This window comes from Stenella coeruleoalba (assembly GCF_951394435.1).
Source record: "Stenella coeruleoalba genome assembly, chromosome: 6".
Classification (NCBI taxonomy): domain Eukaryota; kingdom Metazoa; phylum Chordata; class Mammalia; order Artiodactyla; family Delphinidae; genus Stenella; species Stenella coeruleoalba.
This window is the reverse complement of record NC_137151.1, coordinates 124749116-124810063: the sequence shown is the minus strand read 5'-3', so window position 1 is coordinate 124810063 and position 60948 is coordinate 124749116. Positions and strand designations below refer to the sequence as shown.

At 54.2% G+C, this 60948-nt stretch overlaps 1 protein-coding gene across 2 annotated transcripts; it reads right to left on the bottom strand.

Annotated features, from left to right (window-relative positions):
* Nucleotides 1-1368: 1368 nt before the first annotated feature.
* On the bottom strand, nucleotides 1369-45740 carry MLPH (melanophilin). 2 transcript variants are annotated; one of them, XM_079924815.1, is made up of 16 exons: nucleotides 44898-45740; nucleotides 37049-37182; nucleotides 24604-24822; nucleotides 24377-24489; nucleotides 22607-22645; nucleotides 21919-22022; nucleotides 20644-20763; nucleotides 19402-19600; nucleotides 17081-17220; nucleotides 9207-9416; nucleotides 8838-8993; nucleotides 7366-7458; nucleotides 6417-6494; nucleotides 4877-4934; nucleotides 4300-4400; nucleotides 1369-2800 (listed from the first exon to the last, which is right to left on the bottom strand). In XM_079924815.1, the coding sequence occupies exons 2-16, from the start codon at nucleotides 37156-37158 to the stop codon at nucleotides 2756-2758; spliced, it is 1785 nt and encodes a 594-aa protein (XP_079780941.1). In that variant the 5' UTR covers nucleotides 37159-37182; nucleotides 44898-45740; the 3' UTR covers nucleotides 1369-2755. The 2 variants fall into 2 exon arrangements, with proteins under 2 accessions (XP_079780941.1, XP_079780942.1); XM_079924816.1 differs by having other exon boundaries at nucleotides 8859-8993.
* Between the last annotated feature and the right edge of the window lie 15208 nt (nucleotides 45741-60948).

Genomic DNA, 60948 nt, shown 5'->3' with positions numbered 1-60948 from the left:
TCCTGCACCTGTGGGGTCCGCAGCCTGGACCAGGGGTCAGCACAGATTTTCCATAAAGAGCCAGACGGAAATGTTCGGGTTTGTAGCACAAGAGCAACCACAGACACAAGGAAGCATGTGGACCTGGCCAGACTTGCTGACCCGGCCTGGACCGCTGGAGTGGGCAGCCTCGGGAGGGAGCAAGGGCGGAGGAGCTTTGGAGAAGAGAGAAGGGCTGCCCTGCCTGGACATCGTCGCTCCAAACCCACAGGACTGTGGACCCCAGGCTGGGGAGCTGTCTCCTCTCAAGGTTCCCAGGGGCTCAAAGGAGAAGGCAAAGGGGGCCGGCAGTCGGGTTCATGGTGGCCATCCTGATGTCCTGGGCTGCCCAGGCACGGCTGACAGAGCAGCCAGCACTCCCAGGGGACGTGAGTCCTCAAGTCACAACGATGGTCTCAAGAGAGCAATAACACACTGGACCACTCGTAACACTGGCAACAGAAGCACGGCTTCCACGCAACACCACAGGGTTGTAAGATAAGCACGACGAGGGCACTGAGGTGACGGGGGCACGAGGCATGTGAAGCCAGATCTGACATCCTGGAAATAACCGAGCGGACATTTGGTGTAAAAATATACCCCAAATAAGGGACACAGCTGCTGACGGGACGGAAGGGCTGGGGCATACGCAGAAGTCAGAGTCGCCAGCTTTTCCCGACAGAATGTGAGGGTAAAGCGTTGGCCGGAGCCCCTGGGAGCACGGAGTTGACCTGAGTGGATGCAGCAGGGTTTGGGGGTAAGATCGGAGTTCAGTAGGATGGGCTGACTTTGAGATGCCAGAGGAAGAGGCAGCTGGTCTGTGGTGGGGACCTCGGGGGGTCTGGGCTGCAATCCAGCCACAGGTGCCTAAAGCCGTGGGACCTGATGGGGATGGAAAGGAGATTCGACATCAAGGGGCCGAGAGGGGCTGAGGAACCAGCGCAGGAGCTGGGAGAATTCACATCCCTGGCACCCCGGCCGCTGCCCACAACATGGGTGCAGGTCCCTGGGCCATGCACACCGTCCGGGGCCTCTGCAGTGCTGCAGAGAGAATGAAAGAGTGAGTGTAGCCCTGACCCTAATCGGAGACCCCAGCGAGAGGCCTTCTGAAGGAGGGACGGATGTGCTTCCAGGTTGGAAGCTCTCTGAGCTCAAGTTAGCAACGGAGCTAAGTGGCCACTACGGTTCCGGGGCACAAGGCCTCACATGCCTGCTCCATCACACCCAGGGCAGTGCTGCAGGCCAGCCGGGACTGCCTCTTCCTTGACGCTAGGAACTCACACTGACTTTAGTTTACTCTGTGAATAAGGAGGGGTGCACGGAGACAAGGATGGATCCTCTTTGGCTTACTGGAATCCTTTAATCATTTTCAGCGTTGAATTAGGAGCTGACTATTTCAAGCAGCTTTCATTCTGAGAAGGAGTTTCAGAGCCATCTTTCTGCAAATCCCAGCACAACCTGAAGCCTAGTCATTCAGATCAGCTCAGATGCTGATTCGGAAAAGCGCACTGGAGCTGCCACGGGCCAGCCCGTCGATGACACGGTCTCTGCGGTGACCGTGATGCTATAGGCTCAGTGGAAACGCGAAGGGAGCTCGTGATGCAGAATCTGTAAACCATGGGTGGGGCTGTGTCCACAGTCAGTCTTCGTATCAAAGGCTCTTGGGCATCATTTATTCACCTCTTCTTTCAGTTACCACAGAACACAGACACCAAACCACTTGAGAGAGCAAACTCAAAGCTGACCCCGTCACTCCGGAACGTATCAGGATCACAGGGGAGGCTGCCTCACACTCGGGGCTCTGTTCCCTCCTCTGCAAAGTGCGCTGTTCCGAGGACTCAGTAAACCGGTCCCTCTGAGCACGCAGCCGTGCTCAGCGAGGGGAGACAGGGTTACTGTGCTCCAGGCGGCTGTGGAGGGGGTCCCAGCGGGCTCCCCTTCAGGCTGGATGAGCCACACAGACACCCAGACTGTCCGAGGCTGAGCAGGACTTGGAGATCCTCTGCGGACCGACGGCAAGTGGCCTCCTGGATTCCACCGCAGCGAGTGGGAGTGCCAGGCTGGGCCCCGCCCGTCCAGGCTCCGCCAGTGCCTCCCGGCAGGCGGTCTGCACCTGCACCCGGGCTTTGAGCAAATGCTCACTTGCTGCCGCTGGCATGCTCTGTCCTCGACCACAGTGTGCTTTCTCCCAGCCTGTGAAGCACAGGCTGGGAACTTGCAGACTAGGTGTGTTTGTGTGAGGAGATGCGGGGGTCTATCCCTCCCTCTTATTCAGATGGACATGAGCTCAGTGACTTGTCATGACGTCCAGTCGCACCCACACACCTGCCCTGGCTCCGACAGACACAGTCAGGAGTGTACAGATGGCTGGTGCGGTCACTGAGTCACCCCTTTTCCATTCTGGTCATGAAAGCAGCATAAGAAAGCCAGCAGTGAAAGGGCTAGAAGATCACTGAACAAAAGCTTCTTTGTGTCCTTCAGAAAGCTTAAACCCTAAAGGAGAGACGCGTCAGCCTAGATGTTTCTCACGGATCAGAGCAGGTGGGCAGGGGCGCCTTGGAGGTCATCAAAGAACGTGGGTGAAGAGCTGACGGGCTGAGAACCGCCGTCAGCTCACAGACGGGGTTTCTTCTCATTCCTCCACTGGGCTGCGTGCATTGGAAAACGCGGGGCAGGTGGAGGGACACGGAGGCTGAGGTGGAGGAAAAGGACCGGCGCCACTCCTGCTCTGTCCCGTTCAGACGAACCTCCCGTTTAAGGGCTGGTGGGTCATCACGGGTTTCTGTGAACACACATGGACACGTCAGCATGCACAGGTGGGTACGCACACAGATACACGGGCGAGAGCATACGCACACTCACGCAGGCGTGGGCACAGAAATACACGGGCGAGCACAGAGGAACATGTAAACACACAGGTGTGCACACAGGTAGACACGCACTTAGCTATATGACTGTGTGTACATAAAAACACGCACGGCACGTACACAGACACACACACGGGAGAGCACACAGACGCGCACATGGGCTTGCTGGCCAGGAGGCATCGGTCAACCCCCTGCCGGGTTTTTTTTTACTCAACCTCTTTCTGCCTGTTTCCCCAGCTATGGGTCAATGACACCGACCCTCATCAAATGGGCTGTAAGGATGGCAAGTATGTGACGATCTAAAGCTCTGAAGCACGGAAGGCGCGTTCGAATTTGAAAGTATGTAGACTTTCAAGCCCCCGCTGGTGATTTCTTATCGCCCGCCATCAGCCCCTGGGGACGGCCACGCTCTGGCCACGGTCCAGGCGGCCTCTTCCGGGCTCAGGTGGGGCCTGGCAGGGAGCCTCTGCCCTCTGTCCTTTCCTGTCGTCTGGGGCGGCCTAACGCTGGCTGTATCGGACACGTGTGCCCCATCTCCCCGTCTGCCGACACAAGGCTCGCACACAATCATCAGCAATGAGTACTGTGAGAAACTTTGAAAACCCGATTAAAAACGGAGTTTGTGGAAAGAACAGAGCAGTCGCTCTGTCTTCCTGGACAGCGAAGCCGTCGACTCAGACTCTCGTAATCGGCATGAAGCCATAATGACTGCTTGGGTGGTCGCAGTGTGGACAGCTGTGGGGATGGGGGTGTTTGCACCTGGCGTAGGCCACTGAGACCTCATGCCCACCCCTGGGACGTGGGCATGACTCTGGGGTCCCTAGAGGTCAGCTGTCTCTCGCCGTTGCAGCCCTGTGTCTGTGGGGTGCCGTGGGCACCCAGGCAGCTGACACGCCCGTCAGAAAAGCTGGTGCTTTCACCAGGCTCTCGTGCGGCTGCAAACACCAAGGACCGTGGTGCCAGAGAAGGGGCTGCAAGGTGCACTTCTGCGGGCATCAAGGCCATGACCCCGCCGGTCCAGCCTGATGTCCCCTGGGCTTTGGGAAGCACCTCATGTTCTTTCTGCAGAGAGCCCTCTCCCACGGAAGTCGGGGGACAGCCTTGACGCCGGCACCTGCACAGGTGGTTCAGCTGAATGACCTTTATGGCGCTGGGTGGGCAGGTGGGGCTGCGTGGGGAGTCCTCACTGCCTCATGCGCTGTCCCCGTCCCCAAGCCCAGAGCCCCCCAGGGCCAGGCGACCCCGTCACTGGTACACTGTGTACCTTTAAGAAATGTTTCTGATTTTCCTTTAGACCTTTTGCTGGTTTTACTATTCCTGTTAGTGTACCCCAATTCTTTGCTTTAAAAACTTAATATCAACAAGTCAATCTGAGAGAATTTTAAAGCCGCCTCAGTGAAAAGAGAAAACTTACCGCAATGCTGTGGTTGGCGGTTTCCTTCCTGCCACTGGGGTTTCTCTGTGTCAGGGATCCGCGGGACACGGAGTTCCGATCGAAAGGGTCATCATCTTTGTCTTTGAGAAAAACGGGGGGGGGTGCTTATTAATCACAAACTTACCCCAAACAAGTGTCTTTGCTTCCTAAGAAATTTTAAAAGGAGCATAAAAACAAATGCTTCGTCCAGGACGAAGCTGATGTCCTCGTCACCACCAAGACATCAAGGCGGGCTAATTACGTCCTGTGCTCTAGAAGGTGGGGAGCTTTGCACCATTATTAGGACGATTTACATCGCAGGACAAGGAAACCACCGCTGCCACCACCGTCAACACCCTTATGTGCTTCAGGCAGCAAATTCCAGGTATCCAGACACCACGTCACTGCAACGGTCCCTGAGGGTGGCTCGAGGGCACTGGAGTGTCCTTCGGGCATCAGTGGCATGACATGCCGGGTCCCACGGGTTACGCAGAAATATGGGGCCCCGACTGGCCATTTTCACGCCCCTGAGCTCACCTCCCAGGCCTGGGGGACGAGGGAAGCAGGTGACTCTTACCTTGACTTCTGGGGTGATCACTGAGCTTTCTCCTCACAGGATAGGGTACAGTCACCACCTGGAAGAAAGAAGCCGTCTCTGGGCGTCAGTACCTTGCTGTAATTGTTAGGAACACCGGGAGCTAGGTTTGGATTTCTCATCATTCCTGCAGATTCGGATTAATCAGGGCAACTCTCTTCTGTTCCTGGGCAAACTTTGAACTTTTAACAATATTAAAACGCACGCTATCAATACGTTACGCAACAAATGCCGGAATATAAAAGAGCTGCTTAGCTTTCGGAGAACTGCAGCCTTGGGTGGGTACGCGGAAAAGCCCAAGTTCCAGCCCCACAGACAGGTTCAAATCCTATCGCTACCCCTCACCACCGTGACAAGGACGATTTACATCTTCTCTCCGAACTGTCTCCTCATCTGGAAAATGAGTCAGCAGCCCATGTACAGGATATTGGAAGATTAACTGTACCTAATACATTCTCAGCGCCCCATGGCGGCTGGGCCCCCCACCTTTCTTTCCCTGCCCCTTTCCTGTTGCTCACCTCTCTACTCTGGGCTAATTCATTCGCTGTTTTGCCTCTTCAAGGGGGAAGCTGAGAGCAAAACGGCCTGACTCCCTGGAAGTCCTGCCAACGCCTGACTCCCTGCGATTCAGCCTGGCTGGTTTTGTGGGCTGTACCAGGAGGCTGGCTGCAGACACGTTCAGGCTGGGCTTCCCGGGACAGGTCAGGGAAGACCACAGCCCCGAGAAGAGGGTCAGGGTGGGGCTGGGAGGCCGGACTGAGACCGCCTGTCGCTGGTCTGTGTGGTCTCAATCCAGTATGTCTACCTCCCCCACCCTCAGGCTCCGCACTGGTGCAACAGGGGCGATATCCACACCTGCTTACCAGGTTGTTTGAACATCAAATGGAAGGACGGAAAAAAAATACCATTTTTAACTACGAAGAGCTACCCACTGCTGTTGTCACGAGAAGCACAAATGACTAGGTGCTCATCACAGCTCACAAGGGGCGTATCAGGCAGCAGGCAGGACCCGGAGCAGACGGCCTGCTCTGTGCCTCCCGCCCATACCCCGCGTCCATCCTTGTGCCGTTTCGCGCACACCGGCTCCCGCGCTTCGCTCCCACGGCCGGGACCCGCGGCTCCCAGGGGAGGCCCGTCCCCGGGCCCTGGAGCCTGCTACGTCTGTGAATGTTCGTCACCCAGGACAGGGGGGCGTGGGGGGCAGTACGTGCCCAGCACCCAGCCCCCGTGATGTGCACTGTCTCCAGGGCTCTGTGTTCCTCTCAGCCAGTTCCCCTGCCTGGGGTCTGCCCTCTGCCCTCTGCCCTCTGTCCCACCCTCCCACTCCCCTGGCTGGGCTTTCCTGGATTTTCCCCGACAGACACCCTATGGGGAGACCAGCCTGTGAGACTTGCCAGGTTTCTAAAGTCCCAATGTTTCAGCTCCACCCCCCGCCCCCTCCGTACTTGTCACGCTTCTGGAAAAGTCGGGCCAACCGTTCACCCGCTTCCAGCCTCTCGAGCTTGGATGTAGTGACACGTACCTCGACCTCATCTGAAGGGTCTGCACGCGGATTCTTAGGACTCTGGCCCAACTTCCCAACAAGCTGGGGAAGAAATACCTGGAGAACAGGGAAGGAGCCTGTGCTTATGACTGCTCGTCTGACCTCCTGCCACAGGGCGGGCGGGCAGGACACACGGAGGGTGTTCTCTTTAGTCCTCGGTCTGGAAGGCCGGGACGGCACGGCAACACCCACAGAGCACACACCACTCCAGGGCTCTGCGCCCAGGGCTGCTGGGTTTAGCAAATTAAAGTACAGAACGCCCAGCTGGCTTTGAACTTCAGATAAACAATGATTAAATTTTTTTAGTGTAAGTATGTCCCAGATATTGCACGGAAATACTTATACTAGAAGATGACTTGCTGTGAATCTGAAATTCAGATTTGATTGGGCATCCCGGCAGCCGCATCTGGGCCTCCCCTAAGAGCATTTATCATCCTTCTGCCAGATTTCCTCATACTGTGATCTGTCTGGAGACTCCCGACTTGAATCGGGGGGGAAGGATGTTGGTCTCAGGTCTCTGTCGTGGGCAGGTCCCCATCCTGCTACCGTCACACCCGCCTTGCAAAGCGCTTTTATGAAGGCCGCCAACACGAGGTGCTGTCCAGCCTGCTTCCTTTGGACTTTAAAGCGTGTGTGTGTGTGTGTGTGTGTGTGTGTGCATGTGCGTGTGCTTGTGTGTGTGTGTACTACGTGGCTGTGTTTCCAATTCTCACGCAGGAGCTGACGGTCCTCCCATATAGCACTCTTTTCCGTTAGAAACAACACTAGCAAATGAAAAGGAATCCCAGCGCAGCCCACAGGTCACTGACTGCAGAAACATGAGGCTGGCAGATTAAGGAGGAGGGCGGCGGCTGCCCCGGGGGCTCTCACTGCCAGGCCCCGGGCTGCCCTGTGCTCCTGGCCAGGGCCCTGCGGCCCCTCCACTCACCGGGAGGCTGGATTTCTTCCGGGGCTTTGCCGAGGTCCTCACAGTGAGCCCTGCAGCCTGCAAGGCTGCAATCCTGTACTCGATATCTGACACCTGGCGGAACCACAGACAGACAGACAGATGTCACTTGGACGTCCTTTCAACGTCACAGGACAGGAGGAGCTGCTGCCCCTGATTCACCGATTTCATCGTGCTTCCCCTAAGATGGGTGACCCGCCCAGGGCCACTTCCTGGGCGCCCCATTTCCATCCGTCTTCCATGGCTGTCGGGAGGGTCACCCCCAAGCGGGGGAGGGGCTCCATACATTCTCTGGGGGCTCATCCATGAGGGATTGAGGGAGGGGTAGTGACGGGGGGAGAGCTGAAGGCAGAGGCTTCTGGGAACAGGAACGGGCCCCCTTCAGGTCCGTCCAGATCCCTCCCACAGCCCCCAACCCTTCTCACGGTCCTTGGGGCTCTCTGGAATCTGCTCTCCTCCCAGACACTCCCCTTCTCATTCCTGGGCTCTGGCGCAGGGCTCCACTGCGGATCCCCGAACACGCCGAATTTGACACGGCCTCGGGGCCTTCGCCCGGCTGCCTTCTTGTATTATCCCTTCCCGACCACCCTTCGAGGCAGCCCCATCCGAGCGCTCCCTGGGGCTACCCTCTCCTCAGCCTCGTCGACTTGTTCTGTCTCCTCCCACTAGAAGCACAAGCTCCAGGAACGCAGGGGCTTGCTCTGAGGAGCTCATAGCTGCATCTTTTGTGTCTACACAATGCCCGCCGTACTTGGGATCCCGACTGAGAACTGTTGGCTCCATAGGAAGGAATAAATGAATGCAAAGTTCTCAGGCTCACTTGCGCCCCCTAAGGTGCACGGCCTGGGGAGGCGCCCCTTCTTCCTTGGGGACGGAAGGGCACTTGCTGAAGAGAAAAGAAGCTGGAATGAATGGACAGTGGGTGCTGGGTCCCCTGCACTCGGACGGGCAGACCTCCTCTCCTCTGGGGTCAGCAGGGGGAGGGCAGAGCAGAGCCCAATCACCTTGACTGTCTCTGGGAGACCCTGGCTCTGTCCTTTGACCTTTGCACACCACTAACACACCTCCTACCCTAACTCAAGCCCGGGACCCAAGTTTACAGGATGCCCCTCCGTCAGAGTCTGGTCCTGAGCCCCGGGGCTGTCCTAAAATCTAAGCCTGCTTCTGGAGAAGCCCTCCCCATGGGGCAGGGAGGGGTAAGTGTCAGCATCTTCCTTCCGTGGCTGAAAACGCCACCTGTCTCTTGTCAACCTAAAAGGGAAATGGGCAGGGGTGGGGCGCAGGGCGTGGCGTGGACAGTGATTCCACGGAAAGCCCCAGGAGCCTGTCCTGGAGCCGACAACGTGGGCTCCCTGTGTGTGAGCCCTTCGGGGGGCTGACCACCCTTGCCAGGCCTCCAGGGCCCCCACTATCTATCTGGGGGAGCCGCCTGCTCCCGGGGCCGCCGGGGCTACCTCGCTCTCTGTCCGCTGCACCTGAGAGGCCGTGGCGGCCACTCTGTCCTCCAGCTGCGACAGCTCCTCGTCTGTGGTCCTGCTGGGCTGCACGGGGTCCTGGGGGCCCCGGGCCCCCTTCTCCCGGCTGGGCGTTTGGCCTGCAGCCGTGCACACCTAGGAGAGGGAAGCGCCGCATGTGACCACCAGCGGGGGAGACCGCAGGGCTCGCCCCAACGCACGTCCCATCCTGAAGGTGCCCCTTTCGCTGCGCCAGGAGCGGCCTGGCCAGCCGGGCAGCCCGCGGTGGGGCGCCGTGCGCAGCTGGGGCCAGGCCCCCCCGGCCCTGCCTCCGAGTGTGTGCTGCAGGGGTCGCTCAGGCAGCCTCACCTCCTCGCTGGGGACGCTGCTGCCCTGCTCCGCCCCTCCGTCCTTGCCCTCCTCCTCGGATGAGGCCCGCTGGTCACCGGCGCGGCTGATCAAGGCCTCCAGTCTTCTCTTTAGGGCCGCCTCTTCCATGTCGGCACCTGTGGGCTTGCTGCCAACTGGACACTGAGATGGATGAGTGGCTGATCTCAGCCGGTCGGTCACCTGGAAGCGCTGAAAGCAGAAGCAGGGCTCCGGAAAGCACCGGCCCCCAGCACCCCGGGGGCTTGGCCGGAGCTGCGGCCTCATCTACGCCCCACACGAGCTCGGCCAAGGGGCCCGCGCCGCCTGTGCTCCAGAACCAGGCCCCGAAGGGTGGGATGTTCCTGGCGATCCTAACAGCACCCAGGCCACCCGAGACGCACCATTTTTCAACTTCTCTCTGTTCCCAAACTGGGTCCCCAAGCCACTTCCTAGGGTTTAAGCATCCTCATGGCGCCAAACCAAGACCTCAGCCCGGACTGTCTGCATCCGCCAGCTGAGGCCACGGGGTGCTGACAAGTCTGTTCTCGGGGTTTTTCTCGGTCCCCCCCGTGATAAGACTGAAGTACACGACGGCCGTGTGGCCTCATCATCACCCTAGGGCTCGGGGGTGGGTCCTGAACTTGCATAAACGCTACAGCACGCATGTCCACTGTCCATGCTATGTCTCTGTGTACCAGGCTCTGTGTCCACAGTCTCTCCCACGAGCCTCCTGTCGGCTTTGCAAAGGAATCATACTCCTAGACGCGGGTCTGGAGCTGACTGAGAAGTGTCTACAGTGTACTTGTGACTCTTGGAAAACTGCAAAGTCGTGTGAACCTCTCAGTGATGTTTTCCATGACACAGTGAGTAGCACCCTTTCCCACTCACCCCTTCCTGAATCTAGCGCCAGGGAAGTTTGCCACCAGGGTGGACTTGGAGGAGATTCCTACAGCCCAGAATATCTATATATCTGCCTTGGCTGGTGAGAAACTCAGAGCTAAACAGTGCTTATTTCTGGAAATCTCTTCTCCAGAGTTTAGCTAGGCCTCTGTTTCTTGAAATTATTTTTCAGGGTTGTATTCTTTTTTTTTTTTTTCGTTACGTGGGCCTCTCACTGCTGTGGCCTCTCCCGTTGCGGAGCACAGGCTCCGGATGCGCAGGCCCAGCGGCCATGGCTCACGGGCCCAGCTGCTCCGCGGCATGTGGGATCCTCCCGGACCGGGGCACGAACCCGTGTCCCCTGCATTGGCAGGTGGACTCTCAACCACTGCACCACCAGGGAAGCCCCAAGGTTGTATTCTTTGGTCATAATTTTCTAAGTCTCTATAAGGGGGTGGGAGTCCCTCATTGATTCCAGCTCTTACCCTAATTCTACAGGTGGGGAAAGGATGCTCAGAGCCCCTCCTTTGCCCAGCCTCACTCAGTAAGCATCATACCAGGGCCTAGACTGCAGTAAGCTCTGGCTGCTACCCGTTCCTGCACTCCAGCCAGCGGTTCACTGAGCAGCTATGTGTTTCATCTGCCTGTGGACACGAGCTTCATGTGAAGGCATTCAGTGTGTCGGTTTTAAGAAGTGACCAGAGTCATGTGAAAAAACCAGAAAAATGGCCAAATTATCCCAACTGCCCTTTACAGCCAAAATGACTTGCGAGGGGGTAACGAGATTTAAAAGTTAAGGGCAGGGACTTCCCTGGTAGCAAAGTGGTTAAGAATCCACCTGCCAATGCAGGGGACACAGGTTTGATCCCTGGTCTGGGACGATCCCACATGCCACAGAGCAACTAAGCCCGTGCGCCACAACTACTGAGCCTGAGCTCTAGAGCCCGTGCACCACAGCTACTGAAGTCCGTGTGCCTAGAGCCCGTGCTCCCAACAAGAGAAGCCACAGCGATGAGTAGCCCACGCACTGCAACAAAGAGTAGCCCCCACTCGCCGCAACTAGCGAAAGCCCGCACGCAGCAACGAAGACCCAACACAGCCAAAAAAAAAAAAAAAAAGTTCAGGGCAATTCCATCCCACAGAGCTTGCTCAGGCCAAAACCCTGGTGTCATCTGACCCCTCTCTTTCTCTCGTCCTGAATCCATCCCCACTGGCTCTGCCTTCAACAGGTACCCAGGGTCCACCTCCCATCACCTCTGCTGCCCTGCCTGGTTCACCCACCACCTTGTCCTGCCTGGACGATCCACCAGCCTCTTAACTGGCCTCCCGTTTCCACAGCCTGTTCTCAGTTTGCCAGGCAGAGGGCTCCCTGGGGGTCGGCGGGGGGACGTGAGCAGGGAGGCCGGTCGCTCATTCACTCACTGGCTGCCTCTCCTTCGGCCCACAAAGCAGACGTCAGAGTGTGAGGTGAGGGTCCCCCCAGGACTGCCTTCCGGGACTCTGAGATCCCCCTCCCCGTCCCTTCCTTCGGGGAGTGAGTCACCCGCTGACGCTGCTGCTGGGAGGGGGGCTTCTGCACCACGACGTTACTCACACCCACGGTGCCCGTCGGGCCGCCTTCCGCCCCCTCGGCCCCGGGTGCTCCTGGCAAGCAGAGGGCAGTGCTGGCTATCACTTAATTTTCTCTGTGAATGGAACCAAGCAGGCTCGCAGACGAGTGCCGAGGGCTGGGGTGAGCTGACGGGGAAGCGGCACGTCTACTGGGACCCCTTTCTACAGGCTCCCAATTTCCCGAAGACGCTCAAAAAGCAAATCTCCTCAGAGGCCCCAGCGGGTGAAGAGAACCCCTGTGACGTTCGGAGGGTAGATTCTATTGGGTCTGCTGGGAATAAATCTTTCAGAGCAAATGAGGTTGAGAAACTTCAGAATCCCCTTGAGAAATGGGAACCTGAGGCCACCCCAGGCAGGAGCTGATGAGGGTGTGGGGTGGGGATTTATGAGCTGCTGTCAGAAGGGGGCGCTGCTTCTACCTGGTAAATAAAAACCCCACACATACAGACACACACACACACGCACGCATGTCCAACACACATGTATGCATACAAACACATATACACGTGATGGCAGCTGGCCAGCACGACAGGATACAGCTGGGGTGACCAAGGTATCCAAGTTTGAACCCCGAAAGCCCTATGTCCTGGGAACCCTTTGGCCCCTGGCAAAGAGGGGCACGGGTTGCCCTGGTGATGCTGGTGGGGGAGAGCGAGGTCCAGAGGGGGATCTGGGTCAGCCTCCAGGACGGGGTGGAGGCAGCCTGGGGTCTGGGTGGCTGGGGGTGAGCCCTGGGGTCCTGCGGGCTACCGGGCCTGCGTGGGGGACACCTGTCACAGACTCAGGTGAGAAGGCCTGTCCTGAAAGCATCCTGAGGGGCAGAGGGCCTCTCCCAGACCTGCGCAGGGGCGCTTCAGAGTGTGTTCCCTGCCGGCCACGGGCTCTGGAGTTCCCCTCCTGAGAGCCTGGGCCTGTTTCCTCAGCTAAAAACCGGGGACTGAAACTCTGTCTCTGGGTCAGCCTGGCCCCGCCGGCCCACAGAGGGTGTCAGAGGAGGGCACCTCCGTGGGTGAAGGTGGCTGTGGCCCTGGGGGCGCGTGGCTCCCACTGCCCACCCCAGCTGCCACCGGAGCTGATCTCCAGAGCCCTTGGGCGCTGCAGGGAGGGGGCCGGGTGCTGAACCGGGGCCGTGGCTCAGGCAGACTCGAGGCAGGGCCTGAGCATCGCCGCCCCTACGCCCACAGCTACCCGGCTGTCTGTCTGTCTCTCAGACGCACATGTGCATTAGACCAAGGGTTCTGTTCCATTCACTCCCCAGAAGGTGGCCCCTGTGCGCTGGGTACACCCTCACACACAGGGTGGGCAGGAGACCCCTGCCCGCTCCAACGGCCTGGACCCCCAGGCCGGATACTGCAGGACCAAGCGAGGTCCCCGGGTCTTCGCTGCTCTGACTTCCCAGCCCCTCTCTCGTTACATCCGCACCAAAGGCTGCACACCTGCGCCCCTCTGAGTTCTGCACCTGTGGCTGGGCCCACAGATGCCCAGGCTCCGCGCACAGCGGACGGCAGGGGCCTGGACGGGGCAGACGCCCCCCCCCCAGCTGTAGCACAGCGGACAGCAGGGGCCTGGACGGGGCAGACGCCCCCCCCCCCCACCCCAGCTGTAGCACAGCGGACGGCAGGGGCCTGGACGGGGCAGACGCCTGCCCCCCCCCCCCAGCTGTAGCACAGCGGACGGCAGGGGCCTGGACGGGGCAGACGCCCGCCCCCCCCCCAGCTGTAGCACAGCGGACAGCAGGGGCCTGGAGGGGGCAGACGCCCGCCCCCCCCCCAGCTGTACGGTGGAAACCCGTTCAGCTCTCTGAGCCCCATGCATGAGCTCCCAATCGAGAGTCTTCCTTGCAAAGCCCGTGTTGGTGCCTCAACCTCCCTTAACAAAGGGGCTTCAGCGGGTCAGCAGGCGGTCCCCGGCTGACATGTACTTGCTCCGCTCAGAGATCTGCAGCAGAGGGAGGGATTCAGTGGCTGGAGGACAGAGCCACTCCGGCCAGCAGGACACTGGCACCTACCACCTCGGGAGCACCAAATTCCCAAGCAGTGGAAGGAAAGGTCAGGCCACCATTCGTCATGTGCCCTGGGAAGGTAACTGTGAGGCCCATTTTCTGACAGCCGGGGCTCTGGAACGCCAAGCAGAAGCTGGGAGCGGTACCAGAAGCGGAGGCGGGGGCGTTGGGAGGATGAATAAAGCAGGACAGGTGACACATTCAGCGTCACTGCCGTGGCGCAGCCATTGTCACTGCTGAACCTGAGGTGCACAGGAAGGTGTGAATTGATTATGCCAGGCTGCTCAAACTAAAAGTCAGAGCCCCGGGTCAGCGTGGGCCAGGAGGCCTGCCAGGTGATGACCTGAAAGTGCGACTGGCTCATACCTTGAGTCACCAGCTCTTGAGTCACCAGAGTCTATTAACTCCCAGGCCGGGAAATGAGAAAATCAATTCTCCTGTTTTCTTCCAAGCCCGGCAGATGCATCTGGCCTGCCATTATCTCCTCTGTGGTCCACCTTGTTTTAAAAGAGGGAGATGGCTCCAGCAGGCTGGTAAGACGCTTTTGCATTGTTCCGCAGGTAATTAGTTTGATCTTCACAGCACCGAGGGCTCTGAGTGGGCAAATCTGCCCAGAGAAGAACACAAGCTGAGAAGCTTCAACACGAGGGTTTCGGCGGGAGTGGCCCCAGCCTCGAGTGGCTGCTGGTAACTGAGACCAGCTGTGGGTGCACTCATGGCACCTGAGAGGCAGCGATCAATACCTGGGAGGGGGATGCTCAGCAGACAGTCGTGTGTCCCCGGGGAGCGTGGTGGGCATGAACCCACGGCAGGAGAATAAGAGCTGACCCAACCAGGGTCCGGCACCGGCACAGTGAAGTACCACCTCCAGAGCGAAAGAGAAAGGAAAGCATCCCACGACGAGAGCTCGGAAAGTTCTCGTCCTGATGGAGGAGGGACACGAGCTGGGGGCAGCACAGAGCCGTGGAGAGACCACAGCCCTCGGAATGGGAGGTGAGCTGCGGGCTGGTGGTTTTCTCTGAGCAAGAGAGCCTGTCCGCATGCCGCCAGGACAGCCTGGACGCGTCCCGGTTTTCCATCTGGGATCAAGAGCCGTTGGCCCCCTGTAGACACCCCCCAGCGAACACCTGTCTCTCAGGTGCTCAGGGGCCCAAAGTTGCTCGTGCCCCTCCCTTCGGCCCAAAGCGGGAGCCGCTCTGTCCTGTGTGAGCTCCGTCCAGGTAAATTACATGCTATCTGGACGCACGGACGGCAACTTGGAATGAACTTCCGGTGTTTCCAACACGTTTGCAGCAAAACCCAGATTTACAATTTAGGAATGCAGTGCAGACAGAGGAGGAAAATGAGCGACTGTAGTTTGGCACCAGTGAGGCTTTCGTGGGGAAACCGAGTCAGTGTCTTTAGCCTGCGCTCTTGGGGCACCAGGGGCTCACTACCCACCACTTGGGGCAGGGTGCGTGCCAGGGCTCCGTTTCCTGCACCTCCTTGATCTCAGCCCCTTGGAAGCATCCGTCCTTGGTACCACGTGCTGTGCTCTCTCTGGCCTCCCTCTCAGCATGAGTGATTATTTATAGAAAGTCTTTGCTGACTATCCCTCACCCAGAAAGTCCCGACCGCGAGTACAGATGCGAAGACAGGCAACAGGTCAGGGGAGGACCATTCAGACGGACCCCAACAGTACATTATTCTCGAGAACTCTCGAATCCCCAAGGCATGTCTGTGAGTCCTGTAAGAGTCGGCCCTGGGTCTTCCCCGATGCACAGGGACGCTACTGCCCTCTGGAGGCCGCTCTTTACACTGCCTGATTCCCTTTTCACAAAGATGCAGGTGAAGTCAGTGGAAGTAAATGAAGTCAAGAGAAAGAAATGAAGAAGAAGAATTCCAGAGACAAGATACAAGCATGAAACAGAGTAATTTTCAAGGAGGCATAAAGGATGACTGGTGTCAGTAGGACTAAATACCGGGATATGTGTTTTACTGAATGTCACTAAAGCTGCTAAATTAAAAACTTGCTGAAAATAGACAATTTAATTCTAGTCTTTATCCCATTGTCTTCTGGCCTGGACACTGGGAACTTCTCTGCCAGTGGTGATTCTGCCACCCAGGGAGGTCTCTGTCTCTGCCCTGGGGAGGTCTCTGTCTCTGCCCTGGGGAGGTCTCTGTCTCTGCCCTGGGGAGGTCTCTGACCCGGGGAGGTCTCTGTCTCTGCCCTGGGGAGGTGTCCGTCCTGGCCGCACTGGCCCTCCACCATCATCCCGCAGCCTTCCCAGGGGCCAAGCCAGTCACTCCCTGGTCTGAATCAAAGGACACTTCCTTGCATCAGCATCTCCCCTGTTCCATAAAAGAAGAGTGAGCCCCTGGGTTGAATGGCAGAGAGCGGGGTCTTCACTGCAGGCCTCCTGAGGGCCTTTCGTGCCCTGCTGTGCTCAGGGCAAAGGGTCAGTGGCTTCTCTCAGAGGCGGAGGTCAGAGCAGGGGGTACGTCCAGCCCCGGGGTCGGGCCATGCTGCCGGGTGATATTATAGGGAAGAGAGCCAGCTGGGCCTGCAGGCACTGACTCTGCAGGGGGAGACGCAGAGTTTAGAAACTCCATGCTTCTGCCCTGTTGACGTTTTAGATCAATTTTAGAACAACAAAAAAACCTCCCAAAACAAATAACAAAACACCTGACACTGATCCACCAGAAAGCCATGCGAAGAAAGGCACCTTCTTGGCCTTCCCTGGTGGCGCAGTGGTTGAGAGTCCGCCTGCCGATGCAGGGGACGCGGGTTCGTGCCCCAGTCCGGGAAGATCCCACATGCTGCGAAGCGGCTGGGCCCGTGAGCCATGGCCGCTGAGCCTGCGCGTCCGGAGCCTGTGCTCCGCAACGGGAGAGGCCACAACAGTGAGAGGCCCGCGTACCGCAAAAAAAAAAAAAAAAAAAGAAAGGCACCTTCTACAAGTCAGGCGCTCCTCTTCGCAGATCATTCACTTCCGGAGCACAGCTGTGAAGGGACTGAGGCTGGAAGGGCCCCTAACCTGTTCTAGGTCAGCTTAGACTGAGGAAGGGCCCCCCCAACGTCCGAGCCCGGGAAGGGTGAGCCCCGGGCAGATCAGAGGGGGAAGCGGGTGCGGACGGAAGCAGAGGGCTCAGCAAAGGCCCGGCCCGCTGGCAGCCCTGCTTGTTATCCCCAAGGCCCTGGAGAACAGTCTGTAGCCTGTGGCTGCAGCGCTGGACCACACCCCTCGTCCCAGGGCTTCTGACACTGCACATCTCTGCTGAGCAGGCTTGTGCAGTTTTATAGTTTTGAAGTACTTTTAATTTCTCAGCAATGAACTGATGTTAAGGTAAAAAGGCACCACCCAAAGAAGCAACTAGAATGCATTCTTTCCGGCCGCCTTACCTGCTTCTCAGACAAGGTCTGGCCTCTCCGTCTGGGATGGTGAGAGGACACCCTCTGAGCCCAGATGCTTTCTTCATCTGAGGTGTCCACGTCGGCCAGATAGTGGGATGGGAGCTGCTCATTCCAGAGGACATTTGTTCCTTTGGAGGAAGAGTGGGTTTGGATTATTTGGAGTGAAAAGCTGAAAGCCAATGGGCATTTTCGCCAATGAAGAGAAATCAGAAATCGAAGAAAACGGAGATATGATTCTACTCCATTGATATTATGGGGCTGAGATCCCTAAACCAAGTAAGAATGGAACAGAGTCCACGGTCCCACACTCGGAATTTCAGGAGCAGAAGCCCCTGCCCCGCCAGCACTCACGGGGGGCTCCAGGGTAGGAAAGCCAGGTGGGCAAAGCAAATGTAATATAATTACATCACACGGACTTCCACGCGCCTCGGGTGTGGCGGACACGCGTCCCGGGAAGTTTCCACGAGTGGAGGTGACTTTGGGAAGTCTTTCCACATTGGTCACCGGGGACTGCTTTTCCTGCCAGCCTAGTGATTCGCAGACTCTCGTGGGCACGGGTCACCTACCGTGTGGCCTGAGACGCTTATTCCTGGGCTCTGTTGGTGGAAGAGCCCCATGTTCTCACCAGAAAGTACCCCCAGAGCTCCAGGTTGGCCTGGAGGGCACCACATCCAGCCGTGCCGGGAGGGGGAGGGCTTGACCCTCCTGTGAGGCGCCCCACAGGAGCCAGGGTCCCAGGAATCAGCTGCACGAGCTGTTTCTGTGCTTGACGTGCAGCCGGCCACATGGCCCTGCCAGCACCCTGAACGACTTGGGGGCAAGGCCCTGAGCTCCAGCTGAGACTCTGGCCCCGTGGACACTGTGGTTTCAGCCTGGGAGACGTGCACTAATGACCTGGCGATGCCGTGTTGGATGCCTGGCCCCCGTAAGCTCATAAATGTGTGTTGTTTTAAGCTGGTAAGTTTGTGATGGGCCATTATGTCTCAGGGGCTAACAGATGCAACCAAGGGCTCAAGGGCTAACAGATGCAACCATCCCATTTCGAGGCCGCAACAGTGCGCTGAGTTAGGCACTAACCCTATTTTACAACGAGGAAACCGAGGCACGGCGGTTCAGAGGTTTGTTCAAGCACACACCACACGCCTTTAAATCGCAGATCTTGTAGCTTGTCTGATGCACTATTAAGAGACAACACTGCCAATCTATCTCCAACACACTCTCTTCTACCACACTCGCTGTAAGACGCTCCCAATGTGAGACGAGGTGACAAATGTGTCTTAGAATCAATGAAATCGGGTGGTGAGTTGGTCGAAAGAGCTGGGCTTGAAACTCAGAGCTGCCTGCCTCCCAGGCGCATTTCCCAGCTCGATACCGTCTGTCTCAGCCTCTCCCTCTCCCCGCTGCCACCCCATCCACGTGCCAGTGTTGATTAGGGATTCTGGGAGGAAATGCGTGTGTCTGAGTCTTCATCCTGTGACTTGGTCGATGTAGATTCGTTTACTGATTGTTTAAGGGGAAGTAAAGCTGCCCTCCCGCTGCCCCCAGACGCCTCCAGGATCCTAATGGGCGTGTGAATCATGAGCTTACAGTCCCTATAATATAATGAAAAGGGAACATGGAAAGCCGGCCCACTTCCTGGCAGACGGCATCTTAACCACCTTTCCCCGGCAGCTGGTCCCACGCTGCAGCCACGTGGCAGCAGGTCGGTGGGAAGCAGCCCGTGCTGCTTCTGGGGTCTCATCTGCTCCTTCATCACGAGGGTACCTGAACCCCGGACCCCAGTGCACACTCCCCCAGGGCCCAGGAACAGACAGTGATTCGGGATTTCATCAGGAAGCCGACTGTCTGACAACAAAATTAAACTGAGGATTTAAACTAGGGTCTCAGCACTTAGGGACCTCCCGAGTCATAGCTGGAAGGGAGGTGGCGCCCCAGGTTTGGAGCTGCCCTGTCCTGTGGTTAAGGGGGTCGGTCCGGGTGACCAGTGATCCTATCATCTCAGGGACACCTGCACGTCCCTACCCCAGTCCTGCTCGATGTCCCCCCATCCAAGGTGGCAGTGAGCTGTGTGGCCAGGGCAGGCGTCAATGTTGGTACTTCTGAGTGTTACCAGGGAAGCGCGCAGCCCAGGGGAGCAGAGGTTGATGGCGTGTGCCAGGACTGCCCATGCTGAAGAGTCAGAGTGAAGAAGGGGCTACGCACTGTAAGCCAGTCAGGGGCTGGCACAGATCGGGGTGGTGGGGCAGGCTGCCAGCGACCCTCTCCTCCACGCAGAGCCCGCGCGGAACACGGTGGTCAAGGGCACCTACCAGGTGTCGCAGTGGTCCCCGGGGCCATCGTGCAAGACTCTCCCGGCAGGCAGAGCTCAGCGAGGGCGTCTGGTCCGGCAGGCGAGAGGCTGGCCATCTGCCCTTCTGGACGGGGGTGGCACCCAGAGGCCCTGGCATCAGCCTCATCCACGGGTTCCTGGGAGGTGGTCTCCTCCCCGCAGGGCTCATCTGTGAGGGCCTGAGCACATGGGGCCTGTTGGCAGGTTTTACTGGGAAAGGGCAGCTCCTTGGAATGTGGGCCTTTCCAGTCCAAGTCTTGAGGGTTTCCAGGCATCATCTGACCGACCGAACACTGGACACCCATCCTCTCTGCTCCTGGAGACTCAATTCCCTTTCATTTCAAAGGGCTCCGGACTTGCCGCTGGAGCAGAACCCGTGGCCCAAAGACCTTTTGGGTGCTGGCTCCCAGCTCCCTGCTCTGTTGCGCCCCCGCCCGCAGGCGTCTGCAGATCAGCCCCGGAAGACCGAGCCTGGCCCCAGCTCTGGGCTGGTGCCATTTGAGCCCGGGGAACTGAGATGTCAGGGCTCCAGCCGAGGGCGTCCTCGCTCTGGGGCTCGTGCCCCAGCTGCCCGTGCTGTGTGTGATGGTCCTGTGTGTGCCGGGCTCAGCCTCTAGTGCCTTTGGAAAGGGATCCTGTGAGGCTGAGAGGATCAGCCCTTGTCCAGGTGAGGCGAGGGGATGGAGCCTCACGCAGGGTCCCAGGCCAAGGGCACACAGCTAGGGAGCAGTGACTACATGGCCGGTTCTCCTGGGCGGCCCCCATGGAGGCCGCGTGTCCTGGTGTAAGTATTAACGGCAGCCCGTTCCGCCCACAAGGCTACCCTCGTTTGGGCGATGAAGCAGAGGGACCCCAGTGATGAGCCGCAGTGAGTGCAGGCACATGCTGGGCCCTGTCCGACCCCAGGGCGATGCTGTTCCTCTGCCCTCGCTCTTGAGTCTCGGGGGTTCTGCATTCATACGGGGACAGGCACCCGCCCCGAACGCCCCAAGGCCCTGACTCATTTGCCCAGCGCCCCACTTCTCCGAGCAGCCGACCCCGTCTCTCCAGGGACCGGAGGGTGTGACGTTTCTATGCCCCCCACCCCAGCTGGCCCCCTGCCTGTGATGCCCCCATGGCCATCAGACTGTTTCCCAGAATGCTGTCCCCCGACCCGGGGCCTGAAAACCTGTCGCCCAGGTTATCCTGGGATGGCCGGGGGCAGAAAAGAGAGCCCACTGACCTGCGGGTTGTCCGCGGCCACAGAGACCAAGGACAGGCTTGGGGGGTGCCCGCAGGACGGAGTGGAGTCGTCAGAGTCTGCCTCGAAGTCCAAGCCGTGAACGGGCAGGATGCGCTTTTTCTGAGCAGGAAGGGGTGCGGGAAAGAGGAGACAGAGGGTCAGCCTGACTGTGAGGGCCACACGCCCTCGCCTCGGGCAGCGGGGAGGGCATCTCCAAGGGCACAGCCACCATCTGCGGCGGCGCCGGGGGCCGCCCAGAGCCCCCCACCCATCACAGGCTCTGCATCCCCAGCGCCTCTTAGAAGAGCAGAAGGAATCGTCCGCTCAGCCCCCGACGGGCACACGGCTGCACACGGCCCAGCAGTGCTGCCCTGGGGGGCAGGCAGGCTTCTCTGGGCCGATGGGTGCTTCTCACCCCTCACACTTTAGCAAATGAGGGGTGCCCAGCGCGGGGAAGCAGAGCGGGGAGGGGGGCTCCAGAGAGCTCCATCATCTTTAGATGCAAGAGCAGAGTTTATTCCGAATCCTTCCCTCATCATGGTTTCCATCCTTTAAACGTATTGTGTAGGGAACATTCAACACTGGAGAGCACTCGCTGAGCTTAGTCAGCGAGACATATACAATTTTCTCATAAAAAGATGCCTACGGTCCCCGGGGACCAGCTGCGCAGACCAGCCGGCATGGTTCTCAGAGACCCTGTTGCTCTCCAAGGGGCTCCAGCCAACATCACCGCCCGCCCCGCCCCTCCCCTCCCTCCTGCTGCCCTTCTGTCAACCTGCCCAGAAACCCCGGGGATTACTTTGCTTGTCTTTATCACCAAAAATAAGTTAAAAAAGAAGTGAAAGCAGAAGCAGACACCAATAAAAAACAAGGCTCACGGCCAGCTATAAACAAAAGCAAGGACGTTCACAGGGGAAAGCCGGAGGGGGTTCGCTTCCCTGAAAGGTGCAAAGGCTGTTTCCGGGGGACACCAGTGCCCTCACGACCACGTGCCCGGAGGACGCTGGCCGGATGTCCAGGCAGGGCTGGAGGTCCAGGAAGGCCTCTCTGCAGGCCCCGCCTCCCTGCAGCTTGCTCTGGGGTTTCCTACGGAGGGACCTGTGCCGAGAGCACACTGCTGCTTGGAGCTCAGTGATCTCAGAGGCTGCGGGGCACGGTGGAGGCAGGCGGCTCTTCGTGCTCCCGGCCCGCGGAGGGATGGAGAGCCTGAGATTCTCAGGACATCGGAATCCGAGCCTCCAGCATCAGGGAGGGCGGGGCTGGGGGAAGACTTACTTTGCTTCCAACGGGCTGGGCCTGGGCCCCTGTGTCCTGTTCTCTGTCCTCATCCGTGTGCTCGCTGTCTCCACTTCTCCCTCCGGGGCCTGGCTCAGGCCCACCTGCAATGGACGCCTGCATGACTCCACCAGGACAAGACCATCCGTCCATCCGCCCACCCACCCCTCCATCTGCTGTGAAGCGACCAGGCAAGGCCCTCTACTGGCCTCCCAAAGACCTATCTGAGCATCAGGTAGAGCTGTTCTGAATCACAGCCGAAGACGAATACTCTGCATCCACTTCACCAATGGGCACCTTCACTGACCGCTTCCTAAGCAGTCTGAAGACACCGCAGTGTGTGGGTGAAGCAGGCCTGGAGCTAAGTCACCTTTTCCCAAACTAACCTCTTCACTTTCAGTCTCATTTCACTTGCTTCTCAGCCCCGGGCCTCCCTCCCCTCCCTTCTCTGCCCCCCCAGGACGCCTTTTTCACCTGAGCCCCCAGGTCTGTCCCCTGACCCCCAGCACAGCCTCACTCTTCCCTCTTTCCCCCAGTCACACTGGCCTGGCCGGTGTTCTGTTCCCTCAGGTCACTACAAAGAGTGATACAGTGCATTCTGGGGTTTTAATCTGGAAGCCCCATGGACCATCCACCCTCCTCGGGGGCCAGGGGCACCCCGGCATCCTTGTGAGCACAAAAGACTTACTGTTGACGTCAGGTGAGCGCAGCACTTGATCAGGTAAACCTAGAGCCGAAGAAAAGCACTCAGCAGAGACCCCAGCGGCCCTCACCAGCTACACCCCTGCGTTAGGCCCCGCCTGGACCAGCTTTTGAAACATTAACTTGAATCACTTCTTCTTCTTTTTTGTGTTTGACTACTTCGTTTTAAAGGTACAACTCTCCCGATTTTGTGCTCTTTCCGTGTGCCCTGCATTCACAGGTACCAGCAGGGAGAATGCAGCCCCTGGACCATCACCCCACCCGAGACCTGCCTCACGGGGTCCGCAGCAGCAGCTGCAATCAGATTTTTTGTTGCCCCCCAGTGCCACCTCCTGGCCCTCGGTGGTGACAGTTCTGAACTGGCCGCTTCTGGGTGGCAGCAAGCTCTGCAACCTGGCTGGGCGCCAGAATCCCCGTGACCTTTTACCTAACGCAGATACCCGAGCCCACCCCAGTCCCTAGAAATCAGAACCTCCCGGGGCCAGGACCAGGTCCTCAGCGTTGTGACGTGGCCTGTGGTTTCCCACCGTGAACGGGGCCTCCGGCGTTGAGATTCTCAGACGCTTCGCGGTGTGGCTTTTCCCGTGCTACCTGTGGTTCCCACACCTGAGCCCTGCAGCGGCGGTGAAACCACACTCCTGCTGCAGGAAGATCCCTCAGCGGGCTCCCGGCCGGCTGAGCGGGCACGGGGTCGCGGGTGCACGCGGCTGTGGGATTTACTGATAGGCTCCAACCAAGACAGAAATATCGGCCACGATCCTGGTGAGGATCCTGGTGAGGAGGTGGGGGGAACTCCCGAAGAATTAGGGTGACGGTGCCCCCTGCCCCACCGTGTCACCAGGACACGCCTAGTGACGCCAGCTGTCTCAGCACGGTTACCAGGAGAGCCACTTTTACTCTTACAAGTGTCCTGGTTTCGATGATTTATCACATGCCCCCTGCACCCCCAGCCCAAGGAAGCCCCCTACCCCCGCGGTCTGTTGCTCCAGGTGCCAGAAGCCATCACAGGTGAGGAAGCCTCTCGGTGGTCTGTCCTGAATTCAACAGCGTGCTAAGGCTGCTCAGAACACCTGTGCCAGGCCCAGTGCGTGTGCCCAGGCCCTGAGGGTGGCTATGCCTACCTCCTGCACCTGCCTATCAACGTGGGGCTTTACGGGGCCCGAGACACAAGTAAGGCGCCTCTCCAGAAGGCCTGGGGGAGACGCCCAGGCTGGCGCACAGTGAGGACACCCCCAATCCCAGAAGCATCGCCTCCGCTCGGGACGTGCAGGAGCTCCAGACCCCGGGGCATTCTCCTCGGTGCCCCAGATGGAGACGGTCAAGACACCGAGCCCCCAGATGCTGGTCTGACAGGTCGTCACAGCCCGAAGGCCTGGCCAGGTGTTGGCAGAGCCTGGGACTCAGGTGACAGGGACAAGGCAAGAGCGTCCCGAAAACACCGCTCAGTTCTCTCCGTTCAAGTTCAGGAGACACTGCTAAGCTCAGGCAATCTCACATCCTTCCCCCGACATATCCCTCTACCCCAATGGCTTCAAGGTGGACAACACAGGTGAGTACAGGTTTAGTGCAAGAACACCGTCTGGATCTCAAGTTCTTCATGGAATAAATACTTGGATTCAAAATATTAAAACAAACGATTGAGCTACAGCCCATCTCTTATGTCTTGATGATCTCATCGGACTCATGGGGAATGTTTGTTGAAAAGACAGAGTCTGGGCCCCGTACTGGATGCCTGGGGAAGAGGCTCACTCCTTACCTGCTCCCTGCAGCCTCCCGCAGAGGGACCGCGCTACCTGGGCCCCCCCGGAGTGCTGGAAGCGGGCTCTCACATGCCTGTAGTACCACTCCAGGGAGCCCCTCTTCACCAGCCTGCAGAGACACAGAGCTCAGGCCCGGGCGGGGCGGCACACCCCCCCGTGTCCTGGAAGGGGCAGGCCGGGCCCCCCGCCGGCAGGGCCACTTGATCTCCAGGTCCCGGCTCACCTGGCCAGGTGGCAGGGGTCGCAGAGCCAGCCCTGCTCCTCCGGGTTGTGGCCACAGCCTTTGCAGGTGAAGAGGCTGCAGTCCAGGCATTGCCTCTTGGGGGTCTCGAGGAGCTGGTAGGGCTGCAGGCAGTGGGCGCAGTGGGTGTTGCTCAGGTGGGCCGTGTCCAAAAGCAGCTCCCTCTTGGAGTTTTCCTTCTTAATTTTGCCTTTCAAACCCCTGAATCGGAAACAAGAAAATATCGGATGCCTTGGTTCTGCAACAGGCTTTAAATTCAAGGGCACGCGCGCGCGCGTGCACACACACACACACACACACACACAGACTCCCAGATGCACAAAACAGTGACCCAAAGTCAGGTAGCACCATGACTTTCTTTCATTGCTAAAGGGCTGCGAACCATACAGGTTCAGAATCACAGGAGGGAGCAGGCCCACAACTGCCCGCACCACCTCACATAACTCAGTATAGCGGGAAGAGGGTGCACACAGGTCCTGGACCCCAGGTTGGTTCCCCACCTCTGACCCTGAACCCGGAGCTTTTCTGATGTAGAGCCCAGAGCTTGGAGACTGTTAGCTGGATGAGTGTGGACCCGTGGCCACTAGCACCCAGTGTCTGTCGGACCAGACGGGGTTGGCGGCTCTGGGAAACCAGCAGGGATGGGGCCCGGTGAGGTCCTGGGGGTGCAGCTTGGCTGGGCCACACAGTTATCTAGAGCCAATCTGTGGCCCAGTTTAATTGTTTAGCAGGAGATTAGAGGAGAAAAATCCAAGAGGTTCCTGGACCAGTCAGAGCGGCAGCAGGAAGAGTCACAGAGGATGGAGCAGGACGGTGGGCAGACGGTGGGCCAGGCTGACGCTCTCTTCTGTGAGGCCCAGGTCAGCCACACCTGCTCTGCCACCCTGGCCTGAGTTAATGGTCCTGAGCTGAGGATGACACCAGGTAAGTGGAGGTCAGGTCGGCCCCCTACAGTAAGCATTGAGAAGCTGAACCCACACAGCCAAGAAAAGAAGCCCAGTGGTGGCAGGAAGCTAGGAAGAATACTGTCATCCACTGACTACAGGCTAGATAGAACTGCATTGACACGGTAGAGAAAGTGTCTTCCTTAAACCGCAGAGCACCTGGGGCCAGGTGGAAAGGGCCTAGAGTCCTCCACGTCCACTCCTGATGTATCTGCTTCAGCCAGAAAACCTCAAGGCCACCCCTTGGCAGGGCCTTGTCCAGCTTGTCTCCCAGCATGGGTCCCCCATTCTCCATCCAGGTAGAGCCGGACTCCCGGAAAGAAAGAGGAGGACGTGTAGAGGTACACTGCATCCCAGGATGTGAAGTCCTCTTCAATAAGAGCCCGCGAGAGTCCTGGGGTGGCGGCTGGAAACTTTCAGGTGTTGAATTTGGGGGAACAGATCATGATACTCTGCTTCAGATTCCTTTTTTGTGAATATATTTATTTGTAATATATATTATTTAAAATAAATTTAAATTTTTAAAAATTAAAATAATTTTTATTGGAGTATTGTTGACGTACAATGTTGTGTTCGTTTCTGCCGTACAGCACAGTGAATCTATCATACGCATACGTGTGTCCACTCTTTCTTAGGTTCTTCTACCATATAGGTCATTACAGAGTATTGAGTAGAGTTCCCTGTGCTATACAGTAGGTCCTTATTAGGTATCTGTTTTACATGTAGTAGTGTGTATATGTCGATCCCAATCTCCCAAGTTATCCCCCCACCAGTAACCATAAGTTTGTTTTCTACATCTGTGACTCTGCTTCAGATTCTCTAAAACACAATTTCTCTTCTTCACAGCTGGAAAACAGGAGGGAGGGAAGAGGGGACCCTGCATGGGTCCAGCAGAGTAACACCAGATGCCTGCCAACCAGAGGGCACGTCAACAGACCTGGAAGATCGTGAGGGGCCAGAGCCATCCTGCTTATCGCAATCACAGGGTCGACCACTACAGGCAGGGACGAGCCCAACATGCAGCTACAAGTTAAGGTCACCTTCAGGAAGAAAAGATGCCCTGAATGTGATTGACTACACAGTAGTAGTAAATAGAGGAAGACTTGAAACTAGTCTTCCTGTGTGTGTGCTGAGTGGGCATAAGAGAGAGGAGCAGGAGGTAAGAAGAAGCCAGGCTGAGGTGGAAAGACCACAGGCTATGTTCATGGAGGTGGAGAAGGCGGGGCTAAAGTGAAGATGGAAAGGAACTGAGGTGGGCAATGGGGAGGGAAACGGGCAGAACATCAAGTCCAGGGATTCAGAACAGTGGTTCTAAAGGTGTGGTCCAGGGACCTACAGGGGTACCTGAGACCCTTTGACAGGGTCCACAAGGTCAAAACTCCTCTCATAATAACACTAAGGTAGTATTTGTGTTTTTTGCTCTTTGACCCCCGCACCGGTGGTGCAAAAGCTATGGCGGGTGAAAGTTCTGGGGCCTCAGCACAGATCAAGCCAGAGGTACAGAGTGTACCAGCGGTCAATCTGCTCTCTGCCAGAAAAGAAACGAAAGCATGTCTTGATGAAGTGCGTCTTTGATTAAAAGTGTGATCAAGTGACAGTATTTGTTGCCATTGACAAAACTCAAGCTTTCAAGCTCAAAGGCTTCTGGAAAATTTTATGTCTCTGCTGACTTGGGCCGGACAGTTTTCATCGCTGAGCGGTTTCTGGTAAGATCAGCAGTGATTTGATTTTTTGGGTTCTGTATAATGAAACGTGTCGACATTTGGAAAGTCTGCATAGGTGTCACAAAATCACGCGTGGACAGAAGATTAACTTCAAGTGCAAGATGGACCAACGGATTTTCATGAAACAGGAAAGGTAAAGTTCATTGCCATGGTTTCAGATTCCACATTGTAACTTCCTTTAAGAAACTACCAGTCATAGGGTTTTCATGTATTATCAAAACAATGTCCATAATTATGTGAGAAAGCTACTAAAACACTCCTGCTTTTTCCTACTACATATCTGTGTGAGGCTAGATTTTCTTCCAACACCTCAGACAAAACAACATATTACAACACATTGAATGCGGAAGAAATATCAGAATTCAGCTATCTCCGATTATGCCAGACGTTAAAGGGATTTTCAAAAAATACAGAACAATGCCATTTTCCTCACTCATGTTTTTATTTTGGAAAAAAAGTTATTTTTCATAAAAATTTTATTATGTTGTAAGGGGTTTATTGTTGTTTTAAATAAATGAATGACTATTTTTTTTGTTTTGTTTTGTTTTTTTTGTTTTTTTTGCTGTACGCGGGCCTCTCACTGTTGTGGCCTCTCCCGTTGTGGAGCACAGGCTCCGGACGCACAGGCTCATCGGCCATGGCTCACGGGCCCAGCCGCTCCGCGGCATGTGGGATCTTCCCGGACCGGGGCACGAACCCACGCCCCCTGCATCGGCAGGCGGACTCTCAACCACTGCGCCACCAGGGAAGCCCTGAATGACTATTTTTAAAACGCCCAGTTTTAATTTTTTATTGGGTAAATATTGACATCTATAACCCAGCTAAACAAAAGCTCCTTGGGGTTCTCAGTAATTTAAGAACATAAAGGGTCCCTCAGACCAAAATGTTTGAGAACTGCTGATTTGGAAGCCATACATTTACTCTCCTAGAATGCAAAGAAAAGGGCTGAGGAGACAGAAATGCGGAGAGAAGATAATGGCCAAGGCAGAGAAGGGCAAACACCTGACAGGTAATAAGGCACACCTTGGAGATATTGTGGGTTCAGTTCCAGACCACCGCAACAAAATGAATATTGCAATAAAGGGAGTCGCAGGAATTTCTTGGTTCCCCAGGGCAAATAAAAGTTATGTTTACACTATACTGAAGTCTATTAAGCGTGCAATAACATTATGTTTGAAAAAATAATGCACATACCTTAATTAAAATATTTTCTGGTTAAAAATTGCTAACCTTCTTCTGAGTCATATTCTTTTTGCGGGTGGAGGGTCCCGCCTCTGTGCTGGTGGCTGCTGACTGATCAGGGTGGTGGGTGTTGAAGGCTAGGGTGGCAGCAGTGATTTCCTAAAATAAGACAACAGTGAAGTTCGCTGCATGGACTCTTCGTTTCATGAACAATTTCTCTGCAGCATGCAACGCTGTTTGATAGCAATTTACCCACAGTAGAACTTCTTTCAAAATTGGAGTCAATTCCGTCAAATCCTGTTGCTGCGTTATCAACTCAGTCTATGGAATATTCTGAATCCTTTGTTATCATTTCAACCATCTTCACACCATCTTCACCAGTAGATCCATCTCAAGAAACCGCTTTCTTTGCTGATCCATGAGGAGCAACTCGTCATCTGTTCAAGTTGTATCATGAGATTGCAGCAATTCAGTCACATCTGGAGCCCCACTTCTGATTCTAGTTTTCTCACAGTGTCCACCACATCTGCAGTTACTTCTTCCACTGGAGTCTTGAACCCCTCAAAGTCATCCGTTGAGAGTTGGAATCAACTTCTTACAGACTCCTGTGAATGTTGATATTTGGACCTCTTTCCATGAATCACGGATGTTCTTCATGGCATCTAGGATGACAAATCCTTTCCATGGTGTTTTCAATTTACTTTTCCCACATTCATCAGAGGAATCACTGTCTCTGGCAGCTATGGCCTCATGAAAGGCATTTCTTAAAGAATAAGACTTAGAAGCCAAATTACTCCTCAATCCATGGGCTGCAGAATGCATGTGTCTTAGCAGCATGAAAACAATATTAATCTCATTGTCCATCTCCATCAGAGATCTTGAGTGACCAGGTACACTGTCAATGAGCAGTATTATTATTTTTTGCGGTAAACAGGCCTCTCACTGCTGTGGCCTCTCCCGTTGCGGAGCACAGGCTCCAGACGTGCAGGCTCAGTGGCCATGGCTCACGGGCCCAGCCGCTCCGCGGCACGTGGGATCTTCCCGGACCGGGGCACGAACCCGCATCCCCTGCATCAGCAGGCGGACTCTCAACCACTGCACCACCAGGGAAACCCAGCACTATTATTTTGAAAAGAATCTTTTCCTGAGCAGTAGGTCTCATCAGTGAGCTTAAAATATTCAGTAAACCGTACTGTAAACAGATGTGCTGTCACCCAGGCTTTGTTGTTCCATTTACAGAGTACAGGAAGAGTAGATTTATCATAGTTCTTCAGGACCCTAGGGTTTTCAAAATGGTAAATGAGCCCTGGCTTCAACTTAAAGTCACCAGCTGCATTAGCCCCTAACAAGAGAGTCAGCCTGACTTTTGAAACTTTGAAGCCAGGTATTGACTTCTCCTCTCAAGCTGTGGAAGTCCTAGATGGCACCCAAAATCAAGGTGTTGGTGGGAATGCGATTCTTCCTGGAGGCTCAGGGGGAAGGTCTGTGCCCTTGCTTTCCCAGCTTCTAGAGGGCAACTGTATTCACTGGCTCATGGCCCCTTCTTCCATCTCAGAGCCAGCAATGGTGGGTTGAGTCCTTCTCACCATGAATCACTCTTACGTTGCCCTGTGTCCCCCTTCCTTCCATCTGTCAGGCCCCTTGTGGCTCACCTGGATAACCCAGGACTGTCTCCCTGTGTCCAGGCCCTGATCAGCATCCTTCCATCTATCAGGCCCCTTGTGGCCACACTGGCCCACCTGGATTACCCAGGATTGTCTCCCCATGCTGAGGCCCTGATTGGCACCCTTAATTGCATCTGCAATCTTAATTCCCCTTTGCCAGGTAGCCCAGTATACTCACAGATTTGGGGGATTAGGACATGGGCATCTTTGGGGGCTCATTATTCTGCCATGGTTCTGAGGGGAAAATGTGTGAGCAGAGATCTCACTCCCACCTGAGAGATTCCCAAATATAAAATCCCCCCCCACCATGCCATTCCTGAGAAAACAATGTGAAGATGTGCTCCAGAGGACTGAAAACCGAATCTCAAGTATGACCCTTAAGAATGAGGTGAAAGGACCAATGAGTCACAGAATTGAGACAAAAGTATTAAAAGTACATCAACCAAACTAAAGTGTCAGAGAGAATTGCTGAAAGAGGACAAACATAATGTAATAAGAACTGAAGAGCAATTACATGATCTAAGGTCCTGATTATATGAGTTAAGTATCAGGAATTATAATGAGGGAAATAGACACTTGCTAAAGTTCTTTGAGGTCTTCTGAAGAGAATGAGCAAATGATGATAAAAGGGATAAAGAGGAAATACGTGGTGATGTGTGAACTGAGGGAGGCTCACAGGAATCTCACAGATGAACCCAGACCACAGTTAATCTCCAGGCTGCGCTGGCGGCTGACTTCCTGTTTCAGCCCCTGTGTTTTCAACCCTGGAGTTGCCTGTCTGTGGTGCCAGGTGGCCCAGCAAAGGGTGACCTCAAATTCCTTATTATTTATTTTTAAAGCAAGTCATGGTGTGCAAGCCACGTGTCACACCAGGAGCTCTTTCGTGGGTAATCTCAGGCATTCAGGTCTGTTTGCAAAGATTGCAAATCCACATCACCACCTGTTTGCCTTTCTGGGGAAGGTCCACACCCTAATATTTGACTTGTGGGCTGTGCCCTTGAAAACAGGGTGTTCTATTTAGGTAAACTTGGGTCCTCACCCAGCGACGTGAGTCACCCATGCATTCTCATTTATCCCTTTCCTATGTAAACTGTGGGATTTCTGTGTTTTTCTAATTTGGAAAACTTCTTTATCTTTCTGATTTTAAGACACTCTTTAGAGATCAAAGATATGAATCACTGCCATTTCTGTTAAAACTGTTTCTTCTAGGGGCTTCCCTGGTGGCGCAGTGGTTGAGAGTCCGCCTGCCGATGCAGGGGACATGGGTTCGTGCCCTGGTCCGGAGGATCCCACATGCCGCGGAGCGGCTGGGCCTGTGAGCCATGGCCGCTGAGCCTGCGCATCCAGAGCCTGTGCTCCGCAACCGGAGAGGCCACAACAGTGAGAGGCCTGCATACCGCAAAAAAAAACCAAAAACAAAACAAAACTTTTTCTTCTAATTTTTAAAAACTTAAACATTTTCCTTTAAATTCAGATGTATGTATTTAGTCAATACTCATCAGTATTTTGTGTCGTGATGTCTACCTGTGTTGTCATATGTAGGCTTTTCCACTCCAAGATTATGTACATATTTACTTATATTTTCTTCCAATAATTTTCAGTTTCATGTTTTACATTTTTAATGTATCAGTTATAAATCTAACTGAGGTCAAACTCCCTACCCCAGCCCTGCACTCATGGTCAACTATTCCAACACTTAGCTTTAACTAATTCTTCCCTCTTTTACTGATATGAAATGTTACCATTGTACTAGATATTGTTATACACACTTGGTTGCATTTTAGGACTTTCATGTTGTTTCACTGATTATCTCTATCTGTGAAAGGGGGAGCTGCCAGAACAGACCAGCGGAACATGAGGCAGATGTAAGGATGTGCAGCCCTTGAGTGTGCCAGGGTTTAGCAGGGTGTCAGGGACAAAGGAAAGGCTTTCTGTGTTTTTTCGTTGGTTTGTTCTTGCTTTTGTTTTTTTGTTCCAATATGGCGACTGATCCTACTGACATTCCAAGTAGGAGCTATAGGGCAGAGAGGGAGTAACTGAGGCAGCTCCCTGCTCCAGGAGCTGGGAGCAGACAGGAAAGGGCCAGAGCACAAGTAAGGGCCAGGAGAGGGAACACAGGGTGGGCATGAACACAGGTAAGGACGGGGGCAGCATGGGGGGAGGTTACACCTGGTATCCGTGAGCTTTCTGTGAGGAACTGGGTGAGCTCACTGCGACAGTGACCGGGGTCTGGGGGAGAGTGAAGGCTTGAGGAATTGCCTAAGAATTTTTGTGCATCTTTGGGTTTTGGATTCTCCAGAGTGTAGCACTGTGTTGACGGGAAGCCAGGAATAACATCACACCGCGTACAGTAAACACCCCACTCCCGAGTCCCTGGTCACACATGCTGACTTCAGGGAGAGACTTACATCTGCCTGGGGCTAAATCGAAGGTCAGATGGCCTCCCCCTTCCTTCTCCTCGAATTCCCGAAATAGCCTGTGAGAAAAGCCATTTGGAAGCTCCCCAAGGCACCTGCCACTCGGCAGCTAGACCCCCAGGGACATCCTCCTGGGCAGTTCAGAGGGTAGCTGTCCACACGGTCTGCCCACAGCCAGTCCCTGGAACGAGCGTGTTCTGTTTGAAACGTCCCTTTAAGAGGCTCATGGGGAAGATGAACCAAGATGCTCCAGCCTTTGCCCTTCACCACCGGATGGCCTCCATCTTCCCCATGGGGCTGTGAGAATCCTCTGCACAGGGCAGGAGGTCAGGCCTGGCCGAGGGGTCGGAGGCTTTCGTGTCATGGAGATGGTCTACTGGGCATGCGAGCGTTAGTGCTGGGGACCTGGGCCAGCTCACTGGTCACACACTTTAACAGCAGAAGCCAAAGAGGTGCTGGTCCTACCCCACAGGAGAAGGTGCCGGAGCCCTCACCCAGGCCCCATCCCAGCATCCTTTACAGGGTGATGCTCCCACATGGGGAGAAAAATTGAGCAGCAATCCATCAAACATCCATTTCTGTTAACTCTGTAAACACTAAAGGAGACGTATTCCTTTTTTCGTTTGATTGTTTCCTAACTGGTATATTCGGTGAATTGGCTGTTTAGCAAATCGCCTCTCCGGTAAATGTGCTGCTGGTGAACTGACCTTGAGCCCACACACTATGTCCACTTGACGTGTATTCAGGACAGGAAAGTTCCTTCCAAGTAATGCATGTGTTTGTGTCTTGGTTTCACGGTTTCCCCCCTATTAACTTTGCTCTGTCAACGACCTCGGTAGGTGTTTTGAGCTGGGCCATCCATTTGGCATCTTTCAGAGTGTGTCAAAGACATCAAAAACTCATCTGAGTGCTATACATCTGAAACCAACACAACCTTGTAAATCAACTATATCTCAATAAAAATTAAAAAAACAAACAAAAAACTCATCTGAACAGCCCCTGAGCAGCTCAGTTTGCTAAGGTCACCCACGTAGTTGTCACCTGAGGGCCAGTTTCTCCATTCAGCCCATTGTTGGTTCATAGATTAGAGAATCAGGAACTGGGAGAAAGTATGAGGACTCCAAGGAATCGTGGAGAAACCAGACGTGTGACAGAGAATGGGATACCGTGGCTGCAGGAAATGGACGATTAACGTTGAAACTGGTGAAATGCACAGATTACCACTGAGAGGAGATTGGGAAGGAGGGGGGTTATTATTTTTAAACTGTCTTCGGTTTCATTGTAGACTGCTGGTATTGTAGCCAACTTGCTCTGCAGAAACAATCTCAGTGTCCAGAACCCAAAGGTCTTTATTCGGAGCTTGTTTCCGCCACGCCCTTCCTAAGTCTCAGCACCTACCCGAGCAGAACTTGAACCCACACCCCGTGTGTCCTGGCCTCAGAACCACATGCCTGGGCCCTGCTCCCAGGGGTCACGGGGACCCTGGGGATAAGGCTTGTCACAGGCAGAGGCGGCTTCACCTCTTGTTGCACAGTTAACCAATACCACAGTGAGCAAGAGACAGAAACATCAAAAAATAAAACCCACAGAACACCCTTCACTAAGCCCCCGCTGTTTACACGGCTCTTCCCAAGTGTGTCACCAGGGGCCTGTGTCTGCACAGGAAGCACCAATCGAGGGAAGGCTACTGGGGCTCCAGCATCCTTGCCTTGACTCTGACGTGGATTCTCTGAACCACCACCTCTCCAAACCAGAGCATTTCCAGGGACCATGTCCTGCACTATTGTACTTAATAAGCTCACCATCTAAGCGCACACGGAAGGCCAAGAAGACACGGCAGAGCGGCCGATCTGAAGGCCGCTTGAGCAGAAGGCCTCAGGCACTTTCGAACAAGGACATCACCCTGACCGTAACCGACTGGCCGGGGACCTGACCTGCCCCGTAGGCCCCCCAGAAGTGGAGGCAACACAACCCGGATCCTTCGGAGACTTCCTTTCCCAGCAGTAACTGGAGGTTACCCGGGCGTGTCTCCCTTTTACGGTGTGAAATGACTAGAGGAACATGGAAAATAAAGAGGAAGGGTATCAGGAGGGCATCCCCCGTAGACAAGAAAGACAGGAATTTCTGCAAAACCACCCGAGCTCTGCCTGGACGGAGGGAGGGGCTGACCCACTCAAGGGTCTCCCTGGAGGGCTGGGTTCCCCTCCCCTCTGACTGATCTGCGATTCTATATACGTATCGAATGGGAGGGTCTAAGCTGTCATTGAAAATAAAAGTACATCAACTATACTTCAATTAAAAAAATAAATAAAAAAATAAAAAAATAAAAGTGACAACAGCTGGGCTGCCTGGAGAGGCTGTGATCCCCAGAGCAAAGGCCAGGTGGGCTCTGTCGCTGAGAGCCTGTGGACCTGGGCCCCGGGTGCAGCCTTCAGGCCACGGCTGAAGCAGAGGGAGGGGACGAGGGGCGGGGCGGGCCCAATCAGCACGAGGACGCTGGCCAAGGTCAGCTCTGGGCCCCAGTCCTGGGGTCGCGGGGGGCTGAGTCAGGGCCCCAGACACCAGTGGGGAGAAAGCACCTTCATAATGAAAACCCCGGGGGCGGGGGTGACCTGCAGCCCAACACAGAGCGGAGGGTGGAGAGCTCCACAGAGCGGCGGCAGGAAGCCTCGCGGTCCTGGTCCGACGCCTCCCCGCCATCGAGACGGGCGCTGGGCTCCAATGAACGTGCTTCACTTAACAGTTCGTCTGTTTGTGTGGACTCTGCTCTGTGTCGGGACCCAGAGACTCCCACCGCTGCTCCTTCTGTCTCTGCTGGGGTCCGTCTTTCTCTCTGTGTCCTCCCTGCAGCGTGGTCTCCTCCAGACCCATGGCTTTAAATACTGGGGCAGCTAAGTAATGATCTAATGATCCCTCTACCCCAAAAACGCTGTATGTCCTGGTTCTTAGAACCTGGGACTGTGTCTCCTTACAGGGCAAGAGGGACTCTGCAGGTGTGATTAAGTTAAGGGTTGTGAGTTGGTGACGGGATTAGCTGGGTGGGCTCAGCGTGATCGTGAGATCCTTCTAGGCAAAACAGGAGGGCAGGAGAGCCAGAGAGATGCGACGACAGAAGCAGAGGTCAGAAAGACAGAGACTGGAAGACGGCAGGCTGACGGCCTCGAAGAGGCAGGAGGGGCAGAAGCCAAGGAGCGTGGGCCCCTCGAGACGCCGGCAGAGGCAAGGGACCCTCCGGAAGGCGGGCAGCCCCGCCCACACCTCGGCTTCTGGACTCCAGAGCCGCGAGGGATGTGTGTGCTTTAAGCCACTAGTCTGGAATGATTCCAGCAGCCACAGCATCTGTAGGTGGCTGCGCCCTCAGTCCTGTCTCTGCTGGGTTCCAGCCCCGTGGGTGTGGGGCTTCCCTGGCCACTTCGCGTCTAACAGGCAACCCAGTGTCAACAGGTCTGACCCGTGTCCTGGCTTCCTCCACACCTGCTCCACCCTCGCCTTCCCCAGGTGAGGTGAGGACACCTCCATGCCCCAGTTGCTCAGGCCATGGCTCTGGAGTGACCCTGACCTTGACGCCTCCCATACTCCACACCCCACATCCAACCCGTGGGCACACTTGCAGGGGCCCCCTTCAAAGCTCATCTGACCACTTCTCCGTAGCCCACCGCCTGCAGAGCAGAAGCCGGGTCTTGTTACTCCCCTGCCCGAAGGCCTGCAGCCACGCGGGGAAAGGCCCAAGTCCTGCCCGGGTCCTCAGCCCCCCGACGGTCTGCTTCCCATCATGGCTCTAACCTCCTCTTGGTGCTCCGCCACCAGGGGCCTTTCAGGCATTTCCTTGGCTACCTCCCCCCCCCCCACCCCGAGTCTTTATACAATGTCTCCTTCGCAATAGGCCTACCAACCCACAAAAGTCACCAAGACAACAGGGAGCCCGGGGGACAGCTAAGCCTTGGAGGTCTGGTGGAGGAATATGCAAGGGCAGAGGGGGAGTAAGTAACGCCGGGTGGGTTTTAGCTCAGCCCACGGGGAGAGACATGCAAAATGGCGCCGGGGCCTCCATGCGGAGGATGAGGTGCCCCAACACTGCTGGGAAGAGGCGGAAGTCAGCCTTTGTCCTAAATGCCCTTGCTCCCGGCTTCTGGGTGTCTCAGGCCAGCGCCAAGGCTTTCCCTATTCATCACCTCTAGCTCTTTTATTCGTGCAATGCCGTGCCCTAAGCATCACCCCACTTAGGAGAGAATGTCACCCTGGGGCTGGATCAAGTTGAACTAAACCTATTCAGGGAATATCTGGCTCTCAGGAGCAAAGTCAGATCTCCTTGTTTTAATTAGGAAGAAACTTAAAGTTTCTTAAGGCCAGAAAGCAGAATGTTTCCCAGCGCCCAGCTTCCGGCCAGTGTCCTGTACCCGAGCTCCTCCTGTCTGTCCACTCGGAGGGCCGCGAGGTGACAGCCGCTCCGGAGGCCACCAGGGCTGCACTGCGGGGGCCCAGCCACACACACTCACTCTAGTCTCTCCTCTTCTTTCCTTCGAAGGTCAAAGTCCCGTTGAACCACTTCCCAGACGTGCTTGGCCTCTTCATCTGTGAGCGTGGAAAGATCCAGTTTTTTCCCCATCTCTGCTTCTCGTCGGGGTCACACCTGCAATAACACAGGCCCACAGTGTTCAGCCCAGGAAGCCCGCGTGCAGATGCCGGCCAATTCACAAAGAAGAGGCAACACAGCAAGTGCTGATTTCCCAGCAGCTGGAACCTGGGTTAAATCGTTTTAGAAAACAGGCAAATGGGTGTCTGGAAATGTGTGCAGTCGAAATAAACGAACCCACGCGTACAATCCCCACACCCCAGGAGTCAGGCTTCAGATGACGTTATGCCCTTTCCGAGGACACTGAAGACCCCAATCAATGCCAAGAGGACAAAGGAAGGAAAATCCAAATGTCAAAAAGCAAGAGAAGGACAGCTTTACCACCTTGCTCGCTATGCAGAGTGTGCTCTGCAGACCAGCGGCAGCCCCCAGAGCCTGTGAGACATGCAGACTCCCAGGCCCTGCCCCAGCACTCCTGACTCAGAATCTGCATCCTAACAAGATCTTCTGATGACACCTCCACCTGTCTCTCCCTCCCCCATCACGCCTGCCCCTTGAGTATTTCTTCACACCTAACAGCTGGTGACATCACATATCGCGATGACGGCGACTTCTCCCTGGCACATGGGGGTGCTTTTCTGTGCTCCCACCTCTCTGGTCTTCGTCAGGCCACACAGGGGCCCCTTGGCCAGAGACTGTGGCCACTACACCCAGTCCAGCTCTGCTCTGGGGGAAGATTCTGTTTGGTGACAGGTTCCCTGTGGGCAACCGTGAGTTCAAGAACCTCTGGGCGACTTCAGCCACTCTTCACTGAGGACTGAAAATTGCTTTTTAGGAACATCAGAGAAGGGATCCAATCTGTCTGCTCTCACTGGGAAACCTTAACACCAATCGAAAGACCCAATGTTGCTTCTGAATTCTGGGGAACTTCTCCCTCTCACCAGTGCTGACCAGCCGAAAGTACTCTCTGCAGAAATGTGAACACAACTTGCTCTGTTAGAAAACTGCTTTGCTGTATAAGAGGTTAATTATGAAAAGTGCCGTTTTCTGAGAAACACTCGATGCCAGCTAAAATGGAGATGTCCACGGAGATCCCACGGCTGTCAACTAAACTGTTTCCTGGCTTGTGCCTTAAAGTCGGTGAAAAATAATTTCTTAAATTTTTTGCACCGACCCCTCAGTATTTCCATCCTCAAGCACCGTGCTGACTGTGAACGACGCATTAAGAGGATGCCCTGATGTGCCAGAATCGTTCAAACTATTTTCATTACGGTTGACTTTAGATTTTGGACATGAAAACATTAAACCAAGACTGATTCCTGATGCTCCTCTAGAGCACACAGTTTCCATTTTTAAAAAAACTGGAACAAAAAGTCATTTGACGGGGCTTCCCTGGTGGCGCAGTGGTTGGGAGTCCGCCTGCCGATGCAGGGGACGCGGGTTTGTGCCCCGGTCCAGGAAGATCCCACAGGCCGCGGAGCGGCTGGGCCCGTGAGCCATGGCCGCTGAGCCTGCGCGTCCGGAGCCTGTGCTCCGCAACGGGAGAGGCCACGGCAGTGAGAGGCCCGCGTACCGCCAAAAAAAAAAAAAAAAAAAAAGAAAAAGTCATTTGATGGATGGCTGGGGTTTACTCATTTTTGTTTTTCACCATTGTTGAAAAAAATTCTATCATAAGAAGCCCATTCATTGAAATTCTCTTCCCAGAGCAGATGAAAGCCGTGACCATCAGCTGAGTAGTTAGCATTCTCTCTCCTCTCCTAAAGGAAAAGTCACAATTCCAGGCCTTATTTCAAGAAACTAAAATTGTGAGGTGTGGGGGAGAAAAGCAAAACAAAAGGAAACAAGTATCTCTTTCTTGTCACGCAAGCGTAACCGTCTTGGAGCATGTCAGTGACCGATAAGGGATGGATGGAAAGGTCACTAGGAGTCAGAACTGCCACCGGACGCTTCACACCCACAGGATCCCCCCACCCCAGCCCCCCTCAAGTCTGTTTCTTTTGTTTGATGTGTCTTTCTAATAAGGATGTACTTGGTTTCCCAGCTCAGATAGAAAAGGCCATTGAGGCCTGGGAACGGGCGCGCACTGGACCAGGGAGGGTCCGGGCACCTCTGGTGAGGTGGGTGCCTCCCGGGGTCGGGTGGTGAAGAGGCCCAGCCTGGCTGCCTGCTGCCTGGAGTGATGCCGGGCAGCAACCTACTGAGATGTGAACAGGGGAGACCAGGATGCAGAGGGAAGTAGACAGCCTCCCACGCTTCAAGGGGACCACGGCACCACGGCTTCGCGCCATTTCGGAGGTGCCAGGGATGACCCTGAATTGTTGAGGAAGGTGATATGTGTTCATGGTGCTCTGTTTAATGAAGCCAGGAGTGACGCAGTACAGACTCTGAAAAATAAGCATCCCACAGACTAAACCAAGAGCAGACGGCTGGTGCCTCACGGATGAGACATCATCTGAAAAATGTTACTCTGGGGCCTATCTTTATTTGATTTATTTAACATCTTTATTGGAGTATAATTGCTTTACAATGGTGTGTTTCTGCTGTATAACAAAGTGAATCAGCTATACATATACATGTATCCCCATATCCCCTCCCTCTTGTGTCTCCCTCCCACCCTCCCTATCCCACCCCTCTAGGTGGTCACAAAGCACCGAGCTGATCTCCCTGTGCTATGCGGCTGCTTCCCACTAGTATCTATTTTACATTTGGTAGTGTATACATGTCCATGCCACGCTCTCACTTGGCCCCAACTTACCCTTCCCCCTCCCTGGGTCCTCAAGTCCATTCTCTACATCTGCACCTTTATTCCTGTCCTGCCCCTAGATTTTTCAGAACCTTTTTTTTCTTAGATTCCATATATATGTGTTAGCATACGGTATTTGTTTTTCTCTTTCTGACTTACTTCACTCTGTATGACAGACTCTAGGTCCATCCACCTCACTACAAATAACTCAATTTCGTTTCTTTTTATGGCTGAGTAATATTCCATTGTATATATGTGCCACATCTTCTGTCAATGGACACTTAGGTTGCTTCCACGTCCTGGCTATTGTAAACAGAGCTGCAATGAACATTGTGGTACGTGACTCTTTTTGAATTATGGTTTTCTGAGGGTATATGTGGTGCCTTTTTTTTTTTTTTTGCGGTACGCAGGCCTCTCACTGTTCTGGCTTCTCCCGTTGCGGAGCACAGGCTCCAGATGCGCAGGCTCAGCGGCCATGGCTCACGGGCCCAGCCGCTCCGCAGCATGTGGGATCTTCCCGGACCGGGGCACGAACCTGTGTCCCCTGCATCGGCAGGCGGACTCTCAGCCACTGCGCCACCAGGGAAGCCCTGTGGCGCCTATTTTTAGCTCTGGCCCAACTTCTGGGTGAACAGGAGGTGCAGGCAGAGGAGGGGAGGGAGAGTGATTCCAAATTTCAGACACATCCCGTGTGTAGGGTGCTGTGCTATGCAGTAGGGACGCGATGCTTCCGAGGGAAGCGTATTCTCAGGACAGCCTGGGGTCAGGAGCCTGGCTCCCGACATGGGTCCACGACACGGGTGGTCCACGACATGGGTCTTTATCTACTGTGACCAAATCTTCCCATGTCGTGAATTAATGATGTGCAGAAGCTTAAAGCTATTTATTTATTAAAGATTTTTTGATGTGGACCATTTTTAAAGTCTTTATTGAATTTGTTACAACACTGCTTCTGTTTTATGTTCTGTTTTTTTGGCCCCGAGGCATGTGGGATCTCAGTTCCCCAGCCAGGGATTGAACCCGCACCCCCTGCATTGGAAGGTGAAGTCTTAACCACTGGACTGCCAGGGAAGTCCCAGCTTTTTATTATTTTCATTAATTTATTATTTTCGTTGTTCTTGTTGTTGGTGGTGGTGATGATGGGTGGTGGGGTGATGGTTTAAAGCTTTTAAAAAACTATCTTTAGAAAATAATCTGAAGTCGAATGGAGAATATGTTTGATTTCAGTATTCAAAACGCATAAACCAAAAGTCTCTGGCAATCGAGGAGTGTCTTGCTAGCACCCCTTCTGGCCTGCGTCAGGCTGATGGGGGAACTTGGGGTATGGGGGAAGGGCAGCCCCTCTGCCAGGTACGGCCACGCTGAGGGACCCACGTGCGTTCATGGAAGGGAACAGCCTTTCAGCCACAATCATCTCTCTCCTCACTCCCCACTTAGCTTGCTCACCAAGACCCTGATCTCCAACCGGTATCCCTCCAACCGTAACAGTCGAGGGGGAACATGGCAGCAGAGGACATGCTGGACCCATGGAGGGGGCCGGGCTCTGCTCTGCCCTAGCCTGGGCGAACCTCCCAGGGCATGCGTGCTGGGGCGGGGGCAGACCCCACCAGGCTCCACCTGCTCCTGGCTCCACTTCGGTGCAGATTACGCCCAGTCATGAGCTTCCTGAACAAACCACTTTCAATTTGCGCCTGGTCCACGGCTCAGATGTAATCACATTTTTAATCTTTGAGCCTGTGAGCCCTCCCCCATTGCTTAAAAGCTATAATGGAGAAAAGAGAGCGTGACACCGAGGTTAGTGAGTTGGGAAGAGACAGAACAGGTTTTACCAAGTGGATATCCTGAACCCAGACCACCGCCATTTCGATGGTGGGTCATCTTTATCTGTTAAAGATTTGAGTTCATATTTTGGCCACATTAAAGGGAGATCTGGGCGGGGATCCCTCCTACATAAAACCTGGGCTGGCGGCCCCCGAGCTGGAAGCGACAGCAGTTATGCGTAGTCACCACCGCCGGAGCAGATAAACTCTGCAGCAAGTCCAAGCTCCTCTTCAATGCCCAACAAACAATGGCAGGAATGACTCAGAATCAGGTGGGCAACTCTTGCTGATAAAGGTGTGGGCACGTTCCTGAGGGAAGGCCAGGCGCCAGCTGTGGGGCCTCTGTGTTAACCCTTTGCGGCTGCTTCCCAAAGCTGGCCTGTGTGGTCACTTCTGCAGGCAGGGCCTGCTGCCCTCGTCAGCTGCAAAGTGAGCACCTTCCCCCCCACCCACTGCGGGTGCTCTGAAATAAGTCCAGCAGCAACGGCCCTGCAGCTTGCCTCCCGCCTGCCCATTCTCTCCGTTCTCCCAGCTCCCTGGGAAGCTGCTGGAAACCTTGTTTACGCATGGACATAGTTCTGCACCTGCAGCTAAAGCCTCAGCTCTAGTCTCCACAGCAAGGACGGGTCCCAAGGTGACGCTGAGGGACGAGGATGCGGCTGAGCTCCAGGAATTGGGTTCCTATCCTAGTTCAGGCACCAGCCAGCCCTGCGACTTGGGACAAGTCCCCTTCCTCTCTGGGTCTCAGGTTTTCCATCTGTACCATGACCTCTATGTCTCTCTCCAGCCCTGGGTGATGCCAGGATGTCAGGATTAAAGGGAGAGGTTACAAGGTGGGTAGAGGGGAGCGGGCTCTTCCTCCAGAGACTGCTTCTGAAAAGAACGAGACAGCCCTAGAAGGCTGACCCAATGGCATGAACTGGGGGCAGCCACGAGAGGTCACCACACTGTCATCCGAGGGCAACAAAGTCTCCCTTCTGTGTAGCCTACGGGGCTCTGGAGCCTCTTCATCACCCCCAAGCCTTCCACTCAGCTGGCTTTAATTTTTCAGTCACAAATGCCTTAATCAATAAGACCCACTGACTGCTAGTCTATGTGCCTGGAATCGTCTTCAGTGAATCCTGCGGGGCTCCTACCACTGCACCCAGATTTTGGAGGTGGTGGAGCGCAGGCACCTATGACTGGTGCTTGGGTCTAAGGCGTGAGGCCCTGGAGATTCAGGCAGGGGGCTCTTGCCCAAGAGAGCTGTGTCTTACTGAGGTCAGCGGAGCGGCTGACAATCCAGTGGAGGGCTGGACGTCGGAGGACAGAGGTGAACGGGCTGAACCCAGGTGCCAGTGTCACTGCTCCGCTGCCGTGGTCTGCAAGCCCTGGCCTTCTCCTCGGGGCTTCACGGCCAAGCGCAGTGCCACCTTTGCACCTGGTGGGCTAGTGGGGGCCTCACCTCCCCCCTTTATCATTCCAACCTCTCAGAAAGAAATGTGTAACTAAAATTTTAAAAAACAAACATAAAAAGGCAAAGACCCCAACCCAACTGAAAATGAAATGGGGTTTTCAACATTTGGTTAAGGTGAGTAGGACACAGTCTAGGAAACTGCAGGGGATTTGTAAAGAGGCCTGGCTCAGGCAGGGACCTGGGGCCACCCACTGTGTGACTCTCCTCGTCTACAGACCCTTCCCCCATCCCGATAACAAGGTGGGCGTGGTGGGCTGTCGAGGGGCCTGTCGGAAAACAAAACATAATTCCAATAAAACTGGGGCTTTCAGAGGCCCCAAAGTCCAGGACGCCTCCTCCCATATGCCATGACACCACCCGGGCTCTCTCTCTCCGGGCAGGAGGGGTCTCTCCCCAAACAGCCTCAGGCCCCTGGGCGACCAGCCAGAGTGAGTCTCCTCCGAGGCCGGCAGCCTCAGCCCCGTCTGCATGGAGATCCGCAACAGGGCTAAAACGGAACACTCCTGCACTGCTGGTGGGAATGTGAACTGGTACAGCCACTACGGAGAACAGTATGGAGGTTCCTTAAAAAACTACAAATAGAACTACCAGATGGCCCAGCAATCCCACTACTGGGCATATACCCTGAAAAAACCATAATTCAAAAAGAGTCATGTACCAAAATGTTCACTGCAGCACTGTTTACAATAGCCCGGAGATGGAAACAACCTAAGTGCCCATCATCGGATGAATGGATAAAGAAGATGTGGCACATATATACAATGGAATATTACTCAGCCATAAAAAGAAACGAAATTGAGCTATTTGTAGTGAGGTGGATAGACCTAGAGTCTGTCATACAGAATGAAGTCAGAAGGAGAAAGACAAATACCGTATGCTAACACATATATATGCAGTTTAAAAAAAAAAATGTCATGAAGAACCTAGGGGTAAGACAGGAATAAAGACACAAACCTACTGGAGAAAGGACTTGAGGATATGGGGAGGGGGAAGGGTGAGCTGTGACAAAGCGAGAGAGTGGCATGGACATATACACACTACCAAATGTAAGGTAGATAGCTAGTGGGAAGCAGCCGCATAGCACAGGGAGATCAGCTCGGTGCTTTGTGACCGCCTGGAGGGGTGGGATAGGGAGGGAGGGTGGGAGGGAGGGAGACGCAAGAGGGAAGAGATATGGGAACATATGTATAACTGATTCACTTTGTTATAAAGCAGAAACTAACACACCATTGTAAAGCAATTATACCCCAATAAAGATGTTTAGAAAAAAAACAACCCCCCCCCCAAAACCCCCACTGTTTTGGGCTTCCCTGGTGGCGCAGTGGTTGAGAGTCTGCCTGTCGATGCAGGGGACACGGGTTCGTGCCCCGGTCCGGGAAGATGCCGCGGAGCGGCTGGGCCCGTGAGCCATGGCCGCTGAGCCTGCGCGTCCAGAGCCTGTGCTCCGCGACGGGAGAGGCCACAACACTGAGAGGCCCGCGTACCGCAAAAAACAAACAAAAAAACAAAAAACCCCGCTGTTTTGCTCCCTGAGGATCCAGACCAGTTTGCCAAGCTATCTGGGTGAAGCCTGGGTTTGGGGTTCGGTGGGTTGGACGCGTCCTCCTCATCGGCCGGGACCGAGGCCTGGGGGCCCCTGGGGGTGTTTTCACACCGGTGGGGCTGCACGCAGCACCGCGGACCCGCCCTGAACCTGCGGCCTCCATCCCGGGCGCCACCGGACCCCGCCGTTCCCCCTTCTCCCCGAACTCACCGACTCCTTTCCGGGTGCGTGTCGGCCCTGGCCCGGACCCCGGGGTTGCTCTCTGCGGTCCTGCCAGGGAGAGCAAGGCGACAGGCCGGGCGTCGGGTCGCGGTGCGTTGAGGCCAGCAGGGCAAATACAGGCCAGGCAGGGCGCAGGGCGCACAGCCAGGAGGGAGGGGCGAGGTCCCGGAGGCGTCCGCCGGGTCACGAGGACCGCGCCGCGCCGCGCCCAGCTCCGGGAGCGCCGGGCACCTCCGGGTGCCGGCGGGGCAGACACCCGGGGCGCCAGCGCGGGAGGCGCCAGTGTCGGGCAGAGCCCGTCGCTCCTCGCCCCCAGCCTACTTCGGGGAGGAAGGCGGGGAGGAAGGCAGGGAGCGGAGGGCTGAGCCCACACCTGGCAAGTCGGGAGACTGCCCGGTGATGCGGCCGCCGCCAGCCTTTCTCGCCCTCGGAGCGCGCGGGACCTCGTGTAATTCCCATCCCAACTCTGCGCGATTTACTCCGGTTTTACAGATGGGGAAACTGAGGCCCAGGAAAGAGCGTTCCCCAAAGCCATAGACTAACTCGTGGGAACGCCTCACTCGTAAAATGGGACTCTGGAGCCCGTGTTTCCTGCGGCAGACGCGCGCCCCTCCACGTCTTCCCTCCTGCCTGGACGCGGCTGGACTTGGCTCAAACGCCAGTTGCCCCGTCACGGGGAGGGCACCGAGACCTTGCGCGCCAAAAAAAGTCCCGCAAGTCACAGCCGCGGCTCGCGGCGGGGTCAGCATCCGCGCACAGACGGGGCGGGGCCGGGGGCGAGGATTCCCTGCGTAAGGACCTCCGAGTCCCCTCCGAGTCCCCGCGCCGCCGTCTCACTTTCCGCGCCCGGACTCGCGCTCAGGGGCGCCTCAAACCCGGAGCGTGCGACGCACTACCGCCAGCTCCAGCCACCGTGCCGTGCCTGCTTGTCCTTCCCAAATCCCCTGGACATTAAAGGGCGTCACCATCTTCCCTTTCCCTTCCGGAGCTGGGCGCATCAAAGCACTCCCCCCTCCTCCCTCTCACTCACTATTGATAAAGAAAGATCAAACAAAACTACATTCTTTCCCCCAGGAACTACTTTCGAAACTTTCCATATCTGCGAAATGGGGATAGGAATGTAAATAAATACATAAATGATCAGTGCTGTTAGGTGAACAAATACTGATATCTCCGTTTTACAGAGGAGGAAACTAAACCTTAAAGGATTATTGTGATGTCACATTGGATAATTTATAAGGCACTTTCAAAAGGCACACAATTCTGCTCGGGTTAGAGCTCTGGTTGTCTGCTGTGCCCGCGGAAGCACTGTAAGTGCGTGTGGGTATTTCTGTCTTCTGGGCTACATAGGCGCTCTGGCCAAGCACCATCAACTCTGTGTGCGAACCCGGGAAGTAAGGTGACACTTACACGTAACCCAGAGTTTCCAGAAACCCTGTGAGCCGGTTCTCATGTTTTCCATTTCCTTACCATATACTTTACTGTTGCTTATAAAATTAACAGATCCCTTAAAAGTTGGTATCAGGACCGTTTCTTTTCAATATGTATTTTATCTTTTATTTTTTTAAAAAATTGAAGTATAGTTGCTTTACAATGTTGTGTTAGTTTCAGGTGTACAGCAAAGTGGTTCAGGTATGCATATACCAATATCTAGTCTTTTTCAGATTCTTTTCCATTATGGATTATTACAAGATATTGAATATAGTTCCCTGTGCTACACAGTAAGTCCTTGTTGTTTATCTATTTTATATATAGCAGTGTGTATCTGTTAATCCCAAAGCCCTAACTTGTCCTCCACTCCTTTCCCCTTTGGTAACCGTAGTTTGTTTTCTAAGTCTGTGAGTCTATTTTTGTTTTGTAAATAAGTTCATTTGTACTATTTTTTCGATCCCACATATAAGGGATATCATGTGATATTTGTCTTTCTCTGACTGACTTCGCTTAGTATGATAATTTCTAGGTCCATCTATGTTGCTGCAAATGGCACTATTTCATCCTTTTTTAGGGCTGAGAAGTATTCCATTGTATATATGTACCACATCTTCTGCCAGTGGACACTTAGTTTGCTTCCATGTCTTCTTGCCTATTGTAAATAGTGCTGCCGTGAACATTGGGGTGCATGTATCTTTTCAAATGAGAGTTTTCATCTTTTTTGGATATATGCCCAGGAGTGGGATGGCTGGATCATCTGGTAACTCTATTTTTACTTGTTAGAGTAACTTCCATACTCTTGTCCATCGTTTTAAAATGTTTTTTATACTTTCATGCTTATTTATTTAAATTAGTGGGTTTTAAGTAATGTGTAAAACTGATACATGGTGATATGTGATAAAGATATATGGTAAAGAATACGAACAGTATGAAATGAAAAGTCAAACTTAATCTTATTCCTTCACCCAAGCCCACTTCCCAAAAACCATCATTAGCAGTGGTGCCTTGCGTATTCTGCCCAAATTATTGTGTGTGTTTAAGCATGTGGACTCTGGAACCAGCTGCAGGAGTTGGACCCCAGCTGACCGCATCCTCATTGGACTGTTACTTAACCTCCCCCAGGCTCAATTCTCTCTTCTCCACGTTGGGGATGGCAACAGGTTCTACACAGTAGGGTCGTTTTGAATCAGTATACACAAAGCAGTGGGATGAGACCTGCCCTGAGGTGAGTGCTAGGTAGATATTAACCCCTGTTAGTATAGACCTGGTGCATTCTTTTTAATGGTTGCAGAGTAGCCATTGCATGAGGTTACCATCCTTATTTTACTGCTCTCCTATTGATGGACAGTTAACTTTGGATTTTTTGCTATTTAAAAATATTTCTGGGGCTTCCCTGGTGGCGCAGTGGTTGAGAGTCTGCCTGCCGATACAGGGGACACGGGTTCGTGCCCCGGTCCGGGAGGATCCCACATGCCGCGGAGCGGCTGGGCCCGTGAGCCACGGCCGCTGAGCCTGCGCATCCGGAGCCTGTGCTCCGCAACGGGAGAGGCCACAGCAGTGAGAGGCCCGCGTACCACAAAAAAAAAAAAAAAAAAAAAAATTTCTGCCATAAACATCTTGCGTATAATATCACTGGCATATACATATTTATGATGGTACATAAATGTAATTGTACCTACATACGTATCACGGTACATACATGCGAATACAAATATATCTATACAATAAAATCCTAACATTGAATTGCCGAGTCAAAGGATGTATGCAATTTTTAAGAGAAAATTCTAGAATTGAAAAAGTTTAAATTATTGAAACAATCTCAAAAATGACATAAGTTTGGAAGTATGATACAAAGAAGTCCTCCTTCCAATTTGTAAGTTGCTGACGTGATGTTTTAGTATGTATTTTACAAACAAGGACAAACTTCTACAAAACTTCAACCCAGCCATCAAAATTGGTAAATGGTATGCTGTTATGTGTAATCATGAGAACCCTTTCCAATTTTGCCATTTGTCTCAGTAATTATCCTTTATTGTGAAGGATCCAGTTCAGAATATCTTGATTTCTTAATTTAGCTATTTACGGGGAGAAGGGAGGGGACGGAGAGCAGAGGAGGGGAAAGGTAAGCAGTGGGGCCTGGTGGCTGCTGGCCAGGATCTTGGGCTCGGTTGTTTCTCCTTCTCCTGGTATTCTTGGCTTGCCTGGGCCTTGCCTTTGGAGCCCTGGCCCCTTCCTAGCTTCTCAGGGCTCCCGGTGTGCCCCTTGGTGCTACCCTCTGGCTCCCTTTTTGCCCCTGCCCCTGTATCTGTCCTTCCTCATTCACTTGCTTCGGGCTGGCTTTCCTTTTTTAAGACTATGTGGTCCAATCCTGTCTCTTACAGATGAGAAAATCGATGCTGAGAGAGGGGGTGGCACACACCCAGGGTCACACAGTGAGTTGGAGATGGCTCGCCTCTCCAGGAGCAAGCGTCGCAATCAGCCATCACGGACCCTCAAGAAGTCGGCTTGGTGGGTGGACACCAGAGGGAAGTAGAGCCCCCCCCCACTTCCTTGTCTTAAAGTGGCTGTCAGGAGACCCTGCCTTCTCTGAGGTTTAGGGGTGGACACAGCAAGGAAGGCAGGATGGCTGTCTCGGCCATGCCATCAGGAAGCTCACCATGGAAGATGGGCCTCAGGGGAGCGCCCTTTAATTTCACTGTTTGGAAGTCCCCCATCTCCAGGGATAGCTGGACAGGCAAGTCCTGTTGAGGGCTGGGCTGGGACTTCCCTCATCTCTGCTGGTAGAGAGGAGACGCCAAGGGGGAGGAGGCCCCCGGCCCACCAGGGAGCATCCTGCAGTGCCTGGAAGTACCAGCTTCCCACGATGGCAGATACAGGGTTAGTGCTGAGAGGCCTGGGGTCCCCTATCCACCGCCATCCTCGGGTCCTTGATAGAGCTCACCGGCAGGCAGCAGTTAAATCCCTCCTGCCTTCTCCCTGGCTAAATCCTCTGGGCTGGTTTGCCATTGGGCTAGCCAGGGCATCTGGAGTTTTGAGACGAACACCCAGGAAGTTGAACACACGTAAAGTACCACCCCCAATCCCAGCCACGTTCAGTAAACTATATTTTACAAGAAAACACATTTAAATGGTACAAATGAACTTATTTACAAAACAGAAATAGAGTCACAAATGTAGAAAACAAACTTATGGTTACCGGGGGGAAAGAGGGGTGGGGGAGGGATAAATTGGGAGATTGGGATTGACACATACACACTACGATATATGAAATAGGTGACTAATAAGGACCTACCGCATAGCACAGGGAACTCTAGTCAATACTCTGTAATGACCTATATGGGAAAAGAATCTAAAAAAGAGTGGATATATGTATGTGTAGAACTGATTCGCTTTGCTGCACACCTGAAACTAACACAACACTGCACAGCAACTAGACTCCAGTAAAATTAAAAAAGAAAATGCATCAAATGCATCAAATGCTGAATGATTTTCTTTCTTTTATAAATCTGAAACACTGAGAAAAATCCCATCTTGGGAAGTGTTCTCCTGGCTTTGTGGTTGTTCTCCTGGGCGGGGAATCCCAGGGCCTCGGAGGAGGTGTCACCTGACCCTGCTGCCTGCCAGCTCTTCAGCGCACAGGGCCCCGTGACTGCAGTGGAGCGCACACAGTGACCCCTGAGCTGTATGTCTCGGGGTGGGGGGTGGGGTCTGGGGTCAGAACCACTCCCAGGAAAGCGCCTGTCTGCTCGTCTCCCAGCCTCTGCCTGCCTTCCCTCTCGTTTCCGAGCTCCAGCCCTTTTCAGAAAGATGTCCCTGCCCCACTCACTTGTGCAAGTCCTACTCCTTTCGGGTGTCAGCTCAACTGTCCTCCCCTAAGAAAAGCATTTCCTGCCTGTCCAGCCCTCCCCACTATCAGACTCCCCGTTATTCCCGTCACGTTCTTACAGAACCATTCTCATGGTTTCCCCATCACATGTGTGAGGCGCTCTGGTAACGTCTTTGTCCCCCTGCTCTAAGGCCCGGGAGCCCCAGGAATGGGATGTTCACTTTGACGTCCCTGCTGCCCATGGTTGGTCTTTGATGACTACTTGCTGAATAAATATTGTTCAGTAATCATAATAAGTATTTTGATGATGCCCTTGATTTTAACTTTGACTGATGATCTCCAAACAGAGCTCTGTTCCCACCACCCAGGTGAACTAAGCCCAGGGCACCTTCCGGGGAGAAATGTTGGTTGAGAAGAGGGCTGGTGGAAAGGTGGGATGCAGGGTTGGGAGAGGGAGGCCTGCTTTCTTCTGGGGCCATGATTCCCCTCTTCCTCGCACCCTTCATCAGCCCTTACTGTGTTTTGAGACAGCAGCCCCCAACTCAGCTCAGCCTCTTCCCCTATCTTGGGCTGGTCTGAGCTCATCCTTGCTTTTTCTCCCCAGGAAGGATGTGTCAGAGGGCAAGAAACAGTCCCCTTCTACTCAGAGCTGAACAGAATTCATTTGCCTGTTTCTATCCCATGTTCAATAGATCAGAAATGTGGAGTTTGCAAACTCATTTTGGCAAGTTGCTTTCCCGCCATCTGAACACATGAGGAATTAGATTTTGATAAGTGCCTAGAAGGAGCTCTAATTAGGCAGAGAGGCCAGCCAAGAAGAGGGAAAAATCTGAAGAATGAAGCCCTTGACTCTAAAGCCATCAGACCACTCAGGCTTTCAGGGTTTTGGAAGCTTCAGATCATGTGAGACGTGAGCCAGTGAGCACTTGTCTTTCCCTAGAGTAGCTTAATGAGGAGTTTTCACTATGCAGCGTTCAGGAATCCAGCAGAAGTGTTTCATACGGAAGGGAAAGAACTTAGGCAATAAAGTTTTATGCTCTATTCTCAGAAGACCCTCTTCTGGAAACCTCAGTTGTGTTTATGAAGGGAAGGAGCATGAAGGGAACTGATCCTCACTGAAGACCTACTGGGTGCCTGTGAGCACTGTCTGGTTGCCCAACTTCTATAATATCAATTGTATTGTGTGCCTGACCTGTACAGTATCAAGTGTGTTGGGTGCCTGACCCGTACAGTATCATCTGAGTTGGGTGCCCGACCTACACAGTATCAGTTGAGTTGGGTGCTTGACCTATACAGTATCAGTTGAGTTAGGTGCCTGACCTATGCAGTATCAGTTGAATTGGGTGCCTGACTTATACAGTATCAATTGGGTTATGCAGGTCAGGAAGCTAAGACACTAGCCCTAAGTCACTCAGTTAGAGAGGTGAGATCAGATTCAAATCCCGGTCTGAGAGTCTCAAAGCCTAGACTTTCACCTTGCCCTGTGGCTCTCACCACTGCAGGAGTGACCAGCTCAGTTGGTGTTGGCATAACCAGAGGTAGAAAATCTGTGAAGAGCAGCCCTAGAAACTGAAACCCAGTCACCCTCCTTCTGGTGGTTACTTGCCAGGGCACACAAGGGGAAGTGGCTAGGTTAGCCCCTGAGAGCATCCCGCCCTCCATCATGGGGTGGTCACCTCCACCCCCAGGTTCCTAAGTCATGGCTGCTAAATCAGGCATTACAGTGACAATTCTTTCCACCCCTCCTTCACTTCCGTAATTCACAGAATGACCTGATTTCAGTTCTAACAGCATAAGTTGCCCTTCACATTAAACTCTCGTACAAAAGTTCTGGAACATTTGCAGTGTTGTTAATGACCTTCCCTGCAGTGAGATCTGTCACAAGATCTCTCACTTGAGCTGCTGCCACCCTCACCCTCTCTGTCTGATGCCAGAACAGGCTCGGGAGTCAGTGCCAACTGGAAACCAACCCAGAACAGGGAGTGGGATTCCAACAGTACCTCACCCACTGCTTCCCCACCCCGTGGCCAGATCCCAAAGCCCATGGCCAACCCCTCCCCATCCTTAGCCCACGAGTCCTCCCCTCACACTTCCTCTAGCCCCATATTCACCCTCATTTTTGTGTTAATGGTCCTGTTTCCCGCACCGTTACCACCACCTGAACCCCACACCCAGTTACAGTTTCCAGCTTCCTGATCCCAGGAATCCGAACGGGCTTGCCTGTTTCTTGGAGCACAAGCTATGCCTTCAATTCGGGGTGGAAACTTTATGTCAAACTGTGCTTTCGTGCCTGCACTTTTTCTCCTCCACCCGTCCACAGTTCACCTTCCAAACTGGCTGAAATTCTACTAGCTCAGGAGGCCAAGCTAGGTCACTGGTTTTGAAATTAGCTTTGTAAGTGTATTTCAGGGTTCTGGAGATACCTGATTAGAATTTTCAGGTTTTAAAGCCATTTAAAAACTGTAATAAAAACCCAACATCCTTGGGGAATGGAACGGCAGGCTCCAATCTCCGTCCTCAGGGCTTGCTATGCAAGCCGAAATGTTTATCACGGCAGTGTTTAGAGAAATCCGTATCTCCTGCCGCCTTGGGGCAGACTGTGCTGATAATCGGACACAGAATTTAATTGTAAGGGTGCCAGTGTAGGGGTTCCAGATAAAATACAGGATGCCCAGTTAAATTTGAATTTTAGATAAACAATGAACATTTTTTTTGTTTTTGTATAAGCTTGTTCTAAATGTTTCATGGAGCATACATATTTATACTAAAATATTATTTGTTGTTTATCTGAAATTCAAATTTAACTGGGGATCTTGTACTATCTGGCAAATATGTACCAGCACTACAGAGGGAGCACCCTGAGTATGTTTTCTATGCTAAAGTCAGGGCCTCGAGAGGGAAGTGCTGGCATCCTGTGACCTGGAATGGGGACATTTGGGTGGATGAGTCTGAGCTTGAACACCTAGATTTCCCAGAATTCTCTGGGCATAGAGAAGCAGCCCTTTTCCTCTCCCCAGAGGTACTGGTACCCAGAGACTAGGGAAGACTTCACCGGAGGTGCTTGTCCTCAAGATCTGTCCCCATCTCTTCTTATTTCCTCTAGATTAAAAACTGGGGCCAGGTCTCAGCAGAGCCTAAGTGGGAAGATAAAGTTCCTGCCCTGGGAATAAATAAGCTCCTCACTGACATAATGACAGGTCCTGACTGGTATGAATCACCAAGTGACAGAGGGAAATGTGTGGGAATGCACCTTGAAGATATTGAATCGAGTTTATTGATCAGCAAGAATTTCTCCCATGTGTCAGGATTTCACTTGCTGGCAAGGACACTTAGAAATTAGCCAAGCACACTGCTGAGATGGCTCTGCAAAGCTTGGGCATGACACAAATGAGACGTAGGCACTGCAGTTGTCTTCCTAGAGTATTAAGTAAGAGCTTAGAGGGCTTAGGGAAGTAGGAATACGAGACTAGACTTATTATGTAAGATTGAAGACTCCACCACTTGGCTCTGCTCCCTGGGAGGCCCCAGAGGACACTTGCTTCATCCAGGCAGTAAGGGACACACGGATGAGGGGAGCACCTGCATCTTTGGGCAATCAGTGCTGGCTGTCCTCTGTCATTAGTGCTGACAGTAGGAGATTATGCCGTGGAACTGCCCTCCTTAGTGTCCAAGGAGATGCCGTCATTCTGAAATAGCAGAGTCTGGTGGCGGTGCTCCATTACCAGAGGCAAGGTGGATGAAATTGTCACAATGGCAGAAAATCCACAAAGGCGACCAGGGCCCTCTAGCTCAAAGGTATCTGTGGGACTGGCTAATAGACCATGGTAGTCCTTGGGGCTTAGAAGACTGGCATCAAATTAGGGCATTGCTAGATTGGTATATGTAGAAGAATTCAAGAACTGGTGAACAGAAGGTTGATTTCAGACGTTGCAATGAAAAATTACAATGCCACACCCAGTTTCCAGATCTAAACCAGCTTTCAACCCCAGAGCCACTTGACTAAAGGAGAAAACAGGCCCCCTTGAGGACGGACCTTACAATGTCACTACACAATATATACCGTAATTATTCCACATTCCTTCCTTCAAGGGGCCTATGGTTGTTTACCAGAGTAACTGCCCTATTGGAGAAGAGGAAGTACCCAAACTTGGGAGGGAGATTGGACACAGATTCTGAGCTGCCACTCATCCAGGGCGTCACTACATCATCATCAGAAAAGAGGAGCTGAAGCAGTTAGCTTTTACATGGGAAGGACAGCAGTACACCTGTTGTCCCAGGGCTGTATTAACTCTGATCTCTGTCACAATATCATCCTCAGAAACCTTGACCATGCTTGTTCAATATATGGATGATCTTTTCCTAATTATACCTGGTGTACTGGAAGTGGCAATGACTCTGGATGCCCAGGGAAGACTTTTAGGCACCAGAAGCTGGAAGCAAATCCTACAAAGATTCAGGGGGATGCAACTTTGGTGAAGTTTTAGGGGTCTAATGATCTAGCGTATGCTGCAAGTTGCCCTCTAAGGTAAAGGCAAGTTATCCACTTTGTAGTTCTTACCACAGAGGTAGAGCCACACACTTGATGAAACTCTGGATTTTGGAGGCAACATATGCCCACTTGGGAATACTGCTCCAATCCATTTAGCAAGTTTTTCAGAAGGCTGACAGGTTTGGGTGGGGCTCAGAGGATGGGGGAATTCTGTAGCAGGTTTAGGCATTAATGCAAACTTGGTTGGTCAGGGAACTAGAGGAAATAAAATGGGAAAATTGGAGACAGGGGCATGTGTGTGAATCTTGGGAGTGGGTACCACAGGTGAATCTTGCATCTCAAGTCAATGCTCAGCAGAGGCCACCTCCAGTAGAAAGGACACTGAATGAATGGGTGTACTGGGTGACCCTTCCTGTGGAGGTCAGCCTCTGTGCTTGGCCACCTCAGTGTTTACATGGGTCCAGCTGTACAGTCTCCCTCTCACCAAGGCTGATCTAGCTGCTTCTGTTGCTGAATATCTGACTGATGCTAAGCCCTTTATATGACACCATCCCTTGAGAAGATAACATCCCCTGAAATTGCTGTGTACTAGGAGTATTAAATGGGGGTTGTCAAGAGATTGGAAAGTGCAATTATAAAGGACTTAAGATTTTGGTTCTGGAATAAGATGCATAGACTCAATTTCCCCTGCTTGTCTATCATAAAAACAAATAAATACTCTGGAAATTATTCAACAAATGATACAAGGACTCTGAAAGATGGGTGGAAGAGGGTGGACTGGCCAGAGACCTCATGACTGGAGGGAGGACCATGTGGTGAGTTCCCTGGGTTTTCCTTTTATCTACTGCTCAGCCCTGGGCTGGGTGCCAGAGAAACCTGCAACCAGAACCTCCAACAGGCATAGATTAAAAAAACCCCAAACCCGGAAAAGCCTTCTCTCTCTGGCTAAGGGACTGGGGAAGGGGACGCCCGAGAGAGAGTTAGTGAAGGGCTCCAGTCCCCGCTCAGCATCCCAGACCCCAGCAGGTAGTCTGATCTGTGAACAGTGGTGACAGCACCCAGGCTCCAGGCCATCCCAGCCCCTCCATAGCTGGGCCCCTGGTGGTCCAACTGCCCACAGCTATAGCAGCCATGAAGCTGTTACCAAACCAAGCTTGGGTCTGCTTGCCCATGTGCAGTAAAGCCAATCTACTGACACCGGGTTGTGGTGAAAGAAAGGGCAGTGTTTACTGCAAGAGCCAAGCAAGGAGTCCAGGCAGCTAGTGCTCAACCCCCCTGAGCCCCCGATGGGTTTCAGCAAAGCATTTTTAAAGACCAGGTGAGGGAGGGGTGTCCCAGGGTGTGTGATCAGCTGGTTCACAATTCTCTGATCAGTCGATGGTGAGGTAACAGGGTGGTGTCACAAGGGTTAACATTATCAATCCTTAGGCACCAGTAGCTCTGGAGGCTACATGCTCATGGTCATCTAGTAGTTAATTTCTTCCATTTGGTGGGGGTTTTAGCATCTGTAAAACAACTCCAGAAAAGTGCATCAGATACTATTACCTAGGTACCTCTGAGAGAAGCTACAGCAGAGGGTATGGGGATGGGGAGTGGTCTGTCCTAGGAAGACAACATAGGGTCCTGCTCGGTTATAAAGACATGTGTCTCCTTGCCCTCCATCCAGTGGCATAAGGAGACCTAGAGCAGTCGTTCCAGGTTCACCCAGTGAGGGCAGGTGGCCCAGGGCAGTGCCTTCTGGCCTCAGAGGTGACACCAGCAGGGACTGAGAAGAACCCCAGCAGCACGGGAAGAACGAAGCAGCCCCGGGTGACATGACGAGGGCTCAGGACACAAAACTATTGGCAGGCAGTCAATCTCCGAACTCCTTGTTATGGGGAAATGAAGCCCATGAATGTAGGCCAGAAACTACACCTCAACTGAACAGGTGACTGTTGCCGAAATAGAAAATTTTATCAGGATCGAGTTTCCTACCATAATAGCCAAAATGTGTAGGGTATAATACAAAATCACTGGTGCTACCGAGAACCAGGAAAACCACTGGATGAGAAAAGGCAGTGAACTGAGGCCAGTACTTAGATGAATCAGATAGGGATTTTACTTCATTTTTTAAGAGATTTATTTTTATTTACTTATTTATTTGGCTGTGCCGTGCAGCATGTGGGATCTTAGTTCCCCGACCAGGGGTTGAACCTGCAGTGGAAGTGTGGAGTCGTAACCACTGGACCGCAAGGGAAGTCCCCCTGACAAGGATTTTAAAGCAGCTGTCATATATCAATGTCAATGCTTCAAAATCAATGTCAGAAAGGCCTCACTAATCAATTAGAAGTCGTGGATTTATAAAACATTATTACTTAGAATTAGGAGACCAGGATGTCACCCACTCGCTATGTGATCTTGGGGAAGATTTTCAACCTTACTGAGCCTTGATTTCTCTGTCTACAAGGTAGAAATAATATGTCTGACCTGGCAGGTGAGATGAATCATACAACAGCATGCTGGTAACACTGTTGGTACCCACTCAACAGCCATGTTCCTTCTGTACTCGCAGCACCCTGCTCTCATGGAGAGAAGAGATGCTCCTAGCTGACGGTGCACAGCTCTCCAGCCTCCCTTGCAGCTAGGATGGACCACAGGACACACTTCTGGACGATGGAGGTATGGGGGTAGAGGTTCCTGGAGAGGGCGTCCCTTCCAGAACAAGGCAAGAAAGCCTCACTCAGGGAAAGCCCTGTGTGTCTTATCCTTTCTCATTCTTTCCGCCTAGAACTTGGATGTGAGGTCTGGAGCTGCAGCAGGTATCTGGCAACCAGGAGGAGGCAGGCAAGGGTAGAAAGCTTACCTGCTAAGGCTCCTGGGGTGGAAAGACGAGCCTGGAGTCCTGAGCTGAGCTGTGCTCCTGGCAGGCAGTCGTCAATCTCTGAACTCCTTGTTATGGGGAAAGACGAACACCTACGTATTGAGGCCACTGCCGTGTGAGTTTTCTGAGCTTATGGTAGAAAGCGCTCCTGATGTAATGACGAAGGTGAGGAAGAGAGCGTTAGTGATGGTTTATTCAGTGCCAGGTACCGTTCTGAAGGATGACAGTCACCTTTAATCCTCACAGCTACCCAGGGAGGTCGGGGCCAGTCCTGTCCCCGTTTCAGGGAGGGCTGAGTAGGGGTGTGGGTGCCTGTCCAAGATGCAGCGTGGGCAGGAGGAGAGGCAGGAGCGCATACACCCCGCCTTCCTTGTGCCGTGGCTCAATAAACATCAGTGGTTAATATTTTCTTTGTCGTCGTTAAGGTTACATTAGAGGATTTTCGTGTGTTTGTGTGAAAACCCTTAGGAGGGTCAATGCTTATCGCACTGAAACTTCCTCTCGCTCTTCCTCTCTTCTGCCCCTCTTCCAGCATCCTGACCTTCTGCCATGTGGGTAGCACATGGGGCACAACCTCCTGCCCTAAAGGAGCTGGCAGGGCCAAGGTCAACCTGCTAAGACTGCTGAGGCTGGCCTGGGCTCCTGCCCCGCGAGGCCTGTTTTCCCACCCTTAACACGGGGACGCCTTGCTGTGCTCAGAGAGCATAGGCAGCCTTTGAGCATAGTGCTGGGCGGTGGGTGGGGGGGGGGGGGGTCCCCGTGCAGCGGGATTTCTGCGGTGTGAATGAGGTCGCATCTCACCCTCATGAGCGGGACTCCCTCCCCATCCCACGTACCCCCCACCCTTAGTCCACCCACCGCCTCCATCTGGGCCTGGCTGGGGCCTCAAAGGCTTTCCATCTGTGGCCAAAGAGCTTAACTCAAACGCATAATTGAAGACAGGGATGCGGTTTTTGGCTGGAGGGTGAGCGCCACACAAGCATGCAGGCGCCCTGCCCGCCCTCGCATGTCTGTCCCCTGGGGTGGGGCCCATGGGAGTCCGTCCGCCCGCACCCAGGAGGAGCCAGTTGAGAGCAGGGAAGCCCAAAGCTCTCCGGTGCCTCCGGCAACCCTCAGGGACACCCTCTCCGGTGGACTTACAACCCCTGGGGACCAGGGGTCCGCACCTCCCCCCCTTTGACTGGGGGAACCTCAGCAAAACCTTGCAGTTACGATGCATCAGCAGCGACTAGGACCTCCAAGCCCAGAGCACGGGATATATTACTCCCTGCCCACAGTGTGATTCAAAATAAACCCGGACAGACCAGAGCGAACTTCTGGCGATCCAGCACTGGCCCGCACCCCCCATCTCCCGCCAAGAGTTTTTATCCACAGTAGTTACTTGAATATTGTTTTCGGTTTGGTTTTGTTTTTAATATCGAATTTAAGAAAAAATTCATCACTTGGTGCACCTGCCCGGATTGTTGGTGGCCCAGGCCCCCGTGTGCCGGGATCCTCGGGAAATCACCTCCCAGTGGGCTGTCATTCGGGAGCTGCAGGGACCTGCACCGGCATATCACCTCACTTCACCCTCTGCTCCGGGTCCAGCTAGGAGAGTCCTGGGCCCTCCCCGGGGTGGGGATGGCGCCAGTGCCGGGACTCCCCTCCATCCCCACATACGGGGTCAGGATCCCTGGCCTGGTGCCCATCACAGCCCCTGGACCTCGAGGCCTGCAGAGGCCTCCAGGGACCCACCCATGGCTGCCCGGGGCTCTCCAGGGCTGCCCCCTCTCTCTCCAGCCCCAACTAGCAGCTCCTGCTAGGAAGTTGCTCCCAGCAACTCCCCTTCTGGCTGGAACCACCGGAGGAGGCTGGGCCCCCGCCTCCCCACAGGGCAGACCCGAGGGGGGCATCACTTCAGGCCACAGCTCTGGGAGAGGGGGCAGCAGGTGGGTGGGCCGGGCGGGCTGGGTGGGAGAAGGGGCCAGGAATTACTTCTAAGTCTCGGGAGGCAGACGGGTGGGACCTGGGTCGACCATTTCCCAGGAACCAGTGGGAAACCGTCGGCATCTGCTGGCGGCTCAGTCGCGGCACGGGCTCTGCAGCTTGTGGCGCGGGGCCGGCCTCACTGGCTGTGGGAACATGCGTCCCGGCCTCCAGGAGACTGAGTCAGGGCTCTGTGGAGACACCGGGAAGCCTTGTTCTCACTGTCCGCACCCAGCATCCGCTGCTGACAGGGGCTTCCCTGGAGGGCGGGCGCCCTCCGTGGTTGTCACTCTGTGGAGTCCTCCACGATGCTCTGAGGCCTGGGTGGCTCCGGGACCTCTGCGCCACCACCCGCCCCCAACCTGGGGTTTGCCCCAACTGCTCCGTCTGTGCCCATTCTCTTAGCCTGGTCTCGTGGGGGCTCCAGGCCATGCACCCCACAGGCCTCCCCGAGTGCCTTCTCCCTGCAGGGTCTGGAAAGGAGACGGCCACAAGAGTTGCTGCCCAGGGACCCCTGGCAGAGGTGTGGGCAGAGTTAAGGGAACCAGCAAAGGAGACTGACTTGGCCCTGGAGCTGGCCACAGCGGAGGCCACAGTGGAGGCCGTTGCCACCTTAGGTCTTAAGGGGCGGATGAGGGCGTGGTTTCTGGAATGCGGAGGGTGGAGCTGCGGGGCGGATGAGGGCGTGGTTTCTGGAACGCGGAGGGTGGAGCTGCGGGGGGCCGTGTCACCGGCGCTGTGGGATACGGCCCAGCCAGGGCCGCTGCGTGCAGGGAGGGGAGGAGGACCATGCTCTCCAGGCTTGGCTGGCGCCCCTCGTCGGCTGGGCCCGCTGGGACGCCAGGAGCAGGGGCACAGTTGATGCAGGCCGTAGAGGTCAGTGTCCGGGACCCAGAGCAGGGTGGGGAGGCGGGGCCCGAGGGGCACAGAGGCCCCACGTAGGATGACCGCACATGTCCCTGGGCTTCCAAGTTCCCAGCAGCCCTTTCTGCCCCAGGATCCCTGGGGTCCCTAAGAAGCAGCAGTTGGTGAGGTGAGAGGCTGCTGACCCCCTCCCAGGCCTCCTGACCCTCTGGCCACAGGAACCCCCACAGCAGGCAACATGGGAGGAGCCTCCAGGGAGGTCGAAGCCTTCCCGTCCCTCTGCCTCTCACGCCCCGGCCTGATTTCGTTCCCAGCTGTAGGCCGCGCGCCCACAGTGGTGTCTGCAGAGAGCTGGCAAATATCTGTGGATTGAAAGCATAAGTGGGTCCTGGACCCCTCCCTGCCACTCCTTCTCAAAGAAAGGCCACCTCTGCAGGAGTGGGGCAGGCAACCTTGGGCTCCCTGGGGGCCGGGGTACAGCGCCTAGGGTGGTCCCCAGGGCCCTGTGAGTGGGGCACTGCCCTGGGCCTCTGTGCCCGTCACCTGCTGACACAGGGGGGTCCAGCTGACTGTCATCTCCTCCCGCTGCACATAAAGTGAGAAC

Coding starts and splice junctions, on each gene's coding strand:
- MLPH (XM_079924815.1), bottom strand. CDS start 37,158: ATGGGGAAAAAACTGGATCTTTCCACGCTCACAGATGAAGAGGCCAAG. Junction 24,490..24,603: donor GACCCCTGCCACCTGGCCAG/GTGAGCCGGGAC, acceptor GTGTCTCTGCAG/GCTGGTGAAGAGGGGCTCCC. Junction 4,401..4,876: donor TGATCACCCCAGAAGTCAAG/GTAAGAGTCACC, acceptor TTTTTCTCAAAG/ACAAAGATGATGACCCTTTC.